Raw genomic sequence first — 72,089 nt, 5'->3', positions numbered from 1 at the left:
GTCCAATGGCATCTTAGCATTCAGAATAACCTCACCTGAGCCTCACTTAACTATAAGAAGTTAAAATGTAGTGCCAAATATAGCTTTATACATGCGAATAATCAAAAGTGTTTGCTATAATCTGAAATCCAGATGAACAGCATGCTGTCTCACAGGCTAGACATGTGTGCATATTTTTAATACATATAAACACCTAAGAATTTATCTTATGTATCTATACCTGTTCACATTTGCACATCTATGTACAGAAATCATTTGTTATTTAACTAAACAAAGAATGTGAAAAATCTAAGGGTAATTCTTCACAGAAGGCATATCATAGTAGCACCATCTCTTCCTTTGGATTTGAGTCCAATCCTCTAATCTCCTATTATATACATTTTTAAATTAGAGTACAGTATTTGATAGCAAGTAAATCTTCCTAAACTTGTGCTATATATCTGTGGCATTCAGAACTCCAGGAAGTACAATTTAACTCAAAACCATCATGAATCTTGCATTAGAAAGCAACCTTGACCATTATGATGCGTTATGACTAATGCATAAGCAGGTCCGGGAAGCTGAAAATACACACACAAAATATACATTCTTTAATATCTTATTCTTAAAAGGAAATAATCAGCAACATTCCAGAGCGGAGTCCTTTGAGGGCTGCAAGATGGATATTTATTCCAATATGGCCAAGTACATGGGCTGCAGGGAAATTGCTCCAGCAAGGGTTACAAGGGAATGTCTGGTATGTCACCTGGAGCACATCCTCACCCTCCTTGTCAGACCTTGTTGCTTGCAGGATCATTTCTCACACTTTCTCCTTTCTCCTCTCTCTTTGAATATGTTATGCCAGAGGAAATGCACAAATGAGCAACAACCTCCACTTTGTCTTGTTGTGGATCCACCGTGGAGAAGGCTGAAACCAGATGAGTCCTGGGACAAGACTCCTTCCAATCTCCTGTAAAAGCAGCCATCCCTGTAGCCCTCATGTTGCTCAAAATCTTGCCACCTACAGACAATACAAGTGGCATTTCAGAGGTGTATTTAGTTTTCAGGCTTTTTGCAGCCATTAGAATTTGGACATGCAAAGTTTCTAATCATAGAATCACAGAATGCTTTGGCTTGGAAAGGACCGTAAAGATCATCTCCTTCCAAGCCCTCTGCCACGGGCAGGGAGAGTTTCCACTAGACCAGGTGTCTCAAATCTCCATCCAGCCTGGCCTTGAATACTTTCAGGAATTGAGCATTTGCAGCTTTCTGGGGAATCTATACCAGTACCCTTGCAGTTAAGTATTTCTTTCTAATATCTATCTAAACCTACCCTCTTTTAGTTTAAAAAGATTGACCATTGTCTTATTGCTATATGTCCTTGTGACAAGTCCTTCCAGCCTTCTTGTAGGTCCCCTTAAGGTAGTAGAACGTGCTGTAAGGTCTCCTTGGAGCCTGCTTTTCTCCAGGCTGAACAACCCCAACTCCCTCAGCCCTTTCTAATAGATATGGGGTTCCAGCCCTCTGATGATCTTTTGTGGTCCTCCTCTGATCTCACTTCAGCACGTTCACATCCTTGTTATTCTGGGGAACCCATAGCTGGTTGCAGCACCCCAAGTGGGGTCACAGGAGAGAAGAGGAGAGGGAAAAGAACACCTCCCTCACCCTGCTAGCCCTGCTACTTTTGATGCAGCCTGGGACATGACTGGCTTTCTGGGCTGAAAACACATTGCCACCAGCTCAGATTGAGCCTCTTATCAACCAACACCCACAAGTCCGTTTTCTCTGGGCTTCTCTCAAACCATTCTCTGCCCAGACTGTATTTGAGCTTGGAATTGCTCCAACCCAGATGCAGCACCTTGCACTTTGCCTTGTTCAGCTTCATGAAGTTCACATGGGCCCACCTCTGAAGCCTGTCAAGGTCCATCTGAACAGCATCCCTTCCCTCCAGCATGTCAACCAGACCACACACCTTGGTGTCATCAGCAAAATTGCACTCAATCCCACTCTCTGTGTTGCTGAAAAACATTTGATACAGCATTGGTCCCAAAACTGATCCCTGAGGAAAAAAAATGACTTTGCATGAATTATGATAAGGGCAAGAACTTTGGATGTATTCTCAGTCTCATGTCCTGAGCTCACTGAGTGAGCTCAGTTTTCTTAAACTGAATGAAGCTTTATCAGTAACACTTTTCTATGGATGGTTCAATGCTTTCAGAGATGGCCCAGTTTGCCCCCAAGTACTTTTCCCAATATACAAAATTATGAAGATGTTTAAAAATAAGAATCAACTTCTCCTTTATGAGCATTTCAGAATGAAAAATTAAGCAACTAACTCAGAATTGCTAGAATATTCACTTGATATGTGGAAAATTCTGTTGCAAGCTCCAGCTCTAATTGCAGCTGGAAGCCAGTACAAGACCATGGGCTACTTTGCAGTCGATATCTTTCCTTCCTTTTTATAGCAGTTCTAGTTTTATTAAAGATACATGCCTGTGTATGTATATAATCAAATAAAAGGAGAGACATTATCACAAGGTATTTAGAAAATTTATACATTTCCAGTACTCTGTTATGATTTTGGGAACATGCCACAATTGGTAAAATGTATTTTACTTTCTTCTTTATCATGCATACTCATTTCACATAAATTCTAAGGAGAAAGAACGTCTTGAGCCTGAGGAAAAAATCATTTATTGGATTTTGCTCATTTAGTATTTAAAAAAATGGACAAAGGCCAGATCATTTTATATAGGCAATGACCATTTTTAATGTCTGTAATTTTCAGAGATGTTGCCAGGCTATTGGCAGCAATATAGAATGCTTTGAAGCAAGGCCACTATTAAAAATACAGTTGTTGGAAACATTTGGTAGTGATTAGACTGTTACCAACATTTTAAGTCTAAATGAAGGAGAAAATAGAATAACAAGACGAACAACCCTGAGAAAGGATTTTTTTCTAAACTGAAATCATTAAATTCTGAAATCTATCTTTTCAAGGTCCTTCATTGTAATCCATTATCTTTCATTCCCCTTTGTACCACAAAATTGTCAGCTTGATGATATATTGCACATAACAATGTCATTACATTGGCATAACATGACAACTGGGACTCATTTGAACTTTTAGAAATTTCTAATCCCTAAAATAAATTATGAACTGAAGACATTTTAGACATAGAAAATAAGTCACTAGTTAGAAAGAATAAGGTTCTCCATACGTTTTGAAGAATTATACTTTTCTGAGCCATTTTCTTTTTTTTTTTTTTTTTTTTTCTTTCTCTTTATGCATATAATAAACTTACCAGGAAATGTAATCCATATTGGCTTCTTGTCCTTAGGCTTACTGAAGTACTGAGTCCTCCTGTAGATGACAACTCATCTACATCAAATCTCTGGAACCAAAATAAGAGATTTGCCATAATTTTGATCAGAAAAATTGTTAACAGACCCCTTAACTCTTCCTATTTTATTTTTTTCTTACATTTAAAATTTTTGGGTACTTTTTGTCTCTTCCTCCTCTGTTAACTGTTTTGATTCTTGATTTTGAGTAATTTGGTGAGACATGTAGCAGATGGGAAATAGTAGGCTAAGGAGTTCAGGGTCGATAGAGACCAGATGTATGCAGCCTCATTTTTTCCAGCCTGCTCAGCACCTGAGCATGCAAGTACAACTTTTGAAATGCTGGCATGTAACCATAGTGTCTTCTGGTCAGTCACAACTTTTGGACCAACTATTTGCAGCAATGGAAGATGCTTATCTTGAATCTTCTGGGCATATTTCCCTACTGAAGAAGAGTCTTTTCAGACAAATGATAGTTTCCAGGAAGAAAAGTCAAGGAAGGTTTACCTCTTTGTATAGTTAGTGAAGAAGGAGTTCTGTGGATCAGTTTCAGAAAGAAGAAGACTCCTCTGAATTGTTTTCTGGAGCAATATCTTCAACAAGGATATCTTGTCTCTGGAGTTATGCTTGGATGCTGAGGATGTTTATTTTTTTGCATGTTTCGAAAGCTGCAGTACTCCTTTGGAGCTTGCTGATTGCATGCAGTAGTCTGTTTTGGGACAACACTGGAATGTGTTTGTGTAGCTTCTACTATATTTATTCTCTTGTGAGCAAAGGTGGTCAATGGGTTTCAGAATGGTGGCCAACTTCATGTTAATATTCAGGTATTTTGGTTTATAGGAGATTGAAAACTGAACAGGAAGCTGGAAGTGCAATTTTAGATATTTTTAAGGTCCTCTGCAGCTAGAATTCTGATACAAATAGTATGCCTGTTTCTCTTAGATGCTACTTTTAGTGAAGCATGCTGTGCATGTGACTTTTACTGGAACATAAACATAACTAATGGGTCTATCAGGAAATGTGTGCTCTCTGCATATACATATTACATATAATGTGATATAAATGATAGCCAATTCCAAATGGTTATGACTGTACCTCTTACTAGGTTTGGGGTTTATTTTTAATATTTTTAATATTAGAATTGTTGCTCTGTAGTGTATTGTAAAGTTCAGCAGACGTAAGGAAGATTCAGATTTTTAGTCTCTTGGCTTTATGAATAAATATAAAATGTATATTCATTCTAGAGCTAGTATTTTAAAGCTTCTCACAGATTTGCATGATGATTCAGCTCAGCTTTACCATTTTGCTGAATTAGCACAGTTAGTAAGGGAACAGTGCTTGTTTCAATCAAACCCCATAGTCTTTCAGATTTCGAGATCTGCTTGAAGTAGCTGTAATATGTGTGCAAAAAAAGTGAAATTTAGTAGCTTTATAGATGCCTTCAGCTTTGAAATTTGTTACCTGGTGCTATAATAACTTCAACCTATTTTGCCTACAGGCTGCTTGTCCTGCAGAAATATTTCCATGGGGAAACCATATTCTACATACTCTCTTCTAATGTTTTTACTTACATGTTTTTTTGCAAGTGGCAGCCCATATGTTCATATGGTCTGGTGAACTGTGGGGTATATACTTTTTTTTTTTTTTTTTTTTTTCTGGAAAGGACATATGCAAAAGTTTGACTAAAGGTATTCATTTTCACTTGAGAAGGGATGATCCTAGTATCACTCTGGCATTCTAGCACGCACTTTGTGCTGATACATTGCCCACTTAATAGTTTAAGGGATATGTGAACAGATGCTCCAGATGATAGCCTGAAGTATAATGAGGTCTTGTCAGAGTAGGTTGTTATAGAAGTAAATGCATTATATCTAGCATTTCTTCCATGTTACTTGAAACTGAAATTTAAAATGTTATTCCAATAGTATTCTGTTGGGATTAAATATCTTAAAAGTAGATAGCAAAGCATAAAAATCTTTTTTCTTCAAATGTCTGAACAAATATATACACCTCTGTGGATTCTTTTTAAATGTAAAGATTGGTACATACAAACAGGACAGAAGGGTATGTAGAAGGAAAAAAAATGTGTGGAATATTGTGGGGGAAACTGTTCAAAATTAACATCAGGCTGGATGAGTTTGACTAAACTAGAAGGTTATTTTCTTGTGTTGAGACCCTAAAAAATTGTTCAGTACCATTTTGCATGGATCTAAACTTCAGTTTCTGTCTTCCTAAGGGCAAAAAGTAAACAAATTTTATATATGTAAAGCCAATATTTTTTCTTTGTGTAATTGAACTCTTAAATAGCTATTTAAAGAATATTCATTGCTTCAAATTTGTGACAGGAAAATAAAGGAAAAAAGTTTAAAAAACTCTCCTGTAGCGTGGAATAATTTGTAATAATAATAAAGTAAAATTATTAAACATGAACTTCTTTTATCTACCTTTTTTCCTTGCATTTATATTTACCCTTCCACTGCTCCTTGGCTCCTTGCAGTTGACATCTTCAGTTGGATATGCAAGTTTTCAAGATCCTGAGTTCATTGACAAGAGAAATATGATGTTAATGATATTTGCCTCCCCATCACTGTAGGTGCTGCCTAAGGTGATTTCTATTTTCTAAAACATATTGCAAATTTCGCTCTTTCTTTGTAGGTCTTTAGGTCCATGTTAGAGATGAATTTACTATATAGAAGGTGTGTTGCACATACTGGATACTTTTTGCTTTTCTCCTTGTTACCCTGCATTCCTTTAATTATCCATAGCTGAGTTTACAGGTCTAAACTCTCTAGAGCCAACGCTGAGTAACTTCTACCACCATGGCATGCCAGTGCTCCTCTACATTCCACACAGTTTTCAACCTGCTTTTAAAGCCTCCACTGTCATACACAGTCTGTATTTCTCTGCTTTACACCATTATGTTAGAGCCATGTTCTACACAGAATAACTAGTTGCAAGAATATGCAGAGGATTACAGTTGTATAATAAAAATAAAACAAACTAGGCATGGCCACCTAGTCAGGCTGTTATAGCTAAACAAGCTAAAGCAAAGTTCCAGGCAGGTCAAGAAAAGTACAAAGTAATCCTGACAAAGCTCATTTCTGAGTCCTTGCAACATCAATACAAAACGTATGCCTGTTCTTAGCAAAACTGTATTTAGTGGGCTATGGGGTTATATTGCATTCTCTGTAGTGCAGGTGGAACGGGAGAATGTAATTTCTGAATTCCAGTTAAGTATTCAGAGGCTGCTCTTTTTATACTCTGAAAAGACAGAACTCTTTTACACATTTTTAAAGTCTATGGGTTGATTTTGTTTGTTTGTTTTTCGTAAGTTTTCCTGAATTTCTTTTCTTGGGATAAAATAAATTTAGTACTAAGCAGGTTTTGTTTCCTTAGCAGTGGCATTCATATTCCTTACTTGCCTTCTGATCAAGGTGCCCCTTGAATTTATTAAACTGCTATTTTTTGATATATGTTGCATGTAAAATAGTCCTCTGTTGAATATTGGATACACCATAAAAGCCACAAAAATTATTGCTTTTGTAAATTCTTCCTTATTAAAACATCTTAGAAAATAAATAAGGCAAAACCCATGAAGTTTTTCTTTTAAAGGATGGAATTGACCAATCTGTATTTACAAGACTGTGTGTTTACACTGTAGGCACCAAATTATATTTCCAGTGTTCTTCAAGTAACATATAAATAAGAAAAAATTGTGTGCTTCTTATATTTTGTGAAGATTCATACAGAGTTGTAATTATTTGAAGTTGAAAAGATGCATTATAATTTTCTAACTCTCTCAATAATCAGTATTGTAATTCACACTCTGTAATCAGTATTGAAAATTCATTATTTTGCTTGTAATTCCACGCATAAGATTAAGGACAGTTTAAGTGGTCTTGGTCATCTATCTCTTTAACAACAGAGTTTAGCCAGAATAATTGCTGTAAGGAGAGGTTGTTCTCAGCCTCTAATAGAAGAGCCAGACATTTAGATGGAAATAGCCCATTATTTATACTTTCAGGTTTATCTCAAAACATATGCTGTAATTAGATACTTAAAGACAAGACTGTGTGCTTTAAACCACCACAATCAGTACATGAGTTATTCTTGTTAGTAAGGGAGAAATGCCTTAATTTTGAAAGCTCATCTAGATTGCAGTACAGTGATGTGTAACCTGCTGATGCAGAGATAAGTTGTCTCTGTAACACACCTTCCATACCCACCTAGGTCACTGAATTGGTTTAAGTCTCTAAACTAGTGGTTGAGGTAAAAAAAGTAAATAAATTTTTATATATATATATATATATATATGTACCCATACACACATATATATACTAAACCAGTGAGCATTTCCTTTAGTTTTCCTGTCCCTTAAGAGTAGAGAGATGATTTATTTTTTCTTCAAAAATCATATAAATACATAGTTAAATGCTTGAACAGCCTCACTGCATCTCAGAAATAAATTCATGTTTGCAAACTTTCTGGGTGCAGCATGAGAACATACAGAAGTTGAGGTTTGAAATCAAATCAGATAAAACATCATATTGTCTTATTTAGAGCTACTCCCTCCCTTGGAAGATAATAATTTTAAAGCATTAAATGTTCATATGATGACATAGTTTGCTAACCTTTGTTTTTCTGTGAGTACACCTTCTTAAAAGAAATCTTGAAAATGAATGTTTAAAATACTGTAAATGGCATTTAATTGTACACATTTTATTGAAAAATTCATTAGTGTTAAGTCTCCTCCCCTAACTAATTTCAAAGCCAAAAAACAAGGACTCTTATGTAGGGATTTTGTAGATCTAAAACGTCCATCATCTCTCCTTCAGCTTCCCCTGGAAATCTGACTTTTAGGTTGCAAACAAGGTGGATGACAATGCTACTAAGTACTGAACAATATTTGAGATCTATAACCGTTTTAATAAAACTCATTCCATTTGTTGTTGTGTACCAGCAACCACCTATATGCAATAAAAACAATAAATAGGAAATAACTTTTTAAAAGAACATATGATGCAGAAGTGCTGTAACTACTTACTCTGTTTGACTTTGAGGATATATTGAATAGATGGCCTGCATAGTTAATTCTGTTTGCCAGATTCACCAGGTGAGCTAAAGAAAAACAGATATTAAAACCTGAAACTTTGGATGGTCTTGTATATAAACCTTGTATAGCATTTATTCTTACATCAGAATTTCTTGTCTGAAGCTCTAGATTTTTCCTTAATTCTGCTTTTATGAGTGAGTTTAAATAAGTCTTTGTATGCAATTTTGTACTGAATGCTTGTGGCTAAATTATTTTTTTCTGAATTTTGTTAGCACTCCTTAAATATTCACATTATTCACATTTATCCTCCCTATCCCTTTTTTTTCCTCTAAAAAAAAAAAAAAAAAAAAAAAAAAAGTCTTCTATGATGATACTTTGGAGAGTAGAAGGGTGAAAGAGGTTTCTGGATGCTGGGAATTTGTTTCGCTTTGATTTGTTTTTGTTCTGGAGTGCGAGAACAAAAAAGAAAGCCAGTAGGTTGCAGCCAGTCAGAGTGTGTATTCTATTACACAATTACCCTGAGAGTCTTAAGTGCCCACAGGGGACCTAAGAGCACTCAATTAAAGAATTGTGTTGAGTTGTGCTGTGGCAGCAAAAAGGAATAAAAGAAGCTTTGGATGCCGTAAAGTTAAATTGATCCCTACAGTGAAAAGTGACAGCAATATATAAGGTCACTGAAAACTTTACTGAGTACAGAATCTTTGACCCAAGGTGAATCACCCTTCCTCTTTATGCAAACTATAGCTAAATTTGATCTGGGTAATGGAGACACTGACACATCCGTGGTGACAGAGGCTAGTCTTTTCACCTTTTTACATGTGTACTTCTCAAGTAGCATCCTCCTAAAATGCTCCTGAGAATAACTTTTTTCAGTTATGTCCAAAGCATGCTAAAATTTCCTAGGTAACCATCTGTGAACATGTGTCAAAATCCATATTGTTTTAAGTAAGGACGAAAGACTTTGTGGACTAGGCACTAGATTTCATGAAAACTGTCCAGGGAAACTTGAAAAGTGCAGGTATTTTATCAATATATTTCTTATAAGGAATTCATTACTGCAGGTTATAATTTATATTGTAGAAAACCCCAGCTAATGCTCTTCAGAAGCTAATATTTGATTTTTGTTTAAGCTATAACTGATCTCTTGAATATTTTTGATTTTTCATGGATCAATTTACAAGACATGAACCAAATATTAAAATCATAATCTATTGGATGGCTGAACAGATCACAAAGGAAGAAATAAAATTTAAAAGTCTGTGCCATTAAAAATGTGGTGAAAGAAATTGAATTAATTTTAAGCTAAAAGTATGCTTGAAAGATTAGAAGTGTTCTTGATTTTCACTTAATTTGTCATTATGGGCCATACTTGGTAAAATATTTTACAGCTAAACTTTATGCATATCTCAAACTCCTTATTCAGCAAAGCACTCTGGCCTTACCAAATTGAGACTATTGGTACCCTGTAGTAAATTCTGTGTCCCCAGTCCTGGAAGCTATTTAAATTCTTAATGCTTATTGATTTCATTGAAGGTTATTCTGTGACTAAAGTGTGCTTTAGTGTGCTTACAGAAAAGCCATGTTGTTAAATCAAAATTGCACTCACTTATATTTTTTGTTTAGAAGCAATGTACACAATATTTCATGTCCAGTTTAGTAAGTCCAGAGATGGTTTGTGAAACTCAAAGATGTTCATCAACGATTGGATTGTTTCACTTGTTATTGTATTTTTGGGTAGAGCTAAAATAAATGTAGGTGAACAGGCACAGTTTTTATTTTGATTCTTCATCTTTCTGTATAAATATGCATCCTACTTAAAGCAAATTCATTTGTGTTTTATGCATTTGAGGAGCCTATCCTGCCTTGATGTCAAAATGTCATGGGCTGAACAACTGTAATGTTGTACACACCTCTAAAAAGTACCTCTAAATAAATAAATAATATTTTACGCTTTGCATCATAATTTTCAAATCTGTATCTAAAAGTAGGCTAGTAAACCTTCATTTTATTGAAGTAGCAGACCATATGATAACATATAAGTTGCACAAAGAATGGTTACAAAAATCTCTTCTTTAACATGCTCAACATATTTCTCTGTCTGTTTCACAGCTCTGTAAATTCTGTCATTTACCATAGCAGTTTCCACTAGGAAATTAGTTTAAGAAAGCTTTATCTGATATAAAATGAAGAGTTTATTTGCTAATATGAATATGCATTTTTTTGAAAAGCATCATTTACAGGTAATGTTTTAATCATGTGGAAGTTTCATTACTGTTTCCATTGATGGAGGAGATTTAGATTTGACTTTTAAAAACTTTTTCTTGTCACCATTAACAATTAAAAAGCTTCCATATTTTATTTTTGCATGCATAAGTAAATAAGTAATAAGTTAAAATGCAAATATAAATTTCAGAACTGCACACCAATGTTCAGAATATTTTTAAATTACTTGTGACTTTTATATGGGGTAATCTAATCACTGTTTAAAAAAAAATTACAGTCTGCAGGATTTATTGAGATTATGTACAGAATGAAAGTGTTTGTCATCAACATATGAGCAACATTTAAAATGGTAACTATTGGTTCCTCTGTTTTATGCACACATATATCCTGCTTATGATGATTTTTGTTTCTTTTTGGTTTTTTTGCTTGGTTTTGTTTGTTCTATTTGCTCGTTATTTTGTTTTCAGGAGCATTGTGACCATAGATCTTAGCACTTTCTGACTAAGTAGATTTACCATATAGTAGAAAGCCAAAATATTTTTATTGATGAGTTTGCATTTTTCTGTTAAGCACAGTTAAATAAAACAATGCAACACAGTATTTGGATAGTGTTTTAAATTACAGAATTTGAGAAATAATATAAAAATACTTTCCTTATATAACATGGCATAAGTGTCAGGATCTATCTTGAACTTTTAGACAAGGCTAATGAAGAGTGAATATTGAAATTAAGAAAATATCTTATTTCTTAGTAAAAACCTAAAACCTTATCATGTGGTGGCTGAGGGAAATGGTGATTCACTTTATAACAGAACTGATTGAATTTGCAAAAAATGCTTTAAAGACAGAGATTTTATATTTTGTAATTTAAAAGTGATGCTCTGTTTTGTGTATGACAAATAATATGAAGATAAATAGAGTGATTCAATGTTGATGCACCTGTGTGTAGAAAGTTTCCTAAATATATGAAGCTATATAAAGAATGATCATTTTCCACTGTTTAAATAGGGGGGGGAAAAGTGCTATAAAAGTTAACCAAAATTTTTTTAAAGAATACTATTAAATATCATGTACTCAGACTAGCATGTAGATGTAACAAGAATCCTTAATAAATTAAGTTTAGAGGTTTAAGACAGAAAAAATACTTGCGACCACTAGCAGGAAGATACTTAAGCTTTAACCATCTTTTTGCAGTTGCTTCCCAACACTGCACTTCATTTGTATGCTGACTTATCTTTCTGTGTTCTCTTTCTGTCTTTGCTTTGCATCTTCTGAATACCTCAGCTTTGTCCATCTCAAGGTTCACCTAGTCTTTTCTTCTGATTAGCTTCTGTTTACAGTCATCAAAGAGAACTGCTTGCCAATCATTGCTAGAAATTATCTGTAAAAGGAATTTTGTCACATGGGAAGGGTTGAGGTAATGCTCTTTTGTCCTCCATCTCTTCAAAAGTGAAAATATAGAACCCCCTTTCTTCTGATGGAAAATTGTTTCAAAAATACTTTTGCATGTATTAGAATATTTTGCTTGAGCAACATTAATATTAAACTATATGTTTGTCAGATATTTCTGATGACTGTTGAAGGCACTGGGTAATTGTCTCTTTTATCTCATTCTCTTCTATAGTTCCTGTTCTGTTTTGCCCCAACTAAACAGATAGATTACACTGAACACGTGTCGATTGTTTATTTCACCCTGATTTTCTAGTGGGAAATATTCTGTAGAAAACCCCCTCCAGAAACCTCTTTCAAATAATGGGTTTGGATGAAACAGATTTTTCTTTGAGGGAAACATTCCATGAATGCAATGTAGTTACAGTATATGGAAATTCCTGTGGAGATTAAAAAAGAAAATAGATTCTCAAGTCTGGTTATGGCCCTTTGGCTCCACTGAGACTCTGTAAATGACTTTATCCAACCATAAATAACCAGAGGAACATTTTCCTGCAGGCACATCTGTGCCACTGATGAGCCATTAGTTTTTCCCCTTTGGGTCGTGTGCTGGTAAGAGGCATGTTGAGAGTGATGTAGCTGACCTTCATCACTCCAAGATGAATCCTGTAGTGGCACTGGCTTCATTAAAGGCCGGTGTCACTAGCATTACAGTGGCCATGGAGAAGATTGTCAGATGAGGAATATCTGCTCTCTAAAGACCATAATCATTTGCACTGAGTCAAGACTGTGTAGTTGAGTCATAGTTTAATTCTGAATCCTTCTATGTGCAAGAGTTTGTGGTCCAGTCTGTAAGTGCAGTTAATTCTTACTTGTTCAGGACATTCTCATTAAGGAAATCTGCCACTTCAATATTACTCCATGAATACTTGAACAAAACTAGTCACATTTATTAGCAAAGACTGCTGCCTAATAGGGAGAATCAGAGTTTTTTTACTGAAGAAATCTTCAGATGAAAATGGCATTTATGCCTTTGGCTGCCTCATATGAGATTGATTCTGTCCACTTACTTTTCTCAGAGCTTTCTGTCCTTCTAAAACTGTGATGCAGAGCAGCATATGCTGAAACACTGTGCCAAGTGGCTCACAGCCAAATTTGCTGTTGTTCCTTTTTGCCCTGTCACAATACTAAAACAGTCACTCCCAGACAAATTAAACCATCTATCAGCATGATTGATTGTGAAGTTCCCCAAATAATAATTCTTTTGAAATGTTTTTTTGCTAACCAAGGAACCCTTAATGGAGTTCTAGGTTAATCCGAAGGACCCTGCTGATACATTCTGCTTAGCAGTCTTCATTCTCCAGCCTTCCTGAACTTTGTCAGCTGTGCATTTTCAAATGGTCTTTCAGAAGCTGGACACTTAAGCTATCTTCCCTCTGCTCAAAGTGAGCCTTTGAGAAAGAAAACAATCAGTTAATAGTTTGTTTTGAAAGCTGAATTCCATAATACTGCCTGATCTTTTTGTCATCTGACCATTGACTACCAAAAGTGTTACCTTCTAGGCTGTCAATACTTTCTCTAGTTAACTGAGTATTTTCTCAACTAGGTTGTCTTTGAAAATTCTTGGTGAATCAGGTTAGGTTAGAATATGTAATTAGTAGCCCCTAGAAAAGTAGTCTCCCAGAAATAGTGTAGTAATAAACCTTATTTTCACCAAAAGATAAAAGAGACTTCAAACTGTTTTCTCTGAGAGTAAATTACCTCAGATGCAAAGCTCTGCATCTATAGCAATTTTGGCTGTTTTCTAGGGGGACAAGGTTAATCAGCCTCACAGCGTTCTGCAAATCCATTTTTGTTTGAAGAACATAAAAGTCAGATGAGCCAGGAGCAGCCCTGAGAAATACTTTTGTACCAAGGCAAAGGTTGCGAAAAGGCAGAGATGGTTTAGGGTTCTTTCTGGATCTTGATAAAAAAGATCTGACAACAAATGGCTCAATAAAATAGCTGTTTTAATAAAATAGAGTAAAACGAGGAATGCAGATAGCAAGTAAATCTTGTATCCCTCCAGAGGGTGGGACTCGTGCTTTTATGCAGCATTGGATTGACCCCAAATGTTTGAGGTTTTTTTGCATTACACGCTGTGTAGATCTTGTCTGTAGATGCAAATCTTCTTTTTGGTCATTCAAACAATTATATAAATCACTAACTATTTGACATACAAGGGTTTTCCAGTCTGAATCACTAGGGAGACACTTTGTTAAAGTCTAGTACTGTCAGGAACAAACTAGAAGCACCAGAAAGAAGCATATAGCTTAATGCAAACTGGTAGAATTAGTTTTTCTGAAACACAGGTGTTCATGTCAGAAACGTACAGTACACAGGAAAAAAGTGTTTTATAGATTAGTGAATATTTTATGCATGAGGAGAAAAGAAGTTTTGAATTCCCTATGGTCTAATAACTAAGAGGTTGGAAAAGTAGGGTCTGATATTACTTGTTTTAGAGATAATGACAAAACTCCCATGATTTATATGTGAAATAAAATTTTTATAGAAAAGGCTGACTAGCACTTCCAAAATCCCATATATTTTTTTTAAGCTTTAAGTTCTCATTTAATTCCTAAGCTTAAATGCTTCTAGAATTTCTCAATAAAATCTGATAGAGATTATTTACTAATGCCTGTTCTATTAGCAAATATGCAAATATGTCCTAGAAAGCAGGTGGACACAATTTCATCCTGTGTTGGTGGTATTTAATATTTATTGTAAATTATACAGAATATTATTGACCACTAGTTGGGAACAGCTTGTGCTTATAGCAGGTCATGAGGCTTAAGCTTTCATGACCACAGCATATGCTGTACATTGTGGAACTTGCCCAATGACCTTCCATTCCTTGGCACAGTTGTAGTTGTGACTGCTGATCTAGACAGTATCCTACTTATCTTCTGATTTATTTTAAGTGAAGATTGCTTTGAATGATGACACTGAAATCACGTGGGAGACTTTTAAAATATTTTTTTTTAGGATACTTGCTTGGATAAGACAGCATATTTTAATTAAAATTGCATAATACTCTAAAATCTCCATTTCTGAGCCCAAATCTTTTTTTTTTCTTTCTTTTTCTATAACTTACAATACAATTGCTCCCTGCAATTGTATTGTACTCTGTTTTGCTCCACAACTTGACCCTCTGTTTTGATCCACAACTCATTCTGCTGACTTTGAAGAGACTGTTGTGAGAGTTGTGCTCCTTCTCAGTGTCATTTGGAGTATATTGGCATTACAGGCTATATTTGCTTGTTGACTGATGGCTGTGAGTTCGCTTCCATGATTTACATGCAGACTCATCCGTGTTGTTACCTTCCTATACATTCAGAGATGAGTACTGTCATCTGCACACAAGACCACCTGTGCTAATTGACATGATGAGGATCTGCCAGCTACAGAGGAATGACAGGTTTTTTCTGTGTTGTGCGGTATATAAAGCTGATTTTTTTTTGTGGGTGAAATGCAAGACATCACACCTTCCCTTCACAACCCTTAAATCTGAAGTGATTTTGCCATATATATGAAATATATAATGTATACCTTATATACACAATCATCTTGGAAACCTGAAAACTAGTTTTTACTGATAGATCATATATGTTACTCAGACCATGGAACAATTAGATAATTATAGCACAATAATTAGACAGTCAGAGAAGCTTTAGAGGTTTCTACCCTGTGTGTGTTGAGCTCTCAAGGCAAATGCACTATATTAATTAAAATTTGATTAGACATAATACATGAAGCAGTTGTTACTGTAACCAGTTTTAACATCAGCTTCTGGAATTGTACAACTATTATAAATTTGTGGGCTCTTTCCACCCTTCATAAAAGTAATGACTATTGTTTTTCACAGAATTTCTGAATGGGAAAACACACCATCGTGAGGGGTCATGAGACATTGCAGTTGCTCTGTGATTTATTTTATATCTGTGCAGAAAAAGTTCATTAATCATCATCTAAAAGCTGATATGCAGCGTTTTTAATTTGGTTAGCGTTTATGGTTCATATTCAGGTAGCTGTTACTAGTAAATCATGTTGGTATTCTAAAAAGAAAGCTTATAAGAACAGTAAAAAAACCTGAAAAAATTATTATGTTTTAGTAACAATTTCCATCTCATACCACAGTTGTTAATGGAACATCAACATGGAGTTTTCTCTCTAGAAAAACAGGCAAAATTGTCAACCACAAAATTTTTTTTTCCTTCTGTTTTACAAAATTAAGTAGACCAGTTGAATACATGGCTGATCACAAGGGAAGTACGGGGCCTGAGAAGTAGATATTCATTTAGCTACTCACCCATAACAGAATGCTGACAATGACCATGAGTGCATTTAGTGGACTCTGGCTACGATGGTGCTTCCTGCACACCAGTATATCCATTCAGACTGCAGGCATCTTCCATAAAAGAGTAAAAAAAAACTCTTCCAAAAGAAGAAAATTACCAGAATAAGAATCAGAGTTTGCAGAACTTATCTCCTGATGGGCAGACTCTTTGAGAGTTCATACTTCAATTCAAAGAGTTAATTTTTCTTCACAGTAAAAATGCAAAAGTATGTAAAAGAACCTCGTATGAATAGATCATCAGAAGACTGCCAGAGCTTCTCGTCTCTAGAATTAAGAATGTTGTCACATTGAATAGAATGTGTCAGAGCTGTAATTCATAGTCAAATCATTTACAACAAAGAAAGAGGAAATGTTGTCTATGGATGCAAATGATTAGCAGAAGAGCAGTTTTAAGCAAATTTATAAATTACATGCAAAGCTTTTAGAAAAAAAAGTTATGAAAACACTTTGTGTTTCTGTGTCTAAACTTTTTTCTTTGTCTGAAGTGTTTAAATGTCTTTAAATGATCATGAAGAACTTAAGGAAGGGAAAAAGCAATCTAGTGAATTGTTCTATAGCCTATATTTTGCATAAAGCTGGTTATACATTGGATATTCACTGGAACTGTACTGGACATAACACTGCTCCTGAATAATAGTGGTGTGACATACTGGGTATTGTCCTACTTCTCAAATAGTGGGATAAATTATTTTATATCTACTCGTGTATTCCTTTTGATTTTTTAAAATATTATCTGCTCAGCTTTGGGGTTACTATAATCACTATTCAAGAGTGACTGTGATGGATTTGCATGTGATGTCAACAGAAAATTTACCATACATCCGCTGACCACAAAAAATTCAATTTTGTCTTTCATATTTTTAATTGTTCTGCTAGAATGAGTAGAATAAATATATTAAAATTATAAAATAGTTCTGAATTTTAACAGATTGGGTCCAAACTGATGTCTTTTTCCCTTTGCAAATTTGGATAATTTTTAATGCAAATTTCATGCCATATCAAATAACCAAATTATCTCTTTCAAGAAGTTAATTCTTTTTTCCACCATCTGCTAAGTGAAAATCTTTCACATAGGCTTATGTGAGGTAGTCAACAATTGCCAATAGATTGAATTTCTTTAGCTAAGTTTACTTCCAGAGTTCTGTGGTTGTAGGTCCAATAGCCTGGTTTTCTCTCCTAAGCCCTCCTCCAAAATGACACTGGCAGGTGCCGTAGCTTATGGAAAGTGCCCTTTTTTTTTGGTGTATAATCTGGTCAAGTATTTCTGTGGAGGGTGATTGCCATATCAAATCATAGAAATCAATTGAATATTTTGCTCCCTGTATTGCAATAGAACACAAACTTTTTAAAGTTAAATGTATCTACAGATCCCAAACATTTATTACTAGTTAAAATAATAAACTTAGAGTTCAGCTAACAGCTAAGAAAATCTCTTGCTTTTTCCATTTATGCTTCTCTTCAGAAATATCATACTCACTTTTATAACCCACTTGCATTCAATTTCAGCAGAAATTACAAGTCAATAAAAGAAGAAGAGGTGATATCCTTCTACTATAGTATCTGTAGGCTGTTGCTTAAAATAAATAATTTTTCTATATTACCTGTGGTTCTTGGTGCTTCCTTTTTCATAAAGCAGCACAGAAGAGGTCTTCACAGTTTCAGAAGAAAGGCACAAAGCTTTTGTGAAAATGTAGTGGACTTTTTATCCTAAGAATCTGTTTGTTGAATAAAACTCCTGGAATGTTAGCACATTATTAAAAGGCAGCAAGAGAAGCATACCAGGTAATTGTTGCAGTAGGACTTCTTGAAGTTGAAGAACACCAGGGAAAAAATGAATATTGTTCCTAATGTGCTTGATTGTAACTATTCTGATTTAGCAGCAATATACCACTTCAATTAATCAAGTTAAAATATGTAAATCCAAGGGAGTAAAAAAACACCACTATGCAAATGAGAGATAAAAATTAAAAGAAGAAAGGAATGATTATAGAAGGTGTGTTATTGATCTGGGTGGCAGAATATGCAAGATACAGGCTTTTCTAAGATTTGAGATGTGTAGCTTAAGATGAATAATATTACTTCAGTAACATAAAAAGTCAAATAGCTGTATTTATACAGAAAAGAAGAGACAGAAGAGACATATATTTCATTGTTTAAAAATGGATCCGGAAGGTTATGCGGATGGTTTTAAATGCCTGCTACTAAGCAGACTTTGCCCATGGAAACTGCTTCATAACATACAGTCATAGGTAGGCTCAAAAACTGCCTCAGCTAATGCCAGTACATGCAGTCAATGTTATCAAAATCTCGAGTCTCTGCAAAATCCAAACTATAAAATTAAGTTAGAAGAGGCTTTGCTTACAGTGATTTTGTCAACTGAGTATCTAGGTGTTGTGATCTTGCAAGCCCACAAAAAGTCAGAGATAGAAGCAAATTAGAGTTTGAAATCAAACTGGGCCTTCCAGGAGGCAGTTTCATTCTAAACTCTAAATGATTAAGAAAGAATAAGACCCTAAGGTTGTAATTTGATATTGTTCTAATGGATTCAGAGTTGCTCCTGCTTCTAGCTAAGAACCAGCCTTGGGACTCAGAGATCATAATATCAATTTAACAACATGCTTTCGTGTAAACCACGAAAAAAATAACACAAAGTAGTACAAACATATTATAGAATAAGATGTAGGATATTTTTACAGATAAAAATAATTCCACCCATTGTTGTCACATATAGAAGCTACAAATCAGTTATAAGAAAATCTTTTCTTTGAAGAAGCACTGTTTAAGTCCCTTTAATTACAAATGGAGACTTGGCAGCACAAACTTCAGATATTGGTGGAAGTTTGAGTTCTTTAAATTGAATTATATTTTTCATATGAAACTTTCATAAACATCAGAAGAAACATACTGGTCTGTGAATGTTAGCCAAGGTGAAACAGACTGGCCTCATTAATTAATCACATTATCTAATGAATAGCACTGGTGGTGGATTTAGAGAGTTCATCCCAAAGAAATCATAACATGGAAACAGCAAGTAAATGATGATCCTTCTATCCTTCTCTCTTTCTCATCAGTATACTGCTAATGAAAGGCTAATATAATTTTAGTACAGAATTTATCAGTATTATTCAGTACAGAATCACGAGAGTGTTGGGAGTATACATAAGACAGAAAAGAAAGATTTGAAAAGAACAGTGATTCTCCCCTAAATTCAAAGCTATTTCTCCTGAGTAGAGCCATCTGAATATGATATGACTTCTCAAAAATAATTCCCTGCATATTATTTCTGCCTGTTGCATTTCCTGTAAGGTAATATACACTAGAAAAATGGAGAAGGTAGTTCTGGCTAATAAAATAAATATTCTACTAGTATTTGAAATGTTACTAGGATATCTTATAATCAGTAAAAGTCAGTAAATAACTCATTTAGAAGGTAGGAAATAATGGGATGCCTCTAAGAAATGTTTTTACTAAAAGGAATGTAAAAGCCCTGGAAAATTTTGCTGACATATGCTTTCAGGAATTAACTTTATTTTATTTAACTGCTCTCTTGGCAGATGGAAGAAAATTTTTAAATCTGTCAAGCCAAATGACCTATGTACCTCCTTGATGCTCCTCCCTTACCAACTTCTCCAAAGCTGTTCCACTCTTCTCTAAAAGCATGCCCTAATTATTATAAACTGTTCTATTAAGTGTTGGAATTTATGGCCAACAGTATTCAAAGATGAGATGCAGCAGACAGATACATTATGTGGACAGGCAGGTTTTTTGGGACTCCTTGCCAGGATATTACCAGGGGTAAGGAGCAAGGAATACCAGTCACACACAGAGAAATGTTCCTGGACAAATAATGTAAGTTCATTTTGCCTGAGGGAGGAAGAGGGGAAAACCACACCTTTACCACATGAGGTTGTGTGAAGCAGATATCTGCAGAAGCTCTGCTCATTTGTGTGTCAAGTAGCAGAGCTCACACAGACTTTAAGAGTTCAATTGTTGGATGTGGATGAAATTCACATTCAATTGCTGAATGTGGATGAAATTCACATTCACTTCCCTAAGTCAGCCTTGCTACTCTACTTTCAGATCTTAAAGTGAATGAAGTAGTACTTCAAATGTGACCAAGCTTTTAAACCAATTAAGATCAACTTTTTTAAACATGAGAAAAAACTCAACAAGATTAGATAGAATGAAAAAAAACCCTCTTTTTATTTGCACATGGAAAACTAGTGGTGTTTAATTGAGCAGCCCAGTAGAAGCAATTACAGTTGGCTCAACAGGCCTTTGTACTTCAGCATTCAATAATATGCAATAAATTGGAAGGGATTTTGAAAGTGACTAATGGGTAAGTGACTAATTAGGTGGAACTTTGTCAATACTACAGGGAAGATAAGAAAATATACTCTGTATACCTGTATACCTCTAGTGATTATGATTTTTTTTTTTTTTTTTTTTTTTAAAGTCCAGTAGGCAAGCATACACTGAAATGAAGAGGTAATTTTCTGAAGTCTCTGAAAGAATCTGAAAGGTCATGGTTTTCTTTATTTTTTGCCCTGATATTGTTGAAAGGTTCACATAAACTTTAGCATATTTTCAAGGGCTTTGTGACCTTTCTTAAACAATGCCAAATAAGTAGTAATAAAATATTTCTGTAGAACTAGCTCCCTTACTATTTTAAGACTATTTTTCTCCCAGTGCCTTTTTTTTTTTTTTTTTTTTTTTTTTTTTTGCCACTAGTGGTGACAGCAAGAGATCCATAGCATTGGAATAAATATTACATAAGATGCTTGCAAAACAGATGCCTCTAGAAATTCTTTTCCATCCTCTCATTATCATGGAAAGCAGTCTTTCAACCATCTACAAAACCCCTCCCAAAAAATTCTCTGAGCTCATCTATTTGTGTCTGTGAGCCACCTGCATGTACATCTGCATAGGAAATGCTGGTCATATTGGCCATCATTACCAACTGTTCTTCTGTTTTCCATTTCCAAGGACTTAATATTGCACTATCTTCTCTTTCTGTTTACATTACATGCAAATATTTTGCTTGGTAATACTAAAGTGAACAGTGAATACAGTTCCATATGATTAGTGTTGTTCCACATGGTAGCTGGAATCTATTCAATTTAATGACCTTAACTGGTTTTTCAAGTGGGATTTTTTTTTTTTTTTCAGTCAAACTGCCTAATTAGATTTCTGGATTAACATTAGAAATGCCCTTCAGGGTGATAGCTGAGGGATTTTTAGTACTGCATTTTGTCTCTGACCTTGGCCACTATCAATGGGTTTGCATTTTAAACTACTGTGCCTGGATATGGGTTGGTTAACAGAGGATCCTGTGCAGTTTTAAGCAGTACTGCACTATACTGAATTACCCTATGTACTACATACACTATGTAATATAATATAATATAATATAATATAATATAATATAATATAAGTAATATAATATATGTAATATAATACACTTTATTACACTATACACTCTTTTGCCTCATCTTGTTCTGTACCATGGCTAGATTTGACATTGCCTGTAAATGTTTAGGCAGCTGGTGAGTCTAAGTTTCATAGCTGTTAAGGTTCTCAGGATACACAGAGATGAAAAGGCCTTTACCGCCTCTAAATTAAAGAGAAGGAAGTGATGACATTGCTGTGAAAACTCTTTTAGAAATCAGCTATCAGCTAGACTTTTGATTCCTCTACAGCCTTTCTGGTTTTGAAACTTCAGGTTTTGAATATCTTTTGTGGTGTCCTAGGATTTTTTTCTTTTACGTTTAAGGAATATGTATTTAGGAGGAAAAATTCCTATTGTTACCTCAAGTATCCCACCTTTTATGATAGATTCAGGTCTTTCTTCATTTTGTCTCACAATCCTTTGTGTATGGAGCAATAGAGAGGGGAATCAAAATCAAACACTGTGCTGAAGGTTGAAATATCCTTGATAGGATTATAGAATGTGTTGCACACTGTGTCTGAACAAAACAGGATCACAGAAAAGAAGACAGGTCAACTTGTTGCTTGCTGCAGAAAATTTAGAGGCAATGGGAAAATGTCTATGCCTGTAAGAGAAAGCAAGGGACTCAGATTAAGAAGCTGGCAGAATTAGCAGCAAAAGAAGCCAAGAAAAACAGATGCCAGATCTAAATACCAATTCTGTAAGGACTGAATCACTTATTCAGCAGCCATACATTGACTGCCTACAATAATTGACATCGGTACAATGCTGTTGTCTGCTTGGGGAAGAGTTTTTGCATAGTCAGATCAAAATTATTCAGAGAGGTCAAAAATGGCTGTGAAATCATCTCTCTATTTTTTGTTCATACAGATACTATAATGATCCAGATGTCTGCCCTTCTACAAATCATTGAGCAGCTCTCTCAGCTATAAACAGTGTTCAAAACACATTTCACAACTTAGATTGCACACATTTAATGTATGTGTGTGTTCAAATACTTTCAAATGTATTTGCAATATCTATTAAAATCATATTTTTTGTCAATTTACACTCAAATAATAAAATACATGAACTTACAGACTGTAAAACCATGGATTAGAATGATCAATGTTGTGTTGCTTAATCCTATATGGTTTGGAATTTATTGAAAAAAGCCCTTGTTGATATGACAAGGCATTTATTCATGTTCAAAAATATTAAAGTCTTCTCTCACTTTCGAGTTTGCTGCTAAATTTTCTAAAAGCCTAGCATATAGGAGGTAGGGACCTTCAGTGCCACCAAGTTTGTTTTGCTGCTCCCATACAGGATAAATTGTACAACAAAATTTCTGAAAACTGTCTGTTTCTTAAAGCCTCTAATGAAAGAGACTCTCTGATCACATTCAGTAAATCAGTGATTAACAAAAAGACACCGTGGAAAATGGGCTTTGAACTATCCAAGTTCTGTAGGTAAATAATTACCTAGAGAAGCCTTCACTGTACAGTGCACACCCTTTTCATTGAATCATTTCTAGTCTTGCTATATATGTACATACATACAGTAAGAAAAAAACACATTTAGAGCGGTCAATGAATACAAGCTATTAAGCCATAGTATTGCAAAAATTAGGAAATAGAAATAAATTGTGCTGATTGTAATATTTCTGGATGATAGTTTTTGAAATAAGTTCTGGGGTTTTTCTTAGTGTATGACATACTGAATAATTTTTTAAAATATTCCAATGTTTTAGGTTTATTTTATGTAAAAGCTTTTCTGTTTCTTTAAGATGGGAGAGAAAATTGTTATAGCTGTTTTTCCATGTAGTGAACTTCACTGATTTTTATTAACAGTATGCTGGTATAATAACTTGATTTGGATTCTTCAGCATTTAGAAGTAAGCAAGGAAGTAGGCAACTCTGAGTTTTGATAATATGCATGGCAGGTTGCTGTCAAGGAAGGGGATATAATTTCATACTACATAAAGCAAGCACTCTATAAAGCAAGGCTGTAAGTTATTTACTAATCTAATATTATAGAAATATCCTCTCATTTTGATCTTAGAATTCTGGAGACACTGATGGAAACAAGTCTTTCCTACCACTCTAATGCTTAATGTTGAAAGCTGAGTTTGTTCTGGAACTGGTGCAGTAGCACTCTTACCAGAATAAGTATTTTCAGAGTACCATAAGGAGGTATCTTAATACCATAATAATTCTGTAACATGGAAGAAGGAAATAAGTATGATATCTTATAAATGAGTGGTAAATGTTTGCTCTTAAAAAATTACTTGTTTACTGAATGCTAAGAGATAAAAGTAAAATGGCAAATAATATTAATACTTCTGCCTACTATAGATTAATATTTTTTTCTTGGTGCTCTCCCTAAGTGTAAAGATAGTATACTGATCATTACACTAATTTAGCTACTTAGTTTGTCTACATTTGAAAAGTTGTCCTTGCATTTTCACCATAATGTGCTGATCTCTTCTGCTGTGAAGGTGTTGCTGAATGTTTCTAGATAGATATGAATAAAAGTCAGTGTAGGATAACATGATTCTGAAGTAGAGTTTATAAAGTGCATTAGGAAAGAGTAAGAGAAAGAACTGGCAAGACAGGTAGCTCGATGTGTATGCCCAGGAAGAGACCAATTCTTAACCAAGGATATATTGTCTAAACAAGCCAAGTACAGAAGACTGCCTCCTGTCAGGAGATAATTTTAAAACAAAAGTTTTATTTCCATAGTTTTGAGATTAAATTTTATTTTTAAAATTTTACTGGCAGAATTTTTCAGAGGCCATCAAATCTTTATAATATTTCTCTACTTTGTGCTTTGTAGAGGCTGACAAGATTCTCCTCTTAGTTCGCTATCCAAAATTTATTCTACCTAATAAAGGGAACAGGATTAAAAAGAGAATTTGAATCCAAGAAAAACTGTTCACAAATTAAAGCTTTTCCTGACAGGAAAAGTGCTGCCAATTCTCAGCTTACAGATAGAAGAAAAAAAGCCAGAACAGAATGTTATGTCAGCTCAATTGTAAAACCCAATTCATATAGATCAGAAACTCTTAGAAACTGGGAGCAGTAGGAATAATAAAAGGGGAAAACTTTGTCAGAAGAAACAAGGGCAGGGAATATGGTCACAATAGAGGTTGTGGGTAATACACACAAATGTGATAAATAAATAAATATCCCTTAAGAAATCAGTAAGGATATAAATAAAGCTTGAAGATTATTAAAAAGGTTTTAAGGATTCATAGACAGAATAATAAATAAATTTCTTCAATAAAATTTGAAGACATATTTCCAGTTTCACTTGGAGACATCAGTGAGTGACAGCAGTTATAGAACCTCATACACTTTTAACAGCTGTAGCGGCTCAAGCCAAAGGCCGAGTCATGTTCTGTATCCCTCAACATCCACAAGTGAATGGATTGAAAAAGGAAGAGCAGGACAAGGTTATAAAATGACACTTCTGTGTAATGCTAATTTCACGCTCCAGCTATTTTCACATTGAAAATCTCCTGAGTCTATGTGGTCTTATTAATTTGCAACCCAACACAAATTTCTCTTCCATAAACCTTTTCAGTCTCCCAATCAACCAACCTACATGAACTTCTTGAATCCACATCAGCTTTTACAAGGTCTTTTGCACCTACTTTTTTTCTGTCTTGAAATGTATTCCTACTGGCTCAATTTGACACCTCCTCTTTCCTGCACTGAAAAAGAAAATGAACAATTTCTGTCCATCTTACTTTATGCCACTTGTAGTTTTATTACCCTCTATCATTTCTCCTTTCATGTTTTTCTTTTCCACAAGGAAAAGTGAAAAGTCACTTCATAGGTCAGTATACAGAAATCACTGAGACATTTTATAATGAAATGAAAACATATATAAAGTGCTAAAGTTTTTTAATGTGTCAGAAAACTTAAAGTATAATTAATTGTATTGTGTGATTACCAATTTAGCACTCACCAAATAGAATAATTGGAAAGAGTCGTTACATATTCATAGAGATTTAGCTGGACCAATAAACTTCTTTTGATTTTACTGGTTGCATGAAGGGGTTTTTGTGGTAATTTCTGTTCCTTTACCACGCAGAATTGAGCAAGTGATGAAGAGTGGTTTCTCTTTACCTCTCTTTTCCTTTGGTGTTATATAGTTTAACCAGTGCCACAGAACAGGGCACAGTACAGAGGCAGTTGATTGTTGAGCTAATCAAATTTCTCATCAGATAAACTGCAATATTTTGTGCTTAATATTCCTGCTCTTCTAAACCATTTATAATGCGTTTGGGTTTTTTTATCAGAACTTTCCCTATTTTCTGCTTTTTGCCTCTTCACTGCAGACCACTGTGGGTTTTTTCCTGTTTTCCACAGTCTCAACTCATTTTCATACATTTTCATCTACTTTTGTTGGTCTGAGGCTGTTTTAGTGATTTTCCTCTATGCTATTTAAGACGATCATTACCACTGCTCAGAATGACTCTGAAGAAAAACTGAACCTCCTGTTATAGCAGTATGGGAGGCAATTTACAATACCTGCCATTTATCACTACAAAATCTAGAACAAATTTTAAGAGAAGAATTTGACACTGAAAAACCTCCTACCAGCAAAAATTTTTACCACTATTGAAGTCCCTTAGTCAGCTGAGGGGAAACTGTACCACAAGTAGTCATTCAAAGACATGAGCATTTGTATTTCAAGACCAAATTCTAAATATTCAGTTTCCTATTTCTTCTGAATGCTCTTTTGTGACTAGCGTTATTTTTGGGAATTAGTAACTATTATTTTAAAGACTAGAAACATAATTCTTATTATTTATATCTTTCCTCTTTTCATGAAATCTAATTAAGGTATTGTTTTATATTGACAAGATGCCCTCATTGATAAAAACTCCAGCCTCTATCTGGCTTTGGAGCTCCCTGCTCACCAAATCTTAGTCTTTGAGAGGTTTCTTTGATACTAATACTTTCTCGTTTTTAAAAGACAATGTTCCAAAGAAAAATAGTCTTAATTTGTCTCTGGCCTGGCACTGACTACTGTCTATCCCCAGCTACCCATGTAGAGAATCTTACTCATTTCCATATGGAGACAAATATTTCTATTCAAGAGACACATCAAATCTTCTTCTTCCCTTTTCCTTGTCTTCCTTCCTACAAGAGACATAAAGAACTGCAATGAAAAATAAATGCATCAATAAATAAGCATTAAGAGGATCCAGCAAAAAAATCACCTAGAAGGAAAGCAATGTAGAGAAGGAACCTGAAAAGAACCCTCATGTTTATCAGCAGGTAGTCACCCATGGCAAGTACATGGCAAGGACATCTGGATAGACATCAGTAGCTTGCTTCTGGGATGATTCCTTATGAAGGCTGTTTCACAGATGACCAGTTTGTTAACTAACCTCCATTCTACATCTGATATTTAACCTTGTTTATTTTAACACCAGCAACTCTCTTGAGAAAGTATAGAGGTGTTGTAGCAGGGTGAAAAGAACTATCTTATTCCCCCCAAGCTGTCATAACTGAATGTAAGGAAACAAGAACCCAGAACCTGAGACATCATCCCTTTGTGTGGTCTAGAGCTGAGCGCTCTAAACCTCTGACACTCACAAAGGAGGTTGCCTGTTTTGTTGCTGACAGAATGGGAATTATCTTAATCTGAGATTGCATTTGAATGCAAATTCCAGAACTGCTAAAAAATTCCTACATTTTCCTGGAATGAACCAGGCAGGGAGACATAATTTATGAAGTGTCTTATACATACCTTTGAGTCACTCGCCTCTGAAATCCAGTAATCCACTCCAGAACATTGGAAACAACCAGAAAGGATTTGTTGAAATTAAAAAGTCTGACAAATCATCCCACGCATTCTGCAACTAAGAATATGTGAGAAGACTTTTTTGCTTTTCTTTTTTCACTCTTCTTTTCCAGAAAAAGGAAAGGTATGACACATTAATCCCAGCTGGTAAGCAATCTCACACTTAGCTACTCTCTTATTTCCCCTCCTCAATAGGACAGGGGAAGACAAGAAAAAACAGAAATGAGAAACATTTTGGATCAATACTGAGTCAGGAAGATCACTTATTAATTATCATTGTGACCAAAACAGACTTTATTTGAGGTGAATTAAATTATTGTCAATGAAAATGAATATGGAATTACTTATACAGGAATTGGAAGGAAAAGTACAATAAACCAAACATTTACATGCTTAGAGAAAACACCTTTCCTCCCCTTTTTTCCACAGTCAACTTCACTCCAAATTGCTGTTTCTTCCTTGTTATTGCCATAAGTTACACTCAGTCCCTCCAACGAGGCAATGCACCATGCAAGTTTGGGAGAGTATGTGTGTGTGGGTGGGTGAGAATTACAGTCAGTACATAGTGGTTTCCTCTGGCCACTCCTTACTTTTCATTTTCTCTGCTCCTGTGCGGGTTCTTTGTACCACTGCAGCAGAGAAAAGTACCTGAGTTTGGACTGAGTTAGCTTGACTTATTCAACTTTCTCTATTTTAATTTTTTTAAGTGAATATGTCTTACAGTGTGTGAATACTTAGAATTCCAGCCTGGTACTTCTGCAATAAAAAATCAACAGGATGTGGCTCATATAAGAGCTAGCTATTTTTAGGTAAAACTCCTGAAGTGGGATATAATTTTAAGTCTTCTCTGCATTTTTATTTCTGAAGCTGCTTGCCAGGCTTGAATGATACATGATTAATAATTGAGCACATCATATTTATACATTCCTTTACAATAGTTGAATGGGAAGAAACCAGAAAATTAAGGGGGCAGGGGAGAAAAAGGCAAAAATATGCTTCTATGGTAGATCCTGCCAGAGAGATATGAGCTGGTAGTGATGATAAATTTTATGCCAGTCTACATGTGTTTAACTTTTATGTATTACTTTCTACATTTTCATACATGTCCCACTCACCCTTGTTCAAATGAATCAGTAGAAAGATTATTGTAACTGCATTAGGATTAAGGCTAGACTTTCCCAAAATACACAGGGTTTAATGGGATAGAAGTCAGTTTAAAAATCAATACAAGGTATGTTTCTCCTAAATAGGATTCTATGTAGTCAGCAGAATGGCCCAATATCTTTGGTCAAGTTGACACTTTTTCTTGGCATGTGACAATTATCTGCTTGTACTTCCAACCAAAGCAAAATAACACTGTCAATCAAATTCATTACAACATCTTATGAATTTTAAAATGAGTCTGTTATTCTGTCTTAAAGAGATAGTACTAATGCTCTACTTGTGATTTATTGAAGTTAACTACCACATCTACCTTTCTTCCAGATAAGAATCGTTGGCAGTAAATTGATCGCAAACCACCAGTGTCTTCCTTTGGAAGCTTAAAAACTCCTACAGAGAAGGCTTTGGAAAAGCATATTGTTTTTTCACAGTTCTATTCAAAAGGAAATAGGAAGTATAGTGTAAAAAAATTGAAAATTCTTAAACAAGACTTCACTGTCAGAGTAGTTTAAAAAGTTACAGTACAGCATTACAGTCTTAGCAATTACCATGGTCCTTCCTGTGCTCCCAGTCAGAAAAATTTCTGAAATCTCTGCACTGTCCATTTTTGCAGAATGTAATGAGGTCCACCTTTTTCAGTATCTAATGTTCAGTGGAAGCCATATCTATATGCAGAACCACTTTCCTGGAATATTTTTTTTACATGGAATTATATGTCTAAAGGTTATTTCATTCCTCACCACCAGTAGGTGTTTGTTATCTTCAGTTTTTAAACATGGAGATATATATTCACAGAGTTAGAAAATAATTTAATTTGGAAAGGATCTGTAAGACCATTGAGTTCAACCATTAACCTAACAAGCCAAATCCCCAACTAAATCATACCCTTAAAAGATAAATCTAAACCTCTTTTAAATACCTCTAGAGATGGTGACTCAATCACTTCTCTGTGCAGTCTGGTGTTTGACAACCCTTTTGGCAAGTATTATCTCCTAATATCCAAAGTAAACCTCCTCCAGCACAAATTGAAGTAATTTCCTCTCATCTTGTTGCTAGTTACTTAATAGAAGAGACTGTGCCCCACCTTACTGCAGCCTCCTTTCAGGTACTTGCAGAGTACAAGTAGAGAGCAATTCGGTCTTTCCCAAGCCTCATTTACTCCAGGCTAAACAACCTCAACTCCTTCAGCTGCCTCCCATCAGACTTGTGCTCCAGACCCTTCACCAGCTTCCTTGCCCTTCTCTGGACATGTTCCATCATCTCAATGTCTTCTTTGCAATGAGGGCCGAGATTTGAGGTGCAGCCTCACTGGTGCCAAGTACAGGGAGATGAACTGGTCCTCAGTCCTGCTTGCTACACCACCACATGAACCTTTTAAAAAACTCTTCTACTGAATCTGTAGGTTTTATTATTATCTTAAATGTCCAGTTTCACTTAGAATTTTACTATTTATCTTTATTACTCATATAGTTACTTTTTGGGATACAATGGTTTCAGCCATCACAGCTTCATTTTGAGTTAGATCTTTATCTCACTGCCACATTCTGGTATCAGTGCTGTCAGGAATAAGGAGTTTAACCTGCAGGTAGTTTTCTTCAGCAGCATACAACACAAACATGTCATGTCATTTTATTACACTTAGAGTTTATTATGTAGCTTGTTTCATATATGTCATATTTTCTGCTTGTTTGCCCATTAACCACTGCAATGGGGTTTTCATTGGTTCTGACACATTGAGCACATTCGTCTTTCTCTGGAATATCTACAGTTAGAACAGAAATAAATTATTCCAGTGTTAGGAAATTTGTAGGCTGGTTCATTAGCAGATCTTGTGCCACCCTCCTGAATAGTGTCCTTTTGAAATCTCCCCCGACAGCTATGATTGTTTTAAAACATTTCTGCTGCTCCACATGTCTGTTGCCATTTTACAGCTGGGAAGTCAGAGCCTTCAAAGATGACCTAGTGAAACAGATTGTGTAAGTGTTTCTCATCCACTTCAGCAAGGTGGTACAGCTTAATATCCTAACTTGTTCAAACAGAATACAGACTACAATAGAGTTATCCACAAGAAAATGAGGACAAATAGAATATTTTAGAATTTTGCCACAGAAATGTTAAATGTTTCAAGTAGATCTTTTTTTTTTTTTTTTTTTTTTTTTTTTTTTTTTTTTTTTAATTTATTATTATTATTTTTATTTTTTTTTAATATGTAAGGGCAAATCTTAATGAACAATGTCTCAATATGACTTGTATATAAAAAATTCATCTTATGGTACCTATGTCTTTCATCTTATGTCTTTCTTTTCCTAAGGAAAACCTGATTATATTTGTCTGGTGAATATACTTGAAGGCCCACATACTTCTATACAACTGCTGTGGGTTTTTTTCTGTGTTGCATATTTCCAAGGACTACCAAAAGCCTAGTCTGATGGAAAAAAAAGTGAGGCTAATAAGAAAAAAAATCACTGCATACATATTTCCAGAATAGAATTGACATTATTGCTGACAACTACTGATCAGTAGGAAAAGTGTGAAGAAAACACAGTTCTTCCATCTGCTTCATCCATCTGCTGAGAAAAGGAACTGTGTTACCATTAGCAGGTCTGTCTCTATAATTCTGTGTGTTCTATGTACATTTTCATAACAAATGTCTTAACCATCTATATTGTCTACCTGTATAGATAAGCATACTAAATAGCACTTAATTCTGCAAACAGCTCTAAGTTTGCTATTTTTTGAAATAAAATGCATAATAGAGCATGATTCCCAGATTTCTCCTTAAATTTCCTGATTATAAATCAGTGATTCTTTAAAGTGTCGAATAGAAGTTTTGCTTAATGTTAGATATACTTGATAATTAATTTTTAATTTTTTTGACTGAGGATTTTGGCACACTGTGTTATTTGGCTTCTTTCTATATGCTTATATTCTATTTCAACGTTGACATACCTTTCAAAATTGAAAGAAATAAAGCTGGGATGTAAACTTCAGGTCAAATAGTATTCTCCAAGTCCATCTGTGGAGTTTATTGTCGAGATCTGTTTTTTTGGACTTCTATATTAGAAGTGTCAATCACAAACACAGAGAATAAGGGAGACTCCTGAGGAGTTTCTTTCAATATTCATTGTTTTTCAATATTCTATATTTTATTTGTCCTATGGGTTGGGAGCTTTAGAAAGGAAACAGATTTTCTAGTTACACAAACCCTGTCCAGATGTGGGAGTAGCCTGAATCCAGCAGCTCCTGGCATTAAGATTTTTAGAATCCAGACAACGTCAGATATTCTGCCCTTGTGGCCCCTTGTGCCCAGTGCTCATGCGTAGGCTCAGCAGGCCACATAAGATTAACAGCAGCAGTTCATTCATCATTTCTGCTGCTGCACGTGTATCGTAAGTTCTTTCAAAATTTACTTCCTTGCCAAGTCCAGGAAGAATACAGGAAAGGTTAAAAGCAAAGTTCAGATCACTATCACCGGAATCACTCCAAAAGCTTTCTTCTGGTCACTTCTTTTCCTCAGGATTTTCATTCCTGATTAGAAGGAACTCCAGATTAGGAGGGGGTTTGTTTGTTTTGTGATTTGTTTTGTTTTGTTTTGTTTTTCTATTAATGAAAGAAGTTCTGACACATAAACAGCTTTAGAATACTACTGGGAGATTTTTAAGTCTCTTTTGTTATCTTGAATGCTGGGAACTATTTAGAAGTAAAACTCTATCAATAAACTATCTATAATGCTTATGAATTATGTAAACATTGCCTTACTTTTTAAAATAAAGTTAACTGAGAAAAAAAGATTTTTCTATTAAAAATGGTAACAGTCTAAGTATAGAAAAGTATTATTCTGTAATATATATTCATCTTCTGAGTGCCCTCATGATTAATATGTAGGACTAAGATGGTGAAAGGGAGACAGCTGAGTCTCTTTGGTGTTGCTATTGTGCAGTTGCAAGAGGTGGACAAATACTTTCCCTGTTCAAAGCGCTAAGTGCAAGACCTTCTTTCATATCTATGGGGACAGTAATAGTTTTGGAAGAAAAAGCTTTGCATTTTGCTAAAAAATTGCATTCATTTTCATTGTTTTTCACCTTGTTGGAAAGCTGAACTACCACTGTCATCTTTTATAGTAGCGATTTGTTTCGTTAGACCCTGTGAAGGTTCTCTGCTTTGGCCATTGCAGGGAAACAGAAAGAGTCACACCTGTGTTTTCTCTCCTACACCAGATTTCAATTAGTAGGTGGAACAACTAGGAACCACTTTCCCCTGTCTTTTTTCAATGCTTAGCCCCATTGAGCAGATTAAATACATGAACAAAAATAATATATCTTGTGCCTGAATCATGAAAGAAAAAGACATTATAGAGGTTTAGTAAACATATTGACATTTATTTTTAATAAAGTATGGATTACTTCTTTTGTATTATGATGAAAAAACAACATTTTTAAAACCTGAACCAGTGCTGGTTAATACCTAGAAACTAAAGTGTATTGTAGATGATAAGAAAAATTGGAATCTATTTGTATTTTTTTTAAAGTATGGTTGCAAAGAATTTAAATAATCTTTTAAATCATTTGGTATTGAAGACAATCAGCAGCAATGAACATAAACTTCTATCAGAAGTAACAAAAGAAGTTATTATCTCCTTCCTTCCCAAATTTATATACAAAGATATTATATATAATATATATAACTTTTCTCAAAAATCTAAACCCCATATATTTTAAAAGGTTATACAAGTCATTTTAATAAGGAATTTGCTTCTTCAAAGATTTGAATGGAAGGGTTTATTTTAAGCAGCCAGTTTTCAGATGCAATCTTCTCTCTTGTTTTTCAAATTCATGGCATATAAAAATAAGAAAGGAATTAATAGTCTATTATGTATATTTTGGCTTTCTTATGATCTGTCACTCAGTAAATAGTCTCATAACACATAAGACTTCTTTCTGTGCTGCAATATCAATGTAAAGGAGCATTTCAATAATTGAAACATTCATTTGCTCCCATCTGAATGCCAACTCTATTATCAGCATGACAGAGTTGGAAATCAAATTATATATATATAAATATCTATATCTATATCTATATATCTCTCTCAAGATATTTTGAGGTGATAGGGCACTGTAAACACTGAGAGATTAACTGTCGTTACATTAAAAGGTTGGTTTTTTCTCTCCTAGATTTTTCATAACAAAGGTGACATTATTTTGTCCTGTCACCTTGTAAGGAGTAGTAAGATATATAGTATGGTTTTAGAAGTTGATTGAAATGTTGGCAAAAAAAGAATAGCCTGAAATGGAGAATTTAAATAATGAATTGCAATTAAACTTGACTCTCAGGAAAGCAGACTTTTGTTCCTTTGCAAGTATCTTCACCAACTGATTGTAATTCATTGTTGCAGACAAATTTAACTTTCTTCTTACATTTTTTTGGATGACTAACACGAGGAAAAAATATGTTTAATCTTTCAACCATATCAATATATGTGCAAACTTAATGACTGTGAAATCAAATAAATCAATATTTAGGAAGCTCAGAACAAAAGAATGAAGGCATTTATAGTGAATTGCATTAATCAATTTACTGTGTGCTTAGCATTGTTTAGTAGAGCTAATCATGGAAGATTAACCTTTAAAAATTTTTATTACAAAGCATGATGATCCCATTCTTGGTTCCTAATGCTTTTAGCTCTATAAACAACATTTGACATTTACCAATAGTAATGTCATGGACAAATGTTCCCATACCCTGTAAATTACAAAGGTTTGAATTATTATTTTCTTTCTTCTTTTTTTTTTAAGTAAGTGATTTAAGATTGACAGCAGTGCAAATTTTGGGTTTTTTTTGGGGGGAGCAGGAGGGGGTCTTGGTTTTTTTTAATAATGACTTAAATGATGACATCACTTAAGGTCATTAGAAGTTAAAGATCATTAGAAATTAGAGATAATTAGAAGTGTTTAACCCCGAAAAGTATCAGGCAAGCATTCAGATTTTTGCTCTGGTCACTGATTCCTCATTTCATTTGAAAGAAGCAAAAGTACTTTAAGGAATGAATGTGAAAAAAATGGTTTTAGGGTATGTTCTGCTCTTGAATTAGAATTCCAAACCATCCTACCATTTTTGCCAAGGTGTCTCATGTTTAAAGCTACTTCTGATCTTTGTCTTCAGATAGTGCTCTAATGTAAATATTCAATATTGAGAATGAAAAAGAAATAGCAATTACTTCTGATAGATTCAGTGTTTACCATTCAAATTTTCTAGTACCGTCTTTGATAGTAGCTCTTAGGAACTGCCAATTGTAAATTAGTCTGCCAAGCTTTTTTAAAACCACGGTCTGAGCCCTCCTCAAGCTCCACAAATTTCTTTGCAAAGTCTACCAAATACAATTAAGAAAGAGATGTTCAAAGATGTTATGCAGCAACTTCTATGCACGAGGTTCAGAGCTTAAAAGAATATTGTTAACCCATTGAAAAGGAAAATTTTTGAGACAGGCTCTGTTGCAGTACTAATCCCTGGTAGTAGTACCAAAACGCCACAGATCTTTTTTTCATGTAATACCAAGGCTGTCACTGACAGCTCATGGAGCTGGAACATGTTTCTTTTAGCCTGATGATACATCAGATCTCGAAGTGTGTGAGTGTAGCACAGAAGTGTTTCATACTCACCCATGCTTAATCTTCTATTAAAAACAAAACCTGTTAGAACAACCTGAAGAAAGTCACCATATGCAACGAGGCTTTGGGGACACAAATTGAGAAGCATGAATTGTGTAAAAGACCACCTCAAAAGGGACTCTATTTGTAAAATGGTTAACGACATTAAGTTGAGAGATGTTACCACTGCTAGATGCAAATTGCCCTTCTAGATACCCTACTCAACAGGGAGCTTTTCAGGATTTAATTAAGCTACTTTTTTAATCCATTTTTGTTAAATCCAAACTAGAACTGCACCTGGCAGAAAATGGTAGTAGTTTTACCGCTATGCCAAATAATATTCATAATAGAATGCTTAGAAACTAGGGTGTCTACTGTATTTTAACTTCCACTTTGAGAAATTCTAGGAGCTCTAAGCGGATTCTCAATTTGAAGAACTGCTGTTAACACACAGTTTAAAATTTAGAAATGTAATACCTACTCCTGTTAGGAGCTGTTGCTGCTGCATCCACATAGATTTGCAGAAACAAAAGCTGTGCTCCAGAAGGGCTGGATCAGCTTTATCTGAAGAATTTGGGTGTGTTGTTTTGAGAGGGGAAGGAGGAAAGTTTCTGTGTCCTCTTAGTATCTCATAGAAAATTTAAAGGCTTTTCAAAAGTCCTACAGATTTCTTTTGTCCTTTTTTTTTTTTTTTTTTTCCCTGACAGAGCTGTACAATAGCAAATGAAAATATGGAAATGTCTTCTGGCTTGCATCACATTAATCCAAATGGTCTAGAATTCTGCTTTTAATTTCAGCTCGTTCTTTAATCTGAATTCCTAGTACATGGTGATTTATACCCAAGCAGCTAACAGCATAAAGCAAAACACAATATCAGTTTAACATAGTAACAACTTTAGCAATGTGAGCCTAAACTGTGCTGTCAAATGCCATGTCATGATAGGTAGTCTCTATGTGCATACATGGAATATTCATACAAGATATATGGATACAGTAAACAAATGAAACATGTGACATTAAGCATTTGGTTCCAGTTAAGACCAATGGAAACTGAAGTTTCCAAGCTCAAAGCAGGAGATGCTCACATCATCAAGTCATAGATATCAGTTTCAGAGGGAAAACAGAGATTTTTCTCCAGAACTTTCAAAGTTTGGTTCCACAGGTGTGTTCAGAAAGCGAGACTTCAAAAAAGCTCTGACTCTTGATTCTCCTTATCCTCTTTGTGTCCTCTCCACAATATTGGCTTTGATTCAGAACATTTTAATGGGGACAGTTTTTAATTTCTTTGTCAGTAGGCTGATAAACTGTTATAACTATGGAGAAAATCTTTCTCAATATACAACACTCCAACTGAGTCATAAATTTTATGTTGAAATAAAATAAATTTTGACCTTTTTCTCCTGATAGTTACTCCTGATTTGTTTGTATTATGCTTCTGCTCTCTTAATTACTCTAAGACTTGTCTAAAATCAAAGATAGACTGACTATTCCAAATCAAGCTTATATTACAGAATTTGTGGGAAATTAGATCTGCACAAATAGGTTATCCTCTTTGAAAGCATTAGGTTAACAAAATGTTGATCCCATGCTTTTATTTTTCTTTATCCTTTGAAAGTAATGGGGAAACACATCAGACTTATGAGCATTTTGAAATAAAATGTTAGGCCTGTAGACCACAGACTGACGAGATAATAAACACACTTTTAAAAATTTCTTCTGCAGTACTTACAAAGTGAGGAGAAATCACACAGCTGACCACGCTGCAGCTACTTAATGCTGCTATAAATAGATCATAATAAGCATGTGGTGTATGAGATTGTCTGTGCTGATAAATGAAAGGGTGTGAATTTTTCAGCATCAGTGGAAAGACAGGAAAAAGAAAAAAACCTTCCTGATTGCAGCTGCAAATGGTAGCAATTTTTGCTTCCTGCATTAATGAATGTAATTCATGTAACACATATTACATCATTCAACAGCAAAATTCTCGCATTCAGTTCACAGACAAAAAGTATTTTAATTAAGAATATCAATGAGTAATGACAATCCACTTTCAGAAAAAGCAAAGAAAGACACATCTTTGGCAAATGTAGAAAGAGCTGTGATGCAAATATATTTTATCAGTGTAATAAATTCACTTTCCTAAAACTCTTTAGCAAAAGAACATTAAAGACATGTTCTGGTTTATTTGTCTGTTTTCTGTTTCTTACCTTCCTTTATGTGCAGTACTTGACTGCAAACCTGCATTTTACAGTCTCTAGTGATTGAATCACTTCATCTTCTATAAACATCACAAGTTCAAAGAGCTTTCAGCATATGAACTCCAACACAACATACAAACTAAAAATAATTCATTGTCTAGAGACCATAACAAATTTTAATGTGCATTTACAGAGTAAACAGAGGGCTGAAGGGGGTCAAACCAGTCAAAGTGAAGATATGCATTACAAAATCCACACATTACTGAATTACAAACTAAAAAGTGGTGTTTCATCAAAAAATGAAATAAAGATGTTTCTTGGTGGCACGACATATAGATAATATTAAAAACTGTCTTGCAGGAGGACCAAAGTATGTCTACTCTGAAGTTATATCACACAGACTGTAAGCAATTTACAGAATTTAAGTTAGTTTTGCATATACAGGAGTTGCAAAATGAGAGAAAACACACTGAAATATAGAACGCACACACACAAAAAAAAAAAAAAAAAAAAAAAAAGGATGTATATATATAAACCTCCACGTAGTCATCAGGGGTTGGCCTAAGTTGGTACTTGCCACCATTGAACAAGAAACAATCAGAAAGACAGGAAAAAATCCTCAAAGGGAGAAAAGAATAATATATTGAAAAACAAAACGAAAAAAAATTTTCAAAAGAAAAATATCCTCACATGTCCTTCAGAAACAACATCCCCTAGTCTGCTGCTTTGTAGAATATATTTTCTCCTCCCTGTTCCTCATGAAAAAAAAAAAAAAAAAAAAAAGAAAAAAAAAAAGAAAAAAAAGGCTTTTTGATAAAGTTTGTCTGTATTCTATTTATGTTAAATCACTATGGTTTGTTTCATTATTTGGCCTCTTTTTGCTTCCAGGCTGGAATGGTTCTGTCAGCGTAGGAAACCAAATGTCATCCACGGTTAATTCTGTAATACTGAGGACTTGCAGGCCAACCCCTGAGAAGTCAAGGATGAGGCTTCTCCTTGCCGAAAGAAAAGGAAACTAGGTCTTGCTGTTACAAAATGTTTGATTACATCACACCAGTTCTCTTCAAATAAAATATCAGTGATACGCCAAAGAAAATAAGATATATCAAGAAAACATGTGGTATCCTCTTCTTTTTTATAATATTTATTTTATTTTATTTATTTAGTAATTTTGTTTGTACTTCCTGAAGAAGGTGCTCCTTGTGTAGAGATTTAGAGTACATTGGGTGCAGAGTGGTGGTTGGAGGTTAGGGTCAACTTTGCTGTCCGCTCCGTGGATTTTACAGGCGATTTGCTCTTTGCTTTAAGAAGAGAAAGTGATATTGGAAAAAGTCAGCACTTTTAGATTAAAGCAAAGCACCCTTCACAAAGCCACAAACAAGAAGCAGGACAGAAAGTCCATGGCTTGTAGCTATCCTCGCACCTGCGGAAGAAGTTATAAGATATTCGCTCATCTTGCAGATTTCCAATGCTCCTTATAAGGCTGTTTTAAACACATACATTTATTTATATAATTAGCTCGCCAGGTTGGCTCTGGTGCCCATGAATGTCTTGGCATGCACTGCAAATAACAACACATACAAAGTATTTCAGTCCCAGGGAGGGTTTTTTTGCTTTGATTTGCTTTCTTTTTTTTTTTTTTCTTGTCTGTCTTTTAATACAATATTATCTATAAATCATAAACCAAGAGGAACAAAGCCAAACACCTTCCACCTCAGAGTGTTCTTTACAAAATCGTTTCCAGCATTACATCATTGACTGCTAACAAAAAAGTCATCTAGGTGGCTAAAGAGTATTTCCTTTTAAACCAGAGGAGATACAGGCAAATGTCTGAGCTATTTACAAGGGGGAAACAGACTGCCAAAAGGTTTGGAGTATTTATTTTTGAGCAATTATATTATCCCAGACTTTGTTTTCTTTTCTAAAAGCTATGAAAAATTAATAATCCATATAATTGTTTCTAAACCCATGACTGTATATTTAGTATGCTAGCATAATAAAACCATTTGGGGTTAGATTGATTAAACTGAATGTTCATACACCAAGGGCACGAGTATTTAGTTGTCTTACATGCCAAGTCTCAGTGCTTGATAACTCCCTGTATCATCTAGAATTACATTCAGAATTTGCAATTAATTACTTGAGGTCCAATCTATAAATGTAATTTGGTAACACTGTAAGTAGAAGTTCAAATTATAAGAGGTCAATGCATGATTAATAGATTTTATTTCTGTGTTGTATACTCGAAAATTATAAATTTTATTGATGGTTAGAGGCATCAGTCCTATAACACGGTAACAATGGTGTTACAAGCAATCCATGATAATGATGGACTTGTAATAAATTGTTTTGTTTTGTTTTGTTTTTTTAATCTATTAATCATGTATAAGAAATTCTTGTAAAGAACTGAATATTAAACTAAATTATGGATTTCATTTTAGCCCCCAAAAGCACATTTATCTTGTCATAAGGAGTATACACAATGAAAGCAAAAAGCAATCCAGGCAAGTCCTCATTTTTTTAAGTTTTCAGATGTAACACCGTTCTCTGTATCTGCTAGCTATAAGCAAAGCAACAAGTATTTCTGTTCCTGTCTTTAGTAATTTTTTCGTTCTTGAAATGGGGATTAAATTAAATCACAGATTTTAGATAAACACTGCTTGCTTTGATAAATACATGGTGTGAGATGTTACATATATAGTGGTTGCCATAAAACACTTAGTCCTCTGTCACATTCACAAGACATTCTAAGCAATAGTGCTTTCACTTATATATGTGTGAACTGAATTGATAAATATCTATTAACTCTTAAATGAAAACTTGTCTCAAAGGCATTACTAACATTTTTCCAAGAGAAGTCCAAGGGAACTTTGAGCTTGTTTCTATGGAAAGAAGACATGAGTGGGAGGCCCACTGTTCTCTGGCTCATCTGGTAACATCACTTGCACTACACTGCCGTAGTTTCCTGTGCTCCTCAGGACACTTGTTCTGTATTACAAACAAGGAAATGCACAAGCAAACTTGCTGCAACTGTGTGTTGTTCTCACACAGACAGTATTTATGATTTTGAACTCGAGTTCAGTTTCTGGTTTTGGTTTTACTGCAGCATGACTTTGTTCTCTCTCTCTCTCTCTCTCTGCAAAAGCTGTCATTTGAAAGATCTTTATGAAGGCTTTTCTTTCCCTTCTGAAGTTAACAAACTTAGAATCTTTCTTAGTGTTAGATAATTTCCTGATGTATTAAATTATTTTTACTTGTTTTATTACTTTTTTTTTTCTTTTTGATTGAATCAAGGAAATATATCTCAATAAAACTCCAAAGGGTCCTTTGGAGATATATTTTGTCTGTACAAAATACAAATAATGGGACTTGAAAGAATCTCATGAATGTATTTTAAAAGAGGTTTTATAACAAGTAATGATGTTACAATTTGAGAATTTTAAAGCTGTAATGTGCAGAGGAGAAAAAGTATGATTTGAAATAAGTTTAACTTAAAATATGTCACATAAAAAATGCTGGGGAAAAGCAGCACCATTATTTGCAGACCAAATATTCTCTGATTTTTGTTTTCATTTTGCTTTTCTCAATAATTTAATCTGTAGAGTCCCAAATTAGGGGGTAGTATATAATCCATACACATGGTCTTTTTATTTATAATGTTCAGTTTCTGCATAAATCATGACTTCCCTCCAATTAATTTCACATGTTCTACATCCATGTTCTTCTCTAAACAGCAAGTTTGTTTTGCTTGCAGGGGATTTAGATTAGAGTACATGCAGTAAGTGCAAGCTAAAAAATTCTGAACATATTAAAAAAAAAATTAGGGGAAATGACAACTAAAACTATTTCAGTTTCTATGTGAAGAAAGGGGCTATTAGGATTGTTGGAAAAAACTGTAATAGACAGTGTTCTTTGCAAGATTTTGGGAACTGGTTATTAGATCTTAATCTGATTTAATAGTTTCCAAAATGCTGTTTAATCCAAACAGAGAAATTTTCGATCATATATATCAGCCAACATAAAATTGACTTGCAATAGCCAGGGACATATATGGCTATTAAGTGTGCTCTCATATTTTCAGTGATGCTTTATGAAATAAAATTGAAGTTTAAGTATACTAAAGCTTCATTCTTCTTTTCCAGAGCAAAAGAATTGTATTTTTTCTTTCATGGACCTAAGTATTTGTTTAGATTAGGTAGAAAGGTAGAACAAGAACAGCAAAACTGAAAGCAGCTTTTTCCTATTTTTCTCTTTTTTCTGTTCTGTCATTTTTGCTCATATTTTTTGTTTTTCATCTTGAGAAAAAACAAGTGACAAAAAGTATTCATAAATTTCCATTTTGACTTAGAATCTGGAAGTCATAGGGCACTTAAATCAGAGACTCCATTCCACTGTATCCAAATTCAGACTTACATGCAGGTGGTGTTTTAGTCTACCATTTTGACTAGGACTTGAATAGTATCACCTGAACAGTGAGCATGTTAATGTAAGTTAACAGCTGTCTATCTGGCTGTGTATTTGCTAAACTGATTACTCATTATCCCATCATTTCAAGCATTATTTTCTAATTAACATAATGAGAACTAAAAGAAATTTTATTGCAGGTCAACAAAACTGGGTAACGCTGGACTGCAATTATATAATCCTCAAAGACAGTCACTCAGAGGAAGAACTGTCATGTAATGTATGTGTGTATTATTTCTACATTATTAGTTAAATTCCATATGATGTGTGGGTCAGACATTCTCACCACTCTCAGAGTTTCACCTGTCAGCCATGGGGACTCAGTTAAATTCTTCTTGTGGTATGTAAATCCCCCATTAGTTGTGATTTATTTCCTGCTCTTCACATATATCCAAAAGGTCAAATGTCTCTGAAATACTTAGCTTTCTCCTGTAAACAAATGCTATATTGCCAAAGGCATGCGATGGTAAGTTTTTGTGCAACAGCGTGAAAGATCAGTTCATGCCATTAAAGTGTTTGAAACTGTGGTTTTTTTTCAAATTTATGATTTACTTAAATGTTAGAAACACAAAGAAAAAGAAAATAGTGATAAATAGTTGCAACCCTAGAATCCTAGATGGTTTAAAATTTAAAAAGAACTTCCAAATGCTTACATTTCAAGGCTCATAGAGTGTATGAAGCCCACAGCTATACAACAATTTTGCTTTGTTAATGAAATTAATTTTAGAAGATCTAAATATAAAATAAAGCCACCAGAAGTTATAAATTCCTTGTAAAATGTAACTGGTCAAAAACATAGTTAGTCATTCCATGCCTGAATGCAATCAGGCATGAGCCATTGCCTTCACTAAGATATTGATCACACAAAATTTGTGCCTGATACATGGGATTTGGGGATGCAGCAGGGATGGTTGAATAATTTTGCCCATTTATTTTTCACAACTGGATGAAATGCTGAATTGTGAACAAAGCAGCTGCCTCAGGACTAAAATTTTAGCATCTTCTATTTGAAAGAGTGTCTTACATGGTAAATCACCCTGGGTCTCAAACAGATTGCATCTGCCAGAATTGCAGCTTAGCTATTTTGGCATCCCTTGTGCTTAGTAAGGTTTTGGATTTCTCTGGGATGTAATAGCATCCTGCATTCTGAGCCTCAATACCTGTCAGAGCCTCTTAAAATTGTCTCCTTACAGTTGTGTGCACAATGGACTGTATTCTCATACAAAAAAACCCAGAAGGAATCTGAAAATTCAACAGCATTTCTTTAGTACTTTACTAAACATATAAGTTTAGTTAGGGTATCCTTGAGCTTCCTTTTGGTCGCAACCCACTGACCACATGAAAGAGTAATGCACAGCAGAGTCCTGGCTTTGTGCTGACCAGTACAGGAGAAATACAGCCAGTCACACAAAAGTTCATCTCAAATTCTCTGTATGTATTTACATTAGGCCAAAATATCAATACATATATTTCAGAGACATATATTTGGGCTGTGAGTCAATTTTGTTTCTGGGTATGAGTTAATTTTGTTGTTCTACTGACTTCTGAAATCACAGAGCTGTTGAAACCTTGGAGGTTTCATTTTTCAGGAATTTGCGCTGAGATATTTTCCATCTTTAAGTGCCTGGTTTTGCAACATTTAGCTTTGCTTTATATTGTTAGATTTGAAATATTCTTCTTGCCAACCCCAGTTCTAACCACACAAAACCATAATTTTGCATTATTGCCATGTAAAGTAAGTAAAAGTTCATGTGATACCTGCCTTAATTTTACTATGGACATAAATGAATCATAACATTACTTATTATTTGCAGTTCTATTTCCATAAGGATAGGTAAAACCAAGTATGTCTGATTTTTTTTTTTTTTTTTTTAATTTTATTTGAATATGTCTCACATAGGTTTTCAATAAATAGATTCTTTCCCTCTGGCCTACCAATTGCTATCATTCTCATTCCTCTGAATTGCATAAATCACAATTGTGTATAACTCTTCCATAGTGATGGGATAAATATACCCACACTAAGGAAGAAATTTTCTTATCCACAAATGTAAAATCTCCTTTTCCCTCTTTGGGAGAATGACTTCTCAACTCTTTTTTAGGGCTCAGTCGTGTGTGTTTGATTTTGGGGAACTGAATGCCTGGATGAAGATGAGCAGTTAATATAATTCATATTCAATGCTTAGGCATTTACTCCATCTTTCTCCATTGGCTGTACAGTAATCACCTTAAAACAGTATGATTTGTTCATCTCATACTGCAGAGGGCAAATGAATTTGTCTCACAGAGCAGAACAAATTTACAACAGGATATGTATTGAATTTCCCTGAAGTCTACTTAGACTTTGCATTCAGCATGTAGCTCTGTTCACCTGATGTCTATTCCTTTACTGTTAGTGATGCCCAGAAGAGGAGATGAGAAAGAGAGATGGGATTCTACATGGAGGCTTAATCCTTAGCTTTTACTAGACAAGGCACACAGAGGTGCTCAGTCTTGTAATGGGGCAAAAAAAGTTAAAACTTTCCAATCCTAAACAGAGGAGAGAGTTCTTCCAGATATCTGAGCCACAATAACTTCTGGAGCCCTTTATGGTCTAAGACATGTCACAGCCTTTACCCTGCTGCCAGCTACACCTCAGGTCATGTTCTAATGCAAACTTGAGATGGAAATACTTGGAAGAGAAAAAAATAGAGGAGACTTCAAATATTGGTAGTGTGTAGGAATAATGACGCTTGGCTTCAGGCAGTAGTCTAGAACAAGCCATAGTTGAACTATAAAAAGACAAGAGACAGCAGTATGAAAGAAGAAAGAGGAGTGGGACTTTAAATGACTTCTGCATTTTGACCATGCCAAGATAAACAGAAGTAGAATTAAAGGTATACCAGTGTGAAATAATCTGGAATTTTACACCCAGATCACTTTCTACATCATTCCTGAAATTAACTCCTAGCTAGTGAAACATTTATTTCTTATAATTTTTGTTTTTCTGCTAGAACACATGTGAAAGTCATGATTCCCTGTTTAATTCTTTAAAAAATGCTCATGTTCGTATCTCATTCTTTAAGCTCATGCATAGAACAAGGCTTCCTAATTGGGCCATCATGCACTATGAAGAAGCCAAGGAATTTCTAATGTCTTTCTCAAAGATGAAAATGAGATCACCAAAATTATTCAACCCTGTCATCCTTTTGCCTTGAACCAACAGGAGGGAGGTGTGAGATCCTTAAACAAATAATTAAAATGGGCAGTTTATCAACATTTATAGATATTTGTACTTTTCTGATGAAAACAGCCAAAAGTGACTGTTGAGTTAGAACACAGTATTTCAGAAAGATTAACTGGACAGCATACTTGACATAGCCAATTTGTCCACCTTTCCTGACCTTCTCAGGAGAATGACATTCTGCCTACAGTCACAAATGTCCAAACATCAGCCATTTGTAGCAGACATCCTAGTTCTCTTGCTTCCTTTAGCTGGTGTTTGGACTTCCAAAGTTTTAGGATCTTTTCACATGTGTAAGTAATGCATTGACTTCAGCTGTTTCTATTTCACTGAGAGAGTACTTTTTAGGAAAATGGTTGCTAAAAGAGGTGTTTGCATATAATTTGTGAAATACCAGTATTATCTATTTAAATAAATCTTGTCTGAGAAGCAGTCCAGGAAACAATGCCTAGTTCAAAGCTGAGGAGGAGGGGTGCAAGCTTAACCAAATGATAATTGATAATTGTTAGCATTTCAGAACAACTGGGAATAGGTTTTTTGACTGCTCTTATCAGCACTGGCCACTTTTCCTTCTCATTCTTCTCTTTCATCCTATCTCTCATAACCATAGATAAAAAATACCTTAAAGCTTTTTCTAAGTGTGACAGAAAAAAAATATAAACTGGTGCATTTTTATTTATCTGTATGAAATGGCTGATTCTAAAGCAAATGGAGTTTTTTCTGACTGTTCTATGGTAACTTATCGCATCCTATACTTTCATATCGTTATGCCCTATACTGAATGAAGGTGGAATTTAGGCTGTTAAGAAAAATTCTTGAATTGACTCTTTTTTAATAGCCAGCTTGTGTTGCTGTAACTAAATGTGACTCCAACACAAACTGCTCAGCATTTTTGTAATGTGTATATAAATTTGTCTATACTTGATATGCTCCACATTTAATTAAACAGTAAATGGAGCCATTTTTTAAAGATACCATAAAGTTACAACAGGACTCTTAAGGAAAAGAGAATCACACTTGTCTTTTTGCCCCTTTGTTTTTTGTATCTTGTTAATCCTTTCATCTATTGGAAAGAAAATTTAAGTGGGTGATATTTAATATACACTATCATTTCAACAGCACTGTAATGAAAAACATATACAAAGAGAGTATTTTAAAACAGAATAAAAATATTATTTTTTCTAACTATTTCAATACGTGACATGCAGTCCCCCTTTTCTCATTTTACACACCTGACACCTTAACTTATGTTTGACACACAGTCAAGCTGGTCTCCTTCTGTTTATATCATTTATATGAGCTATTTTCAAGGAATTCAGTTAGGTTTCCACTGGATGAGTGTGTTTTCTTCTGTCTGATTCCTAGATGGTAAGTGTTTTGAGGCAGGGATCATTCCTCTGATCCTTTGTTTGCCTGGTGAATAATGCAGTTGTTATAGAGATTAGAACAATGTCTCTGACTAACAGAAGGTGCCTCTGTCTAAGAGCTATGACTCACAAGTTTTTAATGGATATAGCTGGAGCAGTTTATGATAGTCCCTCCATCTCTCTGCCTCCCCCTCTTATGGAAATTAAATCCCCAATAGAAGAAGTGATATAAGAAGTGATACCCCATATAATCTCTTCCCCTATCTCAATTTAAGAGCTCAGGTTTAGTGTATCAGCTGTCAAAGATGACACTATGACAATATAGAGGCTTGACACTGTGAGCTAGGAAAGCTGAGCAGTGGACACCTATTTCCTCCTGCCAACCAGATTTGAGGCAACAACTTCTGATTGGAGCAAGATAAATATTTTGTGTGGCAACATTTTTAACTGTTAGAGCTAAATCAGTGTTCACAATCCAAAGCCTTCACCCTTGTTATTTCTGTTTTGCAAATTAAAAAAAAAAGGATGAAAATAAAAATTAAAAAAATATATTTTACTCCTACAACCATAGTACATTAGTTTGAAAATGGCAGATTCTGAGAATGAAGCTCAAAGTATTTGTGCCAAATACATCTGAGACGTGGGATCAATCATAACCATGAAATATCATTACTCAATATTCAACAACTCTTCAGGTAAAAGATGGTCACTGAATAGTAGATATCGGATGTCTGGTAATAATTCATGAAATTACAAAATAGATAATTGACCTGTTGTTTTCTCAGCACTTCAGACAGGCACAAACTAGGTAGTCATATTATCTAACATTATAAGTCTACTGAAGGGCCTTGCATCCTCTGAATGTATAGCTCCCTATGAGACTGCTAATTTTTGGCTTCATGATTGATTTACTGTTGCTCCTTGACAAAATATCTTGTCTTTTCAACTCTTTCCTTCAGAATGAACTGGAGTTGGATACCCCATCTTCTGTAGTCTTGCTGAAGTAATTTTTATAATCCTTATAGGCCTATGGCTGTGATTTGGTGGCCAGAATCCTCAGTCAGTGTCACGGGAAACAACAGCAGTTGAGGTAGTAACAGAAGTAGAAACAGGAATGGCAGAAGAAGTAGCATCCAGATTTTTTCTTTATATTTTTGTTGGTTGATGAACACACAAATTGAATGTTTGAAGCACTGTAAATGGGACTGTGCAACTTTCACATTTTTGTTCACAGAAAATCAGGCAGCTTTTTTCCAAGATAGTAGCATTTGTGAGTGGGTGGGAGGAACAAACTTCAGTGAAATGGATCTGACTAGAACACCCACACACAGACAGGATAACAATCTGCACTGCCAAAAAGTACAGTAGCAACTCCCTTATGATAGGGTAAAATGGAGTTTGGAGTAGAGTCTTCTCAAGGTAGGCAGCAAGATCATTAGTTGCTCTTCAAATACCATCCAGCTTTATCATCAACAAAGAAGAATTAATTGATTATTACTATAGTGTAAATATAATAACAGTCTCTGGAATATCTTTGAAACTTTAAAATTATTTATTCAAATATAAAATCCCACTCAAGGGAATAAGAAGATAATTAAATTGTTGAGCTTTCTGCTAGTCTAGGCTAAGGTTTCAGAGGGAAACACTAGAAAAAAGTTGATCAAAGGTGAAGAAAAAGCACACAGAAAAAAATGCAGCAAAAAACCCCCTACCATTAAGAATGCCCTCTCCCCCTGAATCTGAGCTGAAAAGAGCAGTTTTCAGGTGTTTTACTTTCCTTCATTCGGTTCCCAGAAACCTTCACTGTCCTAAACTTCTTCCAGTGGTACAAGCAGAGCAAAGCTTCAGTTCTTCTTATAATTCACTCTCACAATATGAGTAGAATTCATCCTCATCCTCATCCTTTAGCCGATTTTTCTGCTATTTTAGAAGAATGGACATCCTTTAGACTTCAGCAGAGTTGTATCCATTCCAGCCAGCAAATAATTGCACCCACTCTTTTTCATTTTATGTGATGCAAAGGATTTCCATAATGAAGTAGGGGACACCATAGATGGGAAACTTCCTGCTTCTCTTCCGAAAAAAGCAAAAATATCCTCTGCTTTGCTGTATCTGTCAAGTAACAAATGGGTTGTGTTCTGAAGCAAGGAAATCCCATCAGTTATTTCAAGAGCAGGCCCTGTCACATATGCTGCAATCTCTGATGACCCAGTGCAATCTGTCTGATTGTGAAGCAATGAAAAGCAATTTGAGTAAGCTGACAAACAAATCATACACAGCTTCTTCCCCCCACCCTTTTTTTTTTCTCTTCTTCCTTTATTTTCTTTTTGTTTACTGAGTATGTGTCCACCTGCAATCTTTCCAGTGGTATTTACCAAAGAATGTTGTATCAGGCATGTAGAACAGAACTACCGCGATTCTGCTACTCTGGGAGCTCTTGAATGGTCTTCTACCAGATTTTTGTATGTGAATTTTGTTCTAAACATGATGTTAGTCTGAAAGGCTTATTTTTATGTAGCTAAAAGAAATTAAGGGCATATGATGAAGTGCATATGTAGCAGTGACAGACAGTGAAACACACTGTTAACGTTACTAAAAGAATAGGAAATATCTCAGTACATATACATTATATAAACTACAATGTAGATGGGTAAAGGGCAAAATTATTTTCGTAGACTTTGTACGTTTAGTTTCAACTGTGTCTGTTCTCACTGTTTCATGACAGCTTCGTAAGAGAAAAATAACTATGCAGCATCCAAATACCATCATTTTTACAGAAATATGAGTTACAGAGATGCTGCCATATATTTGGCCACAAATCCCAATATTGTCTCAAGAAATTTTAGAAGACCATTGTTTTCTCTTGTGATTTATTATTAGTGTTTAACCATGGGCATAAATAAGATTGAAAACAATATCTCTAATTTCAGAAAGAGTATTTTACCCAAGTACTCGGTCTGGTATGGGCATGTGGGATTGCACAACTGCTCAAAGTTATAAAACAAGAAAAAGAAAAAGGCAGCGGCTGGTGATTGCTTTCTCCTCTTAATTCTCTAACCTGTGTTTTTATAAGAGGGATAGAAATGAATAGAAATTGACAGTAGTACAATATCAGTGACTGGCAATGCCAATGAGGGATGGTTATAAAAAGTAGACAATGTTGTGCTTGTGACAGGAGTTAGAACTGCAGATACACCAAGGAGAGATTGTTTCTGGGTCTAGGTGAACTAAGCACTAGAACAGGATCTTTAAGTACTTGTATGCATTTTGTTCTATCAATAGGTACACACAGATAAGAAATTAAGATGTGGGTTTTAAAAAAAAAGCATAAGGCATTATTGAGTGAATTTTGCATTGGAAGTCCTGGCCTTAAAAATACAAAGAGTGGAGGGTTAGCTGCTGTAAAGATGTTGCTTTATCAATTAATTTATTCAGAGCATATTAGCACTTCTCAGAAGATGCTTACAGTTTCAAGGTCAAGAGCTAACTATTTATAAGGGCTACATCAACTAACATGGTTTGAATTGATCTGATTATTTTGAGAAGCTAAAAGAAGTAGAGCATCATTTTTTCATGAAGAGGGAATCAAAGTGTATATTTCAAGTAAAAACAGAGGTTGCAGTGTATACAGGTGTAAATTGGAATAGTGTTTTTGCAGGTATTTCTGAGAACAGCAGAATAAGGTTTTGAACAAGAACAAAACCATCATTGAGCTTTTGCTTTCATGAAGTCCACAGGAAACAGAGACTTGACTTTTTGCTATCCCTTATCACAGTAATGGTTGGTGCCTCCCAACCTTAGGGGCAATCAGTTTCTAAAACAGCAACTATGAAAGCCAAAGATTATTTTAGGGAAGAAAGCAGTGATGGTGGCTGCCACCTTGGTGGAGACTAGAGCAGATATATTTTTCTTTGCTTTGAGAGGAGACGGAACATAAATTAAAAAGAATAAAAATCTCAACATGGAAACTGGTTTATATCCTGAAAGATTCCAAACTGGACATAAAATTTGTGCTTAAAATAGGCTGGTGATAAAAGTTTCCTAGATTCTCTAGATAAAAATGGAGACAGTAATTTCCTCAGTTTATCAGTACGAACAGACTGAAGAAAAAAAAATACTTTTTTTTTTTTTTTTTTTTTTTTTTTTTTTTGTATTCATGCCTGATGATAAGTAAGCTTCTCAGTGTGATTTATGATGCCAAGAATCCCGGTTATTCTGCCTAGGTAAGTAGCCTCTTCTTCCTAGTTCCTTTTCAAGTCATTTGCTGGAAATCTGCCATCATCACAGGAAGTTTTGGCATGTAGATAGTCTAATGGATGAATTTGTTACTTCACAAGAGAACAGAAAGTTGCTAGAAAAGTGCAGAGTCTGTATATAAGCAGGCAGAAAATTTACCTAATCACCACTTCTTCATTTTTAATTCTCTGAGACTGATCTTCTTGAGTCTGAAAAGCAACCAATGGCTTTGAGTGCTTTAACAGAGCATTGGCAGAACAGAAAGAGCTTGGGGGATATACTCATTCTCAGCACAACAAATTCTTCAGCTGGTTTTGTTGCTATAAATGTTGAGTGATTTGAATGCAGGCAGCAGAGTTAGTTTAGATTTGTATCCATGAAATAATGGCATTTGCTGCAGCTTGGAGATTATTTAGCTTCCTTTCACCTGATTTCATTTTAGCTCTTGGACCCCATTTAATTCCTTAGAATTGCAGAGCTTTGTCACAACTCTGTACCTTTACCTTTGGACTAAGATAGGTTGTTATGAATTATTCAGGAAAAAAAACAAACGTCTGTCACTCCACCTGCACAGGACATTATTTGGATGTATGCAGACTACTGTCAAATTACTTAGACTTCTATTAAGCTGTGATGGGTTACCTCATTTGCTGCAGCCCATAATTATGAAATGAAAGGGTCAAGCTGTGTTGGCTTTAACTTCTGTTTTCCTGACTTTTTTGACTTTGAGACAGTCATCTAGTGCTTCTTAGTATATTATATGAAGACTCTCTGTGGGAGATGTTCTCATTAGCTATTTCTTCCTGTATTGAATCTCCATTATGTTTACAGTAATAAATATACTTTTCTTACACTCACATAATATTTTTAAGAGCAGTGTAAAATACTGAATGGGCCTCGTAGCACTTTAATTTGTCAGCTGTGGCTATACAGCTCCCTGACAGTTATCACAGATATTCTGACTCTAGAGCAAAGTAAGAGAATAGCAGAAATATCTGTTGGGAAGTGCTGATGTTTCAAAATGGTAGTGACTGTAAAATGCTTTTATAGAGCTACATAGTAAATATCTATTGTTAAAAAGTAAACAAAATTTTGCAGCGTACTTCAGGATAGAAGGAGTAAAGTAAAGTGTTATCTACCTTTTAAAAGTAAATTTTGGGGACAAAGTATTCATATAATCAGAATGCATTTTTTCGTATATTAGTAGCTGAGTTCTTCAGCAGTAGCTGAATACAGATTTCCCAATAATTCCACAGTGTCATCTTTCCCATTGTTGTAAATGTATTTCACAAAAATCTGTAAGCAGTAAAATTTATTGTTTGCCAATAACTACATACCAGCTCTCTATACTGGAGAACATTTGATACAAGTAACTATGGTTAATAGTACTTTTCTCTTCAAGGAGTAGTGCTGAAGTCAATGTTTTACTCAACATGAACAAACATCACAACCTGTACGTCTTTCAAGTACAAATATGTTCTTAATTATGACACATTTGTATTCAAACGTGTTTCTAAGTTCTACTGGATGGAGACATTGCTTACATATAATGTAATCACACAGCAGTCTTGTCCATGCATAAATATGGTTAGCATGGCATAAGAGAGGGGAAGACTTTCTCATTTGATAAAGTAAGGAGGTTGTGTTGATTCTGTATCATAAAAAGATAAACTATTAACATCTGTAACACCTCATTTCTGCTTTCTTTGAGGTCTCACAATGGACATATCCCCTCCTCAGCTAAGTTGCTTCTCTAAGTTAGATAAAGCTAAAGCTTCCCCCTTCCTTGTGCTCCTGTGGGTATTTCTATTACTGTAGGAAAACCATAAAATTGAATGAAAATCCAAATCTCACTCACTGGAGCTGAAAGAGCCAGGCCAAGATATTCTCAAGTAAAGGAAAGCAAACCTTGGTTCTCAACAGTTGAACTGATGCTTAAAATCTGATGTCAAAAATATCACCAATCATTTGTGGAGCAAGTGACCATTCAATTGAAATTAAGCATACAAATGATTCCTGGTACACTTTTATTTCTTCAATACATTACCTACACCTCTGATGAATGCAGCATTTGCCTGTGCTTTGTCATAAAAATGAACTACTAGACTAAATTATATTTTATCTGCTTAATTTAAAAATTATTTTTGATTAGGATTGTCTGTACTTGATCTGCACCCATCTTTACTCAAGTAAAAAATTAAAGTTTGTTTTGGTTTTTGTTTGCTTGTTTTTTGTTTTTTTTTTAACAGGGATATTTCCATGTAATAACCTACAAGATCTCAAATAAGAAATGTCCATTATTCACTCAAGACATTGCCTGGACTAAGAACATAAACAATACTTTGGAATAAATTATATATCCAAAATGATTTAGTGGATTAGCTGTTTTGTGCACACTTTGGCTGCAATGCAGTATAGTCTGTTGCTACATATTTCATAAACCTATGACTATTTTAATTAATTGCATGTAGGATGGAATAGAAAGCAGAGTTTTCCCTTTATGGAAAAGTCTGCTGCTTTGAAATGTATGAGTCCAATGGAAAATAAGAAGTATATACATTTATCTGAAAGGAAAGTCATGGTAGAATGGTGATTTTAAATCAAGTGAACTATTTATTTCCTTCTAACAGCTTAGATATTTTTGGAAAAGCTTAAAAATGAAAGTGGCTCCATTTCAGGGAAAGAAACCTGAATGAAACTTACATAAATTTTAAAAAGTGTATACAGAAGTAAAACAGTGATAGCATATGCATCATCTGTTTTAACAGCAATAAAAATTTTCATATGAATAATCATATTGTTCCAATTGCAAGGAAATGCATTTTCCTTATGAAAGTTTTTCTAACTTGTCTTGTCTGTAACTTTGAAATGATTTCACAAGTGGTGTGCTATGAAATTTGTTGTATTCAGTTTTTAATTTAACAACGCACTAGCAGAAAAATGATGCATCAGTTAATCAGCTCCATTACACATTTTAAGGTAGGATATGATTTTGTGCCTTACATTGGCTCTCGTAAATAGAAGTAACTCAGAAACCATTAAACTTGCAGCTAGTTTTCCAGAGGATATTTAAGAATTCAAAAATCTCAGGTTTTTATCTTGTTCATTTCTCTATTGCTGTCATACAGAACTGCACCTCCTGTGTATTCATGTGCCTTTGCATAATTATGATTTTTGCAGTATCAATGTAGAAAATGAAGACTGATATTGATTATAAGTTATGCATGCAGTGCTGAACAAAATCCCCCTAACAAAATGTGTAGAATGTTAAATTCTACATGACAGACAATGGAGACACTGCCATTTCAACCCTTGATTCAAAGCCAATGATCAAGCACCTGAAGATGACAAACACACATTCTCTGACACACCCATGGTCTTTCTAAAGCCTACACAATAGAGAAACTATCTGGTCTATCTAAGGTCTGCTTGGATTTAGAAGTCAAGGTCCTTATGAAAATAGGATTGAAAGTGAAAATAAATTTATTTTAACAAATATTGAAGATATGTTAGGTGACTGGTGTAAATAACTTAAGAAGAAACACATCTGGATGAGTGTTTTATTTAATTTATCATGCACAGACATCTTAAAATGAGATGAGCCATTCGCTTACATGCCCCTGTCTCTCCACACACACACTACAGGGAAAACTAAGTTTTGATTTGAGAGCTAGCTTTAGGTGGGTAAAACTGGTAGAGATAAAATCCACATATAGAAGTTAAAGGTTTTTTTTCTTCTTCTGCTCAGAAATTTATTCTTCAGATTTTAGGAAGTAAAAAGATAGCAGGAAGAATAGAACCAGAGAGAAGGAGGGACAAAAGAGCACCACACTCTTCCTAGTCACAATTCCTGGTTACCTTATGGTTTAGCCTCCTTTTACATGCTGGTAAGCAATCAAATGAAAGCTCAAAATGCTTTACCATACCTGATTGTGGACTTTGTTTGGGGATTTTGGCTGCTGCTTCGGGGCTGGAGGTGGCACGTACACGCTGATTGGCAGAATTGTGGATGCTACTTGGGACAGCTGCTGAGATGTTTTTACGAGGTTTCATGTCTTGCAACCACATGGGGGATGCCTCAAAGGCTTGCATTCGCCGAGAGTGGCTGTTAGCATTGACTTTGAGAAATGCCTGCGCCTTGTATTCCTGAAGGTCTCCATAGTTGGCATCGGTCACCCTGCACTCATACAAGCCTTCATCCTTTTTCCTCACTTTTGAAATCTGCAGCTTGTGGGAGATGTCATTCCCTTGTACTTTCACTGTCTGCAAATTTTCCAGGGTGGGGGGAAAAAACAGAGAAAAATACATTGTCATGAATTCTTCTTTCTTAGGAAAAACTCTATGGGCATAGCACCAATTTGCTCAATGGTGTGATTGTGCTTACTGCAGGGAAGTTACATCAAGGATGAGTACGGCTAATTGTATCTGTGAGGATGCCTGACATCTTCTTTCAAAATCTGCTTAGATGGTTTGCTCTGAAATCTAATCAGCCTCAGAAAAAAAAAAAACAACAAACCCAAACTACCATGTTCATTCCAATTAATTGCTTAAGATCATGAACATTCTTAATGAGGTTTCTTATGTAAAACTAGAATATGCGCACTTTATTGGTTAAACTTTTCCAGTTAGTTGGCTTTATTGAATAATTCAGTGTCTGAACTAGTGCATTAACAATTTTGTTGGAGATGTTTGCGAAATTTAAACTATGTTAATAACTACTTATTAGATTAGCTTGTACTCTTCACTGCATTGGAACTGTATATTTGCATTCAGTTTGTCTCCTTCAAGTGTGTCTAAACTTTGGTATTTTTTTTTTTTTCTGTTAATGATAGAAAGTGATATGGTGTCAAGTTGTTTTTTTGTTTGTTTATTTGTGTACTTATTAGAAGCACATATCCAGAATTGTTTTAAGAGTTGCCAGCTAAAATGAGACTCCAGATTTATTTTTAATTATATCTAATATCTGAGTCCAACATAACATATTTTTTATTTTAGATAATTAAAACACACATGAGTAAATTATACATCCAGAAATGTGTGATAGCTATTAAGATGCATTGGGAAAAGTTAACACAGATTCCTTTCTGTATGTTCATCACTTTAGATAATTTATATTTAATTAATTTTCTATTACTCTCTACCTGAATTTTTATCTATTGCCCCACAGGAAGCCAGTTAAAAGGTATTCAGTGGGATATAAATCTTCAGCTTTGAAGAACTTCTGAACTTGGTTTATTTCCACCATTACATAAACAAGGATGCAAAGGTTGCTCTGTGTCCTATCAATAACAGCCAATAAGGAGACATCAAGATGATGATTACATGGTAGAGCACAAAAATAGAGAACTGCTAGATTGAAGCTAGGCATGTGTTATTGGGGATTGTAGAATATATTGCCACTGATAGTTTGGCCTACTGTAGAAACCAGGGTTGGCAAGGCACCTATTCTGCCTTCTTGATAAATTGAAGAGCAACAGTCGTGAATATGTCATTGCTTTAAGGTACTGGATGGAGTTTATAGCCTGTTGTGCTGTACCCAGCTCTGAATTTATACTTGGCAAATTGAGTTGAAAGTATGGATTACATACTTACAGGCATAACGTATGCAGTATTAATTGCACAGAAAGTGCTGGATAGTTATTTAAATCATATTCAATAATAATATATCTCTACCGAACAATTCATTTTCAGCAAAAGGATTAAAGATTCATATGAATGGAAAGAGGATTGGTAGGTCATATTGTGCCTTCATTTGTTCCTATGCAAGAGCCACAAAGTTAACAATGCTGCATAGCCTTGGTGAGAAACAGAATGGTTTTTGACTTTTGCACTTGAAATTTAGAAACTGTTGCAGACAACACATATGCATGTTTTCAGTTTGTGCTGTTTTATCAGTCAGAACAGATAGAAATGGTGTATTTCAGCACATATTTAAAAACATTTATTAAATATACTTTAGTTTTCTCTTTATGATGATAATTTGCATTAGTACTAATGGAGCTGTGTATGCCTTCAAAAATGAAGGCTACATTTTGCAAAAAGTAGATAAAAAGTAGATTTAGACATCTACATAATATTGGCTATTTTTATTATAAATACAAAATAAAGGTTTTATGCAAGCTTATAGGAGCACAGTGAACACTTTCTCATGAATTATTATTATTATTATACATAATGAAAGAGATTTGTAACTTCAAAGATGAGACAAGCTTCACAGTCTATATTGTGTCTCAGTTCTTATGTATTACCACAGGGATTTCAAATGAGCTAGTATTGATAGGGAATGAATTATCTGCTAGCCCTGTGTCTAGTGGAATAGTATCCAAGAACCACATGGGAGCCTCATTTGTAAGGCAGTCTACAAATGCAACTGAAGTTATGGTCCATGACACAAATCATTTCTAGTTGACGGTGAGAAGTATCACAAAAATGCAAGTATGGCTAGAATACGTATTGTATTGAACACACCATACCTATGTTCTCATTTATAAATGCCCTTCAGCTATACTTAGGTGCACATGGACCTGATGTAATTATTTGTTTTGTTATTTGTAGGCATCAAAAAACAGCACACTAAAGGATTTGTCAGAAATTACTCCTCTTTATTTGTTGCTGTCTTAAGCTTTGCTGGTATTTAAAGCCTTGTCTGCAGCTAAAAAGCACTTCCAAAACGATTGTGCCAGAGAAAGGGAAAGCCCCTCCAGGCTCAAAGGGAATATTCACGCTGCAGTATCTGCTAAGTATCTATGTCTTTCCACTGCAGTGAGCACCACCACACCATCATCCATCCCACCACCACACATTTCCTGGGATGCTGAGGAAGGAGGATCTGCCCTATTCTGAGGTCAGAAGGAGCTTCTGCCTGTGCCTGACACAGGACAGGACTCGGCTGTGGAAGGCATCCTGGCCCTGCAGGGAACCGCCGGAGGGGGAATGGAGCAGCGCTGCTTTATAATTGTGTTAGGTAAGATTCTGGTTCAATCTCTAAGCAGCAGACTGGCAACTCTGGTGTCAGAATCTCACTTTCATAAAACAGAGTCTCAGTGGCAAAGAGCTGAGATTGCTCCCAGTGGGGAGGTTTTGTCCAAAGCCTTTCTGAGCTTTCTCTCTGCCAGTGGGTTTGGAGCTGACAAAACGCCCATTGGAGCAGCTGCACGCCCCGCTAAACCAAAGTGCAGCTTCATCAACAAATTTCAGCCTTAAAACCAACTTTGGAGTGCTAAGGCAGACTCGGCAGTTGCCTAGGGTCAATGAAAACAAGAAATGCAAGCATGGTGCAGGCCGGACTCTTCACGGGCACAAACAGGGCCTGCCAATGGGCTTGGCCTCGGCAGCCCGGGCGAGGCCTCCAGGGGTGGGAGGCTGAACGGGGAAAGGCTGTCCTGACACCCTCTGCCCGGGCCGTCAAGGAAACAGTCACAGAATTACAGAATCAACTATTTCGGTTGGAAAAGACCTCTGAGCTCATCAAGTCCAACCGCTGAGCTGGGGGCGCACTCTGCGGGGCCCATGGAGAGGAGAGGCGGGGCAGGAACAGACTCGGCGCTCGGAGCGGGGGGGCCCTGACAGGGGAAGGGACCCCCGGCCGGCAGGGACCGCCCGCGCCCTCAGCGACACTTACGCTGATCTTGGTGCCGTCGCTGTCCAGGTCCCGCTCGGGCAGGAGCTCCACCTGCAGGGAGGGAAAGGAGCGCCGCCGTGGGTCCCCGGCCCCCGCCCCGGGGCGGCCCCGCGCCCACCGCCCAGCCCGGGGAGCGCCTGCCACCTGCCGGCCGCGCCGGGAACAGCCCGGGACACACGGGCACAGCCGGGAACACCCGGGGACAGCCGGGAACAACCAGGGAACACCCAAAAACCCGGGGACAGCCGGCACGGGCGGCCGAGGGGCGAGGACCCCCCGCCCTCTCTCCTCGCAGGGGCGTCTTTTTCCGATCCCGGTGAGCAGAGAGCAGCGGCCATAGCGAGGAGCGTCCCCTGATGGCAGCGTCAGCGGACACGGCCCTTCCTTGTCCCGCTGAAGTCCCGCTGTTTACTGATTTGGTGTTTTTACTTCTTTAGGGGCATTGGTTGCCCCCTGCCTCCCCCGCCCCCTCTGGCTGTGCCCTCCTGTGGCAGCTGCACACGGAGTTAGGACCAGCTCCACTGCACTGGCTGGGAATTGGAGGCACGTGTAGGATCCTGCCACACGGGAGATGTAAAATTCCCACAAGGAGCAGCCTTTGAACAGCTGCGTTCCAAGGGGAAATGAAATAAAGAAAAGAGGGAAGGAAAAAAAAAAAAAAAAAAAAAAAAAAAAAGAAAAAAAAAAAAAGGGTGGGGAAAGAGGAAATAGACTTTGGAAAACCTGTGTGGTTTTGTGAACAGCCCCAGCTTCATCGTGGAAGTGACAGGCACCAAAGCCACCAACCCATGAGGTGGGCATTTTTCTCTGCAGGTTCCTGCTCGGTTATTTCAATAATCAAAATTAAGTCCCTAGGGAGATACAGAACCTCTCTCTGCTCCTTCCCCCTGATCTTCCCTGCTTTCCTTCCCCTCTTTCCTCTCCATTCTTTCTGTAGCATTCTCCACATGGTTTTAGGACCCCCTGGCAGAGGATCAGTACCTGGGTGCCTGTCACCTCAGCTCCAGCCTCCTGGTCCTCAGCTGCCCGCAGGAACCACCACTGGATTTCAAGGTACACCGAAGTAGAGCCACTTTGGAAAGCACAAGACATCTCCACATTCTGCCCTTCAGTGGCCGTGACATTTCGGGGAAACTCTGTGAATTTTGCTGTAAAACAAAGGCATAATATGTTGCTACCTACTAATCGTTTATGCTCTGCTTCTTGTGTTGTCTTTTTTATTGTTCCCTCCTTCCCCACAACCTCTCCTCCCTATTTAAATTCTCTGGGTTTTTTTCTTATTCCCACTCTTTTTCCTCCTCTGAGTTTCCCACACATTATCTCCCCTGCTTTTTCTCACACCTAGTTATGTTTTTCCTCTCTTATGCAGAAATCCACCCTCTTTACACTCTCAATTCTGCTCATGGGAAATGCTATAGATTCCCCTGCTTGCTCCCATGAGCTAGTGAAGTTTCACATAATTAGGTCCAAATACCCTTGGGCAGAATGCAATATTTCACCAGACTCACTGAAGGATTTTATACAAGACCACTTTAGGAGAGGGAAAAAATCAGACAGATTTGTATTTTGTAGGGCTGAACTGTAGACTTTTAAATTGTTAAATGTTCCACAGCCAGCTGAAGCAGCTGTTGGCACAGGCACCTCTGGGTACTCTTCTGAGTGAGTGTTACAATCACTTGTCAAATGTCCTTTTCAAAGGCTTTACCTAACTTAGTCAGATTCTGAGAACCTCTCTTTGCATAATCAGACCAAAAATCAATTCACTTTCTGTTTCTCAGTCCCAGCAGACACTTTCTAGAACTAACCTTCATATTTGTATCTCAGTCCTTCAACAAACAGGATCTGTCCATTTCAGTTTACCACTGCTAGGTATAAAATCTAATGCTGATAGGCATTGTCCAGGACATCAGTAATTCTTTAAGTCTCAGTCTTTACTTCCTTCTCATCCTCCCTATCACTCACTTTAAAATTGTGCAACATAATGAATCATGATAGTCAAGTGAGGGGGACTGCAGACAAACAATCTAATAAATAAATGCTGTGGTTCAAGAGGAGGAAAATTTGGAAAGACTCTGCAATGTCTCTGTTATGAGTGGCTACAGATTGACTAGAGCATATTATGATCTGAAGGAAATGTGATCTGAAAGAAATATTGTTCATTGTCTCCTCCCCTCTCCCCCTCTTTATACAGTCTTCCCAGCCAACCTAGAATTGGTGGGATAATTTCGTAACCAGCGTTACTTCTCTTTCCCCTTACATTTGTGCCTGGCAACAAATACTTTCAAAGCTGCTAGCTTATTATTCCACAGTGCCCCTTTTTCTGACCCCCACCCCCACCAGCCAGCCAGTCACCGAGTTAAACTGCCAAAAGGACCGTACATTTTGTGTGTTCGGGGCTAGTAAGTTTGTTGGTTGGTTTTTGGGGGTTTTTTGGGGGGTTTTTTTTGGGTTTGCTCCTTCTCTCCCCTTCTGGTCAGTAGGAGTGAGCGGCGTGGGGACACGGGGGGGGGGACAGTGCCGGCATCCCCCCGGTGGCACCGCCGAGCAAAGCAAAGCCGCGGGGAGCTGCGGGCAGGGGCGGGAGGGCGGGCAGGGGGCGGTGGGAGGGGGCAGCGGGAACAGGACCAGGCTGGAGCAGCGGGATCTGTCCATGGTGCTGACGGCGGCGCCGCAGCCTCGGGGTCCCGGACAACCGGCTCCTGCAGCGCCGGGGCTGCTTGAAATGCAAGGCGCGCCTTTCGGCGGAGAGGGAGGGAGGGAGGGAGGCGACGGGGGTGGGGGAGGTATTCAGAGAAGTCGATTTTGTCTTTTTCTTCCTTTTTTTTTTTTTTTTTTTTTTTTTTTTTTTTTTTTTCCTTTGGTGGGGGGAGAGTGGTAGAAATGCACATAGTCACGGAATTGGAATGAAGGTCTGACTCTGAGGATTGCAGGATAATGAGAGAGGAAAGAGAACGCAGCACGGAAGGAGACTGCAATATTTCAAGAGAAGCAGTAGGCTTAGCCAGCCGGTACTTGGTCTGAATGCAATAATTATGCATGCACGGGTAGGTGTTTATTGTATGCAAACATGCCTGTATAACAACATGCACAACCCAAACACATGCATGTCCACTCCCCAGCACCCTTCACTCTTCTGCAAGGTACCTATTATTTCCCTCTTTGCATTTAAGTAAAGGAAGCCTTTTATATTTCTACTTTGGGGAAACTTCTCACTTCTTTTCCTATTTACAGACAATATTTTCTGTACAAACTAAATGTAAACCTGATGCTGGTGTCCTCATCTCTTACATATTTTTTGTTGTTTTCCTTCTTTTCCCCTTTCTTCCTTTCCTCACCCCCCTCCCCACCCCACTCCTGTTCCCAGTCTGTTTTAGCATAGCAAACCAGACACACATATTTGACAATAAGTGATCTTACCTTGGGTAGAAAGTCCTTGTTGAATGTACATAACTGAAAAGAAAATGAATCCAATATAAGCTAGAAAGATCCCCATCATTCCAAGATGAAAAAGTCACATCAGGGTAAAAAAAAAAAAAAAAAAAAAAAAAAAAAAGCCAAAGATGTCCTCAAAAAAGAAAGAACTGATATATAAGTGTATGTATGTATTTCAAATATCTGAACAGAAAGAAATTTGCAATGCTACAAAAAGGCTCTGAATTGTAGCCCTAGCTGCGACACTGGCAGCATTCTGCTGCTCAGTGGAGCCTTTTTCTTTGAGAAGAGCGAGTATTGCAATACAGTGTGGTTCAGATGAGCTGTCTCAGGCGCTGTGTTGCTTGAAGTCCAGATACAGACTAAAAAAAAACACAAACCGTTGAAAAGTGGGTATCAGCTGCCTTCTGTGCCTTTTTTCAGCTACCTGGCAGCTTCGTCCAACGTCAGCTCTTGCTGCTCAGGATGGCGTGATGACTGCCCTCCCTACACACTGATCCAGCTTGGGAAGAGAGGAGTAGGGGAAAGAAAATGAGGGGGGGCAGGGGGGGAAAGAGAAGTCTACTGTGCTTGTATTGCTACAACTTTTCTTTCTAATGGCTGCGATAATGCCTTTAACCCTTCCTTCTCTCTCCCTATGCTCTACACCTCTACCTGTTCTAACTTCTACTGTCTCTGATGCTGGGGTAGATCTGCAGGATTTTTGGTGGGTTCTTCTTTGGGGTTTTTGGTGGTTGGATTTTTTTTGTTGTTGTTGGGTTTTTGGAGGCTTTTTTTGTTTGTTTTTTTGAATAGTGTACAGCTTATGACAGAGGGAGCATCTTTCTATTTTGATGTAATCTTCGGTCTGTCATCCCAAAACACTCAGTGTCTAAGAGGGCAATGCAGTGGTTTGATTTTTGGTGAGTTAAGCTATTCCTGTTTTCTCCTTTTTCTTTCCCTCTTACAGGATCTAAGTGGAAAATAGTTACTCAGTAATCCTGTCGCACTTGCTATTGCCTGCTCCAAATAACTACGCTCCTAGCATCTTACATTAAAATTACTTCATTTTGTCTTCAAAGGCAGATAAAGAGGATGATCCTTAGAGTGTGCTTAGGTTGCATTATGCACATTTCTACAGAAAAAATATTTAGCTAGATATCATGTCTTACAGATTACTCACATTAATGGATATATTTATGTACACCAGGGAAGGTGTTTACAGTATATTAAAGAATTCTTCCTCCTGCAGTGAATATTTTCTTCCTTGTTTCTTGTTTTATGCCTATGTATATTAATAATGTTCAGATAAGAGACTAACCTTGACTGTGTTAGGTATTCAAAACACCCTGAAACACATCTGCACTGAGAGAAGTTCTCTGGCTGTAATCGCCCTGCTGCTTGCAGTAAGGAGCCATCTAGAAAGTGCTTGTTGCACTAAGCAATCACCAGATACCTTCTGAAGGCTGAGACAAAGATTAAATAGAAACTGAAAAGAGCACCTGATAGTCACTCAGCCAGCCAAACAGCTGAATTTAACTGCTAATCACGAACTAAAAAAAGCTACAAGATGGTACCAAATTAAGAGAATTTTATCTGCACAGGCAGTATGTTTTTCTGGAACAGGACAGGTTCTGTCATTCCTGGCAATGGGAGTGCAGCAGTTGCACAATGGCACAAAATGCAACTTTCACCTTACTCACTGCACTAGCCAAATTATTGCATGCATACAAGACATCTGACACAGCTGCAGAAATCTCTTTCACAGAACTAATGATATCTGACTGGAGAACAATCTTTATTGTCTAAATTTTATCTTTTTTTTTTTTTTTTTCCATAATTGCATGAGTTCCCATTTTTATGTATGAAAATAAGGGAGCCATTTCTCCATGGCAATAACCTATTCCACTCATGTCATAACTTAAACTTAGCAATAATTCTGAGCAAAAAAATTAACACAAAAATCAAATATAATTTAAATTATTAAAATGATCCTCCAAATGGGAAAGCAATTGTGTTACTTGAAAGATTTCCTATTAGCACAGAGATTTAATTACTTTAAAGGAGGTCATGATGGATATATTCAAAACCAAAGAAAGCCTGTTAAACAAAAGAAAAACACTAGTCTTTAAAGGTGGTAGACCTAAATTATCTGAAATAGTCCAGGTTTGTCAGTTATTCAATGATTAAATACACACTGTAGAGATCTTTAAAAGTTCAGATGGTGAATGTTTCAGTAATTTCTATAAAAGAAATCAGTTCCTTTTCAGATGGGTAGCCAAAATCCTAAGTCACTCCTGAAAATGAAGGCTGATTATAGGATTCACTTCAAACCCATGTACGTCATCAGTAATCACATGAAATTACAAATTAGAGACATATTATCAGCAGCCAAGTTAAATGTAAATTAGGCAGGAGGAAAAATAATTTAAGCAGTATCACCTGGTTTAGAAGGAAAGCAGAAAACAAAGCAGATCACTTTTTTCTCTTTTATTTGCCTTATTCCAATTCAAGACAATTGATAGGTAAATTTGATTTAATCAATTTATAATTTAGAAGCAAGAATGACTCTCCCAAATACCTTGTAGTCAATGGAACTAATGAAATCTTAAATTACTGTCCCAGGGACATACAAAATAGTATATATGGTTATTAAAATATCAGAAAAAAGGATGTATTAGGAAATGGATTTAATGGAAAGAATCCTATCACTTGGTTATATGTTTATTATTTTTATTTTATTCATGTGCTGCAACAAGCCATATGATTCTATGAAATACTCCAAATAGAAAGCAGAAATAATCTACTTTGCATTATCAGTGTTAAATTTCACCATGATGGGTGTGACTTCTCCACAATCAACCATGCTGTATGAATCTAGGCAGTGAATTTGTCTAGTTACCTTGTATGAAATCTCTGCCTTTTGTGCTGTAGAAAGAGCTTTAATATAGTCTTACTTAAATGAGAAGTATCAGTTGTTTTATAACACCAATTATATGGTTCATGTGAGCTTCCTGATGCCTTTTTTCCTCCCTCTCAATGATTCTAACAGATGAGACATCACTGGACATCTTCCCAGGTCATAAAAAAATAAAGTCTGTGCACAGTGGAATTACTTTTCAAACATGTCAATGACATATAATAATGGAAGACCTATGTATGATGCCTTGGAGCTGAATTATGTAGATCTCTTCTGTATCTTATTATGACTTCAATCTATGTTCCAGATCAAATGCTCATTCAAAACCAGGAATGGCTCTGCATGTTCATCACTCTGCCCAGCTTACAGATCCCACATCCATGCATCTTTTCTAGCTCTTAAGGAAAAAGTGATTATGGAGGTTGTGATTCCAAGCTCAGTAAAGTTTAGAAATTAAAGTTATCGTTCGCCTAATCAGCAATAAGGTTGGAGTGCTTTAGTCCCATAAAGACATGGAGTAACATGGGCTGCCTTGCCCTGCAGGAAACTGATCAGCTCATGTTTGAGGCCATGACTGTGTTGCTATCCAACTAGCTAAATAAAAACAAAAACAAAACAAGTTATTTATTTTTTTTTTTTTCATTTCGACTGTTTGATATTTTCGGCTTTTCTTTTTCCATCATTATTTCAAAGATTTCTTTACAAATTCAAGGCAAATTTTGTATCATCTGATAAAATTTGTGGTTTATAAAAGCTGAAATGGAGGCTGGTTCTCCTCACTGAGGAACGTTCTTTGGTTTTGTTAACCCAAGTGCTCATATAAGCCTCTCCCAGCATGTATCTTTTCAACAGTATGCAATTATATACCAGAAGTAGCACCATGACTCAGTAGTAATTATTTTGGTAATAATTTGGGAAACAACTTGTGCAGGGTTAACTATCAAACCTGAGAGTATCAGGGACTTCTTACACAATTGTGTGGTGGTGCTTAAATTCAATTCCAATTGGGTTTTCACTGCTCCAGTTTGGTTTTATAATTTGTGTTTTATAATTTTGTATTTATTACTATTGTTTAAGATGGCCTCTCCTTCCCTCTCCTTCTCTCCTTCCCTCAGACTTTCCTTCCCCCCCCCTCAAACCTTCCCGCCAAAATCTTGGTTGTCCTGGGAACCCCATCCCATAATAGTTGTTTACCACTTTTCGGTTACCTGTCAATCTTTAAGTTATATAACTTCCCCACCCCCTCATCATGTATTCCTCCTCCCCAAGTTACCTGTTACTGGTTCAAAAGTTGTGCATCCCCTCATTATACGTTGGCAAAGAGTTTTAATTGGTCCCACGCGATCCCACCCCCGAACCTACTCAATAAAAAGCCGTGCCATCTTGAGGCCAGCGTCTCTCTTCGGAGCACTGCCTCGGGGACACGCATCCCCTTGTTGCATCTCTTGAGAGTCCCGCCTTTCTATTCTGCGCACCATCCGCACCTTGGTCGAGTTTGCCCACGCCTCTGGCAAAGTGAGCCCCTGGATGTAGTGGCGGCAGGGCTGGCCGGAACTGCACCCATTGGAAAAGCCGATCCACTGCACAATTGCATATTTATTCAGTCAAAGGAGATAGCACACACATAAAATTATTAGTACTCAAACCAATGACAGCCTTGTCTACACTCAGAGAGTTTGTGATCTTGAAAAAGAGAAAATATAAACAATTTTTTCGTGTCTTAAGTTGTTTAGGGACAAGAATTTCTCACATTTGTATATGATGTCACTTTGAGCTCCCTGAAATTTTAGTACAATCGACTGCTATTTCATGATGAAAACAACATCATAACCTCACTCATGACAGAGAATAAATGTAGAATCCCTCAAAACTAGAAGTATTTGAGACAAGTGCCAGTTTGAAGAACACTTGCCAAGTGATGCTTTTTGTTACTTCCTTGAGTCTGCTTGTTCTGATTACTGTTCTGCATAAACACAAGCCATACTCATAGTTTGTATATCCATGCTTTGTAAAACTGTACTTTTGGGTTGTAATGTTTCTATGCGAGATCTGCCTTTCAAGGTTTCAAGTGGTGGTTGTTACCTTTGTTTTTCTCTACTTGTTCAAGTGTATATCAACTATCTGTAAAAACAGCAGTGGAAGAGGAGATGATTATAAAAATGTTAGAAATTAGTTCTATTTTACCTTTAAGATTTTTTAAATACTCTTACACTATTCCTCTTCAAATCAGAAGCAGGATATTTTACAGAACTATCAATTGTGTTTGGACATTTCACTCTGGCGAAAATTCCTGCACATTTGGCCAATATCAAAAATGCAAATAAATATGGGTTTCATTTGCTCAATAGCAGTTCACATCCTTTAGAAGTTTGTGTTCATTCATGGTGCCAAAATTCTTTAGAGCCCTGAATCCTAACTTAGCACATATATGACATTTTCACAGAGTGAACAGACATGCAAAGGGACTGCACAACCCCCCCTTCAATTAGTATCTGGAGAAAAAGGAGAAAGGTAAGAGAAAAGAAAGATTCTGGAACAAAATGAGCCATCAATGAAAGGGTTGAAAGAAAATATCATAACGAAGTTTGTCTATTATCATAATACATTCCTTTCTTTCCAGGCAGTTATGATCTACTTCAGATGAAGCCTTTCTATTTTTAACTTGGATTCATACTTCATTCACTAGACAAAGTTCTGCTAGTTTAAGAACGAATTCTTGCTTAGGCCTGGAAAGTAGGGAATGCTGCCATATGTGGTACCTATGCTTTACATGCATTGGAAGAGAATGATTCTCTTCTTCTCCAGGCAGTTAAATTCTGCCCAGAAGCAGAGTCTGTCCAACCACCAGAGTTCCTGAGGGGCTCTCCACAGTCCCTTACACCAGATATTTCACACAGGGTCAATAACAGTGTGCTTCTCATTCCTGAATGCCCACCTCAGGACGTGGATGGCTCAGATGAAGAAGCACTGAGAAGTCACAGTTGCAATTAAAGTGAATGGATGCTGTGATTGAAGATGCAGATTATTATAAAATGTGATAAAATCCCACAGCCCGGACCCTGGGTAGCTCAGAACTGACTGTTGTCTTTGTGTGTCTGCTGCCTGTCTGTAAACTGGAATATATTACCTTGTCACTTCAGAGAGGTTTTGTTAAGATAAATTAACCTTCAGGAAGCTCTCGGAGCTTTGCATGATGAGCACCATAGGGAAGCCCAGAAGGGAATGAATAATTCTGTCTTCAGCTCAGTGTAAGAGTGGTGTGCATGGGTGAGGCCTAGTAATACACACTGAAAAGTAAAAAATAGCAACATGTTGAAAACCTGCTTAACTAAGTAATTAACTAGTTAATTAAACTGTATTTTTCCCATACTCAATATGAGATGGGGAGGATCTAGAAAAAATCCCTGTATCATGGTATATTTAAAGACTACACGATTTTGGATATGAAGGGAGGAATTCTTGCTTTGCTGTCTCTTGAGTACTTTAAAAATGGTCTTTCAATACAGCTTTTTATGTATAGTAGAACATTTTATAGCTCTCTCTCCACCATTGTCTCTCTCTACCATTAGGCAGCTGGGAGAAAAGCTCACAGAACCTTAAAATGAGACTTTAGGCATGAATCCAAATGCTTTTTCCTGATTTTTCTTAGCTTTTATAAGAGAAAAGAAAAAAAGAAAAAAGCTGATTAAGCATAGTCTGTAGCCTGAGTTTATGAAAAACATATGAAACTAACTTTTTATAGAGAAAACCTTGATGTTGTTTTACTCTTCTTATAAACCTCCTCCTTTTTATGAACTTTTTTTTTTTTTTTTGCCCAGTTGGTTCATAGACAGAATAATGTAGAAGTATGTGTGTAGTATGATACATCAATTTTGACTTAAGAAAGTTTTTGAAACCTGGAGTTCCTAAGTTGGTTAGAATCATATGATCAGAACTTTTTAACAAACCAACCAAACAAAAAAAAAATAGATGCAGAAATGCTATGGTAGGATTTTATACTGCCTGATTTATGCATAATAACTGCAATTTTTCTGAATTCAACCATCACTGTAATTTCGGTTTGATTTTCCCCTTCTTTAGCTCTTACTACCACTGAGGGTGTTGATCCCAAACAAAATAGAAGTTGGGGGTGTTTCTTGGAAGGAAGGCACGTTGGAGAGGAGGACAGTAACTAGGCTGTTTTGTCCATGCTATTTAGAATGCTGTTGGTGAAGGATGTCCTCACCATGTCCGAAAAAAATGGGTACGTTTGGAGACAATTATCAGGCTGGCTAGATAGAAAACTTCATTCCTTTTTTGGACAGTGCTAAAGCAAACAACATTCTGTCCATGAAAGAATTATATTTTCTTTTATGTATAGAGTTGGCTCCAAAATTTGCTTGAGTCGTTATGACCAGTCAGTTTGATAAAGAAAAAAGTGTTCTCACAGGGCTCAAATAGCATATTTAATTTTCTTAGAGGTATAACAAATGGATAAATCCTGGTGAATTTATAGTTTTCACATTGTTAATTTCTCTTTTTTCCCCTGTCTTCACTGGCACAGGCATGTTGGATATAAGTTCACACTGAAAAAGCAGCAAAGAAAGTAGAATAGATGTTACGTTGGGGGTATTTTCTGGTGGTTTTGGTTTTTTGGGTTGGTTTTTGGTTTTGTTTTGTTTGGTTTTGTTTTTTGTTCTTTTTTTTGGTTGGATGGGTTTTTGTTTTGGTTTTTTTCTTGTTTTTGTCTTTGTTTTTGTGGTTTGGGGTGTTTTTAGTTGCTTTTATTCTTCCAATTTTGAAGGTTTACAATAAATCATGAAAGTAGAGAGTAGCCTTAGGGAAAAACTGTTTTCTTGCAAGACAGATTCCTTATTTAGCACTTAAAATACTTCTTCTGTTGTTTCATAGTATCTGCTATCTGATAGCTTGGTTTTGGAACAAAATATTAGTCAAATAAGTCTTTATGAACAATGTTCCTCTGCGGTCATTTTTGCTATACTGTAATTTTCAGTTGTCAGTTAAGCTTTCTGAACATCCACAAGTTGTACAAATTTAACCATATTACAGTCTTATGAATTTCTCTCTACAATAACTGTTGCATTTCAGAAAAATCCCAGTTCGTATCAAGATTGAATCATGACATTGCTGTCTTCATTAAATTTTTAAGGAATTTTGTTGTGTTTTTAATCTATGCTATGCCTAGCCCTCTTGTGGACAGTTCTTTAAGGAAGGAGAATGCTGAGGATAGGAACAAATTAGTGCAACGTTTCCCAGCAAGCTGGGAAACTGGAAACTGAGACAGTCAGTGCAACTCCCAAACAAGACAGTCTGTGAAAAGTACTGTTTGATCATTATCAGTGTGTGATCAGCTAGGGCAAGACCGCTATTCCTGATTATTTATCCAGGAAAACATGAGACATGTGCAAATCTTTTCAGCTAAAGAATTCAATTCCTTTTAGCCATTCCCCAAATGACTTTATGCAGTTTTGTTAATTTTAAAAACAACAAAGAAACAAAAGAATGCTTCATAAACCAATGCAGTGAAGTACATTTAGCTTGAAAAGAGAAACATCTCTGATTTAATGAAACAGTAATCTTTCATTATGCAGCTGATGAGAGCAAATGTAAGAATTTCAAAATAAAATAGGCTATTTTTGTCAACAATGGATATTGCATATCTTTTTGAGGTAAGCCAATGACAATTCAAAATGCCTACTATAATGCCTTTTCAACACATTGTAAAACTTCAGAGAGGAGATGGTGAAAAACTTTGGCAAAGCTTCAGCTATCTGCATACAAAATTATTCAGTTTTTTTCAGCAAATAAATTCACTTTCATCATTTTAACTACAGGTATTTCCTTTGCTTTAATTTTTATATAGATCAATGAAACATCTACCATAGCAGTTTCAGCCTGTGAAAGAAATTTTCTTGAGAGGCAAAAAGCAAGAGTGTCAGCATTTGTCTTTGGGCATTATTTTACTGCATTTGCCTGCCTATGAGACAACAGTTTTCAAGTTAATTTGATAACTGGGAGGTCCTTCATGATGCAAGAAGCCAAGAGGGAACTGGAAGCTCCAGAGATCATTGCAAAATGAGAAAGTTTTCTTTCAAAGGTAGCTGTTAAACCCATCAAAGACTAGTTTTAGTCTGATCTTTAGCAGAAAGAAACTGTCCAGTATTTGATATACTCACCTTAGAAACAATCTGATTTTTATATCTCTCTCTCTCCTTCTCTCTCCCTCTCTCTTTCTCTAGTCTTCATTATCCAGTGAATCAGTAAGAATTTGTTCCACTGTTTTTTCATTCGTCTACACTCTGTAAAGAAAATTACACCCTTGATATGAAGTATCAATATGGGTGACGTAATTTGCCCTGTATTATCCACCCTGGTGCAATAAATCCATTGTATTAAGATCCATGGAACAGTAGTCCACAGTAGCCTAGAGAGAAGTGCCTTTTTCAGTAATCATTATTTAGGTACTCACTTGCTTTAACATTCAAAATTATATTTAAAATGGCAAAAACCTGCACTTTTGAATGTTTGAACCTACTTGGGGACATGGTTTAGTAGACTTGGCAGGGTTGGGTTAATGGTTGGACTCTATGATCTTAAAGGCTTTTTCCAATTGTAATAATTTTATAATTAAATGATTCTACTTTAAAGACAAATATTCTTTAACAACTAAATGAACTTTTGATTGGCTAAGTACAAGTATTCATCATCTTCTGTACAGGAAAAGCCTTAAGGACTATTCATGATTCTGCATTTTGACAACACAATTATTAATTAGAAGCTTAAAGACAGAAGTGGATCCATGTTGAAGTGTGAATATGCTTGTGATTAAATGTTAGGATTTGTTGATTGGAAATGATTGACAGGTTACTTTGTTTTTCAGGATGATTTATCAGTAAGATTTAATTTGAGCTTTTGTTTGTTGGTTGGTTGGTTTCCTTTTTTTTGTTTTTGAAGAGGTTATGTTTTAGAATCATGACTTGGAATATTGTGAAAGAAAATAAGCCACAAAATAAAGCAAAATGAACTTTATTTGGGCTAATCTATTAAAATAGCTTTCTGTCTTTGTGATATTCCTAATATCTCCTCATTTACAGTTTGACAAAAAAGCTGATTTAACTAATGGGAGACTTTTTTTACTTCAGTGGCCAAGGGTTCACAGTTTTTCAGGATGATAGAGTGTTGATAAACTAAATAAAAATTCCATTTGTCTCACT

The 72,089-nt window shown here is 35.9% G+C and overlaps 1 protein-coding gene across 2 annotated transcripts; it reads right to left on the bottom strand.

Moving 5' to 3' along the window:
- Positions 1–38,845: 38,845 nt before the first annotated feature.
- VSTM2A (V-set and transmembrane domain containing 2A) lies at positions 38,846–62,359 on the bottom strand (the record flags this gene model as incomplete). Of its 2 annotated transcripts, none has more annotated exons than XM_083879577.1 (5): positions 61,962–62,359; positions 59,526–59,692; positions 58,545–58,595; positions 54,850–55,186; positions 38,846–38,934 (listed from the first exon to the last, which is right to left on the bottom strand). In XM_083879577.1, exons 1-5 carry the CDS (start codon positions 62,038–62,040, stop codon positions 38,846–38,848), a joined length of 723 nt encoding a protein of 240 aa, XP_083735703.1. In that variant the 5' UTR covers positions 62,041–62,359. The 2 variants fall into 2 exon arrangements, with proteins under 2 accessions (XP_083735703.1, XP_083735704.1); XM_083879578.1 differs by lacking the exon at positions 38,846–38,934 and adding an exon at positions 38,980–39,056.
- Between the last annotated feature and the right edge of the window lie 9,730 nt (positions 62,360–72,089).

The sequence above is a fragment of the Zosterops lateralis genome, assembly GCF_965231275.1.
Source record: "Zosterops lateralis genome assembly, chromosome: 1".
In the NCBI taxonomy this organism is placed as follows: Eukaryota; Metazoa; Chordata; class Aves; order Passeriformes; family Zosteropidae; genus Zosterops; species Zosterops lateralis.
Note: the sequence above shows the minus strand (reverse complement) of the source record. Positions and strands in the feature narration are given on the sequence as shown.